The following is a 69,842-nucleotide window of genomic DNA, read 5'->3' on the forward strand; positions in this document are numbered from 1 at the left end:
AAAAACTTTACCATTTGATTCTGTAAATTATATAAATTGGTGCTTGATGCCTATAACCTGGAAGCACATGTGTGGAGTAGCCTAATCAGCAGTTCTCCTAGGAGAGCCATCCTTCTTACCCCCTTGGCCTAAGCGTATTTATTGATTTATGTAATACATTTATAGCTCCCTTTTCTTCCATCGTGGAACTTAAGGGAGCTCCATAGGTCTTCCAGGTGGCCTCCTAACTCTTTGGTCTCTGCACAACCTTCATTACATGGTAATGGATGCATACATAGTAACAAAGATATAGATACTATCATACCAGGTGGCCTTCCCTCCAAGCACTGACTAGCCCCACCCAGACATGCTAAAGCTTCAAAGGTGACTTCCTCAGGAGCCTTCAGACTATGCTTTGGGACTTAGCACTGCAAATATTCACTTGGAGAAAAGTATTGTTTATATGCTATGAGAGCAAGTGTACTTCCTTGGTCTTCCCTGTGTGGAACACTTAAAATTAAAGCGGGAAAGCAGGCCTTTCGCCTCATATCCTCCTCTCTATGCGAGACGCAGCGCCCACGTGCGCAGTTGGCTTTGGCGAACCACAGAGCTCTTTTTCAACCCCGCCTCTCTAAATGACGCAAGGTCCGGCTCCGCCATTTTGAAAAAGCGGCTGAAGGAAGCTTTTCTAACTCCTCTCCGGCTTACATCCGGTGCTTACGACCAATGCCCATGGAGCGCGGTGAGGGGGAGGTCGGTAGAGAGGAGTAAGCTAGAAGTGGGTAAGCGTGTGCGGCCGGGCCGCTACCGTCAACACTACTATCATGGAGCATACCGACGGCAGCAGCTCGGCCGTGTCGCCCTCCAGCCCGTGCAAAAAGGACGGCAGCAGCTCGGCCGTGTCGCCCTCCAGCCCGTGTAAAAAGGACGGCAGCAGCTCGGCCGTGACGCCCTCCAACCCGTGCAAAAAGGACGGCAGCGGTTCGGCCGTGTCGCCCTCCAACCCGTGCGAAAAGGACGGCAGCGGTTCGGCCGTGTCGCCCTCCAGCCCGTGTAAAAAGAATGGCAGAAGCTCGGCCGTGTCGCCCTCCAGCCCCTGCAAAAAGCACGGCAGAAGCTCGGCCGTGACGCCCTCCAGCCCGTGCAAAAAGCACGGCAGAAGCTCGGCCGTGTCGCCCTCCAGCCCGTGCAAAAAGGACAGTAGAAGCTCGGTCGTGACGCCCTCCAACCCGTGCAAAAAGGACGGTAGAAGCTCGGCTGTGACGCCCTCCAACCCGTGCAAAAAGGACGGCAGCGGTTCGGCCGTGTCGCCCAAAAAGGACAGCATCCGCTCGACCCAGGCGTTACCCAGGCAATATAAAAAGGACGGCAGCAGCAGCTCGGGTTCCCATAGTTCCCGCTCCGGTGCCTCCACGTCCAAGCGGAAACCAGTCACACACCGGCGGCGCGCGCCATTTCCTTGGACCCTCCCGGACCGCCGCCAGCCGCTCAGCAAGAGCTCTTCTCGGCGCTCGCCGTCCTCGCGCCACAGTAGTAGGGTACGCTCTCCGGCTCTGGGGCGTTGGAGCGCCCTCGGAGTACATTCTCAGATTTCCGCTCTCATTTCCACGTCGGTAGTAATGGCTGCTCATTCACTTCCCCAGCTTTTCTGTGTAGCCCCTATTCCTTCCCCCTCCCTAAAGTATGTAATCACCCACTTCTCTAGGCTAGGGCCGAGCAACCTCTGGCCATTCCGAATCAGTGGTTTCGCTATGTGACGACTACACACCTTTTAAATCAAAATTGAAGCCCCTGGTAGGGGGGAAAGAGTTCGTCTCAAAGTAGAGAGAGAAAAGTCACAATGTGTAAATAGTCCTATGTAGGTTTTACCTAGGAGTAAGTCCCATTGAATTTAATGGAATGTACTTCTGAGTAAGTATGCAGACTGGGCTGTATATTGAATTATTTCCGTGATCCTATTTCCATTTTTACATGAAGTGGTCATGTAGTTCTCATTCTCATATGTGCACACACAAAATCACTTGAAAGACCTTTAAGCAATGTGGAGAACTTGTCTGTAGAATTTACTTGTGGGTGGCTTAGGGTATATACTAAGGTTGTAGTCCAAAATATGGTATAGTTAGTTGACAAGGTATTCCAATTGAAATTAAAAAGGCTTATAAAAAAAATGGTTAGAGTTAAGCACTAACTGTTGAAGTAAACTAATTAGCCTTTGGCTTACCTTAGTAATAATCTCAGTGGCCTGGTTCAGACAACACGCTAAACCATGCTGCTTAACCACGAAATGGTTAAGGGAAAGATTTTGTGGTTAAGCAGCATGGTTTAGCGTGTTGTCTGAACCAGGCCATTATCTCCTATGCTGTTTTGTAGTTCTAACCACAGAGAACCTATAGCATCTTCATTTTTATTTGTAAACTTTCCAAATTTGTTGGGGGTAACAGAACATACAGCACAATCCTAGGCATATTTACTCAAAAGTAAGTCCCTCTACAAAGCAAGTTCCATTGAAGTAAGATTGTGTAGGATTATAGCCTTCAACAAATATCTTTTATAATGAAAACTACTTCATGTCATAGCAGTTCTACCAAATGGTTAGGCTCTTATTTCTTCCAAGTCCTGGGGAAATAATGCAATTCCAGAAAATCTTTGCACTCTGATTTCTCCAAGTTCTGGGGAAAATAAATCTCCCAACTATGAGGCCAGCTATTGAAAATGCTTCTTTAGGTGCTTGGGATACAGATGAAACAGCCAAATGAGTCTGCCTATCTACATCTTGAAAATTACAGGTGGCAGTCTGAGCTATGTGTTGCCAAAGCTTCTGTGGCTTTCTAAAGGAAAGTTAGATCATTTAATTGCTGGGAAGCTACAAGGAGCCTGTGTTGTGGATTGGCACTGGCGTACTATGTAGCTCAGGCAAAACTATGTGCATGTTGAGCAGTCTTCGTTGGGACCCTGCAAGGAAGCTGCAGAGGATGATGATTAGTACCTGATATCCCCCTGAGAGGAATTCTTGGCAAGGATTGAGCTCGTGACCAGCTCAATGAAGTGAGCAGGTGCCTCCTTGAAAGATTCATGGTATCAAAAAGAAAATTATCTCCATTTATGTTCAAGAGAAGATAATTGACTTGAACCAAGATCAAATACTTGTTTCATACCTGCCCATATTCTAAAGAAACAAGAGTCCTAGAAACTGATTGACCTGAGGTTGCAGATTTATGACTTGTTTCCCAAATGTTCTGAAAAATGAAAAACTACATGAGAAGGGAAATAAGATATATCACTTCCAGTTTAGACAACGGAATTCAGCAGTTGTAATCCTGGCTGTGGCAATATGTGATGTACTTATGTTACATGGGTGGAGTTTATGAACTATTACCCATGTTAAGTAACATTCTTATATAGCATGTTGAGCTTCTGTTTTGTCAGCAAGGCCCCTGTTATGGATTTAGCCTTTGCTAAGTGTTTTCAAACTATAGTTCTGGTATTTAGAAAGCCATGTCAGACAAAGCATGTGCCAAACATTGTTTTAGGTGGATTCAGTTTAGTTTTGTACTAATAAGAATTTGTAAAGGAAATCATGCCTTTTTCATTTTTCTTAGAAATATACATGTATCACCACATTAAAATATAACTTGCATAAAATAACATAAAATAATTCCTTGTTAAGGAAAGCTTTGCTAAAGGTTCTTAGATCTTAATAGCTTAACAGGAAATTTCTGAAACATTTCTTGTTCTTAGACCTCTAATCCTAATAGATTAAAAAGGAGAGACCACATTCCAAGTACTTCTTTTTCATTTCTAAATTTTTATTATTCTTTGGTTCTGGTTACTTAACTCAATTATTACATCATACATATATATTTGATTTTGATACAAATTCCCGCTTGGATTTAATATTGTTCGTCATTAACGTAAGACATTTTGTTTCCTTACTGCCCCTCATAAACCCTGATTCACGCTTTTGCAGACCATATTTTCTTTTATCTTTGTATAGAACAGGGCTTCCATTCTTTAAACCTGTGCTCTCCCTAACTCTGTGTATGCATTCTCCCATCATCTTTATTCATGAAATCTATAAATTTCCTCCATGCCCCTTTAAATTTTTACTCACGCTATCCTTAATTTTTTAGTCAATTTTTCTAAGAGAGCCATCTGCTATACTCTCTGATACCAGTTATCAATACTATATTTCCAGTGCTTGGCTATCAATCATCTTGCAACTAACAATAGATGATTTATTAATTCCTTACTTAGCAAGTTACTATCTAATCCTATATCTAAATTTAGCAAGGCTTGGTATGGAGATGGGTGGACCCATTGAACTAATCTCTTGGAACACTGATGTCCAGAAAATATTTACCTTGGGGCAAGACCACCACATATGTATATACATTCCAAGTACTATGTTCCCCGGTCAATATTGAATAGGCTATTCAGCTGACGGGTACACAGACATATTGAGCTTCTAATAAGAAGCTCCCATATTCTAAAATCAGCACATATGCCCTCTGCATGGGGCAGCCTTTGAAGATGGTTCGGAAGCTGTAGCTTGTGCAAAATGCAACGGCCAAATTGATAACCGGAACAAGGAGGTTTGAACATATAATAACACCAATTCTGGCCCGCTTGCATTGGCTGCCTATACGTTTCCGAGCCCAATTCAAAGTGCTGGTTTTAAGTTATAAAACCCTACGTGGCTTGGGACCATAATACCTGATGGAACGCCTCTCCCGACATGAACCTACCCGTACACTGTGCTCAACATCTAAGGTCCTCTGAGTGCCTACTCCGAGGGAAGCTCGGAGGATAGCAACAAGGCAGAGGGCCTGTTCGGTGGTGGCCCCCCAATTATGGAATGATCTCCCCAAGGAGGCTCGCCTGACACCAACACTTATCTTTTCGGCGCCAGGTTAAGACTTTTCTCTTCTCCTAGGCATTTAACAATATTAAGTTTGTTTGTTTTTAACGGACCCCAGAACTGTTGTTTTTAAATAGATACTGTTGTTTTTATGTTGTATACTTTTTAATGTTCACTGTTTTTAACTTTTGTAAACCACCCAGAGAGCTTCGGCTATGGGGCGGCATATAAATGTAATAAATAAATAAATAAATAAACATTCCTAAAAAATTCAAACTTACATGTACACCTTCGGCTAAATATAATAAATTTTGAGAATCTAGCTCCTTACTCAAAATTTGCCAATTAAATGTGAGTCTAATTTTTTCTAAACATCTATATATCACGCTTTTTTATGTATATATGTTACGCAATATTTTTTGCTTGTTAATTGAGAAACAAAAACTTCATACTTTCGATCTGGAATAATACAGTTTCACCTCTGTTTATTACTTAAGTAAGTTTTCTATCCAAGTGATAGGGCTTTAACTCAGTATTTTCTCTTTGGATATCATCCAGGTCACCTTGACCATTATTTTTTATGCCACTTATCCAGAATTCATGGTGAACCTGCTTGTGTCTTTGCATTGACTTTCCTTTAATACAGTTGCTATTTTTTTACTTATATATTTAGGTATGATGGGAGAATTCTCATGCCCGGGTTTTGATTAAAAGAATGGCCGGTATGATGTAGTTGCTTTTCCCTTTCTCATTGCAGAGATGTTCTCCAAGCCAGCACTCACGCTCTCCAGGTCGACGCTCACGCTCTCCAGGTCGACGCTCACGCTCTCCGGGTCGACGCTCACGCTCTGTGGGACGGCGCTCACACTCTCCGGATCGGCGCTCACGCTCTCCGGGACAGCGCTCACACTCTGCGGGCCGACGCTCACGCTCTGCGGGACGGCGCTCACGCTCTCCGGATTGGCGCTCACGCTCTCCGGATCGGCGCTCACGCTCTCCGGATCGGCGCTCACGCTCTCCGGATCGGCGCTCACGCTCTCCGGGATGGCGCTCACGCTCTCCGGATTGGCGCTCACGCTCTGCGGGACGGCGCTCACGCTCTCCGGGCCGACGCTCACGCTCTCCGGGACGGCGCTCACGCTCTCCGGGACGGCGCTCACGCTCTCCGGGACGGCGCTCACGCTCTCCGGGACGGCGCTCACGCTCTCCGGGACGACACACTCCAAGTCGACATCCTGAATCTTCAGTTGAACAGAGCTTGCAAATAATAGTTGGCAATGACTGTTACGTTATTGATTCACCCGAGAGAAAGAGAACACCTGATAGATTATGCTCACCTGTTGATAGCCGTGTGGACAGGTATGGTTTTCTGAAGAACAGCCTCTCAAGAATTCTACTCCTTGCTTCTTGTCCCATGTATAATATAAGACACCAGAAGATTTTTGTGAGATGGTGTGGAAAATATACTGCATGGGGTATATTGATATTTCCTAATCTAGAATAGAAGTGTTTAGGTTTCTTCCTCTTTATGTTCATATTGATGTTCCCAGATAGTTTCAAAGTACCTAGGTTAGCTTTTAATGAAAAATACCCCAGTGACATAATAATAATAATGTGTGTATAGTGTGTATAGGACTGCAGCAGCAACCAAGACTTTATCATCTTAAAAATCATAGAATCATAGAATAGCAGAGTTGGAAGGGGCCTACAAGGCCATCGAGTCCAACCCCCTGCTCAATGCAGGAATCCACCCTAAAGCATCCCTGACAGATGCTTGTCCAGCTGCCTCTTGAAGGCCTCTAGTGTGGGAGAGCCCACAACCTCCCTAGGTAACTGATTCCATTGTCGCAGTGCTCTAACAGTCAAGAAGTTTTTCCTGATGTCCAGCTGGAATCTGGCTTCCTTTAACTTGAGCCTGTTATTCCGTGTCCTGCACTCTGGGAGGATCAAGAAGAGATCCTGGCCCTCCTCTGTGTGACAACCTTTTAAGTATTTGAAGAGTGCTATCATGTCTCCCCTCCATCTTCTCTTCTCCAGGCTAAACATGCCCAGTTCTTTCAGTCTCTCTTCATAGGGCTTTGATTCCAGACCCCTGATCATCCTGGTTGCCCTCCTCTGAACACGCTCCAGCTTGTCTGCATCCTTCTTGAATTGTGGAGCCCAGAACTGGACGCAATACTCTAAATGAGGCCTAACCAGGGCCGAATAGAGAGGAACCAGTACCTCACATGATTTGGAAGCTATACTTCTATTAATGCAGCCCAAAATAGCATTTGCCTCTCTTGCAGCCATATCGCGCTGTTGGCTCATATTTAGCTTGTGATCTACAACAATTCCAAGATCCTTCTCATTTGTAGTATTGCTGAGCCAAGTATTCTTCATCTTGTAACTGTGCATTTGGTTTCTCTTTCCTAGATGTAGAACTTTGCATTTATCCCTATTAAATTTCATTCTGTTGTTTTCAGACCAGCACTCCAGCCTATCAAGATCACTTTGAAGTTTGTTTCTGTCTTCCAGGGTATTAGCTATCCCACCCAATTTTGTGTCATCTGCAAATTTGATAAGCGTTCCCTGCACCTCCTCGTCCAAATCATTAAGAAAAATGTTGAAGAGCACTGGGCCCAGGACTGAGCCCACTCGTTGCCTAGTACATAGTACATAGATTGCATAGTACAAATTGGGCTTAAAATACGTAAATAGGTGGGGCAATGTATAAGTTGCATTTAGTTCCAAAGACACTTTTTTCAGTCCATTTTCCCTTGATAGTGTGGCGCAGAGTGGTAAAGCAACAGTTTCTGCAGCTGAAACTCTTCCTACAGCCTGAGTTCGATCCCAGTGGAAGCTGGTTTCAGGCAACCGGCTTGGGTCAACTCAGCCTTCCAGCCTCCCGAGGTCGGTAAAATGAGTACCCAGTTAGCTGGGGTAAAGGTAATAACAGCCGGGGAAGGCAACGGCAAACCACCCCACTATAAGGCCTGCCAAGAAAATGTCAGCGAATGCTGATGTCCCTCCCAAGAGTCATTAATAGACTCAGTGCTTGCATTAGAGGTTCCTTTCCTTTCCTTCCCCTTGATAGAATCTGATTTTTTTTAATTAGCCTGTTTGATTACAGAGATAACTTTGAACATGCAACGGCAACATTTTCAGTAGTGCTCCAGATATGAGACAAGATGATTCCCCCTGCTATAGGATGTGTTCATGAGCACTGTTGGGAAAATTCTAATAAGTATTTCAGTTCCAGGATAAATGCAGAGGGAGGGAGAGTATCTTTTATAGAATTTGTAGAGTAGTTTCCCCCCCTTCCAGTCATATTCACCTCTTCTGAGTTAGAATTATTTCATTAATTAGAGTTAATAAAAATAAATAACTATTTTACTTGCATCTCTAGCATAGAGGAGGAATATTATGTAGACAGCTAATGACTAACCTGGGGATAGACGATGCGGTGCCTGTGGGCACCAATACTCCGCCCCCCATCGCCTTACTTGGCACCTGTCAAAGTGTCCTACTCTTCCCAGGTGGTGGCGGTGGTTATTGTTATCATCATCATCATCATCTAACTGACATCTTCATTTCCCATGAATGCCTCTGGGCCACATATTAGGCCCAGAGACATTCTTAATAAATGAAGATGGCAGGCAGGTGTCGGCTAATACTTTCCTCCACAGTATGCCCATCCACCAGGGAAAAGAAAGGCAGCAGGGGCAGGGAGAAAAAGGCCCCCTTATCACTGCTGTCTGGCAAGATGGGGAAAACACTAAAGTGCAGTGTTTGGGGGGGGCAGAGAAATTAGTGGGGCTAGATTGAGAAGGGGAGTGGTAAGCTGTGTGGGTGGGAATCAGGGAGGCCTGGAGGAAGGTCAGGTAAGCCAGCAGAAAACTAGCAAAGTGGGAGCTAGAGGGTTGCAGGAAGCTAAAAGTGTTCTTAAAATGGCTATCTTGACTAACCTGGGGGGGTTGCGTGCTTCTGTGTCTGAATGGATGGGGGTGGGGAGAAAGAGAGTAAAAGAAAAAGTTTGAGGATGATCCAGAGAAACGGGGAAGGGTTTGGAGGGAACTTGAAAAAGAGCAAGTGTGTTTTTTGCATTTAGGAGGAGAAAAGTTCCTGACTGTTAGAGCAGTGCGACGGTGGAATCAGCTACCTAGGGAGGTTGTGGGCTCTCCCACACTAGAGGCATTCAAGAGGCAGCTGGACAACCATCTGTCAGGGATGCTTTAGGGTGAATTCCTGCATTGAGCAGGGGGTTGGACTCGATGGCCTTGTAGGCCCCTTCCAACTCTGCTATTCTATGATTCTATGATTCTAAGTAGGACATGTGTATATGTGTGTGTATATGCATGCATTATGGGTACATGGGCTACTGGCAGGTGTGTGTGTGTGGATGGATATGGTGGGGATGTGTGTGTGAGACGAAAGAGGTTGAGAGTGCTTGTGTATATAGGTGGTGATCTAGGGTGAGAGAGAGAAAGAGATGGTAGTAGGGGAAATGGATTAGCTAGCAGAAAGAGGGGAGAGAGATTAAAAGAGTTTGTTGTCTGTGAAATAACTTTCTGTTGGCACAGAAAACTCTGAGCTCAGTGTAGCTGTTTTGTACGTTGAGACTCACCCCTGCCTTTTACTCAGTCTTTTGGGCAGGCTAATTGTCCTTTGTGACTAGCCACACCCAGCATGGCAACTATTTTGTCATGCGAACCACGTCAGAGTATCAAATAGGATACTTCTACTCTCCACTGTTTGAATTAAGTTATTCTGAAGCTAACACCAATCTTGGTTTCAAATTTCAAGTCATTTTTAGCTAGTAGGCTAATCCTGTGAACCCATTTTAACAGTAGCAGGACCTACAGTGGTTCAGTCCATATCCAAATGGTTAGCGGGGAGGGGGGGGAGGAGAAGCTTCTCTCCTGCTTCTGACAGCTGCAGGAGAGCATCTCCCTCCATCCCACCCCGCTATGCATGGATACAAACTTTACATAAGACCAACTCTGTGTGTGTGTGTGTTGGTGGTTGGTAGATGAAGTAATTCCTGAAGACGCAAAATCTGCAGAACCAGCCATGTTGGTTCAAAGCAAGACATATTGGTTGGCCATAGCTACACACACACAAACACACACACACCAAAACCACAATAAATTAAAGTGTATGTGTGTGTCTATCTAAGATAAACTAAAGATACTATATTGGATCCAGAATTCTAGGAGCAGACTTCCACTTATAGAACAGGGTGCTTGGGACTTGGCTCTCCCTTTCTGTTCCTGTTGCATATGTCTCCTATGCTCATAAATAAGGCATTTTAGAGCTCTTGTTATTTCTGTAGAAGCAACATAGTTCGGGGTGGTTAGTGGATGAAGCTATTCCTGAAGATGCAAAATCTGCAGCCAGCCATGTTGAATAAAAAACAGGAAGTATTGGCTCATCATAGGTAGGCCACTGAACTCATGTTGCTGATGGTGTTGTAATTTACGTGCTTCTCTCATCAGGGATGGCTTGGCTGATGGTCCAATATTTAGTAGAAGCATTTCACCTCGAAGTCTTGGGCGATATCCTTCTCTTGAGGAAAGGTCTTCTAGCCCTTTCAGTGTGAGACATGATGCGGACTATCGCAGTAGGAACTATGACCATCTACATGATCAACCAAGAGAAACTGATAATTATGGCGAGCTACTTAGAAAATCCCTATATCCATCAGAAGATAGAGGACGAGAACCAAAACAGGCTCGATATGACAGAGATGACAGACTGCTTGATATGAGCATAGAGCCTCATGGTTTCACGCCAGCAACACGAAACTATCGTAAACGAAGTCTTAGTAGAAGCCCAAGCCCAACATATCTAGATGAGGATTTCCGTAAGCTTGTAAATGCTAGGAGAAAAAGAGAAGAGGAGGAACTAAGAAATTTCAGTCGAAAACTTCCTGGCAGTGGCTACGTGACTAACTCAATACAGTCTTCTGAACCTCGGTACCTTCATAGACCAGATGACGCACCAGCAATGCCCAAAAAATCTATATTGAAGAAACGGGTGGACGATCCTTTTATGCAGGTTTGAACTGTATTCTTTCCCTTCTTTGTTAATCTGTCAGTTACACTTTGCTGCTTTATATTTAATTGTAATATTTAACTTCATCTCTGAAGCAAACAACCACAGAGCACTATCAAGGCTGCACTCACTGACTCGAGTTTGCAAGATCAAAATAAATGCCATGGATTATTTGCATCCCAATGCATGTCACTGCCTGGGGGTGGCTTGTCATGTTATCCAAACTTGGGTAGCATGGCTCCACTAGCCATGCTGCCTGGGTTTGGCAACATGGCAAGCTGCGCCCAACGGTGATTATGGGAATCGCATCTGGCACGCACAGCAATTTAAATAAGCCCCGTGTCTTAAATAAATGATTTATTTTGATCGTGTGAACTGGTCCATTGTTGTAGAGTTGATTTAGTATGCATCACTGTATAATTAGCTTCTTGCATCCTGTTTGAGTCAGAATTAGGACTTGTTTTTAAATTGAAACATCAAACTTCTTGATCAGTTTAAAACTTTTTGTGTGAGGCAGAGTTGTCCCAAAGAAGCATGAAATGAAGTTGTTTTAGTGACATATACTGGATTAAAGTTTAGAACAAAAATATAGTAGCTACTAATTGACACATGTATAATTCAGCTTTTTCTACATATAGGACTACATCCATCATTGCATAAGCAGACCTTTCTCATCCTCTCGTCCCCTCAGTAGCCCCTGGTGCCACCTCAAAAACTTCCCTAGAGAGTACCCAAACTCTCCAGAGCAGCTTTGGGGGTGGGGGCTGCACAAGGGGAACCTGCTGCAATAGTGGATGCTGTTCTGTCAGGGGATGGACATAATTGGATTTCATCCTTTGCTTCAAAATCCGTAACTGACAGAAATGACTAAGTGGTAGTAATGTTTGACATATTAATTCTGAGTGTCATCTTTGGTACTCTTACAGTAGAATAGTAGTAGATACTAGCCTTGTGTAATATGATTAAGTTAAAGTCCTTATTAGAGATGTATTTCTGGACTTTGTAATGAGCTACAAAGAGTTACTTCAACTTAGTTTCAGTGTGTGGAATGTAAATGAAATGGTAATAATGCTATTTATTCCATTTCATTTATTACATTTCTATACTGCCTAATAGCCAAAGTTCTATAGCCAGTTCACGAAGTTTAAAAACATGAAATACAATATAATATAAAACAAACATACAAAATACAACAGTTATAAACCATCAACAGAAATCACAGGACCTATTAAAAGCCTTATACTATGATTATCAATATTTTTATTCTTTTGCATAACAGCTAAAGCACTCTGGGTGGTTTCCAAAAGATTAAAAACCTTAAAAGTACAATATAAAAAACAAAATCAAAACATTTACGTACTCCCCAAAAAATCAGCAATAAAAATCCCAAGAGTGGTTAAATCTTTATCATATGCTTTGAAATGCCTGGGAGTAGGGGAGAGTCCAAACCTGGTGCTGAAAAGATAACAATGTTGGAGCCAGGCCAGCCTCAATGGAGAGGGTGTTGCAAAAAGGGGGAGGGGGCTCACCAGGCAGGCCCTCTCCCTTCACATCTGTATCAGGAGGGATGGAATGGAAGAGTGCCCTTTTATCCTCATCGTTTAGACCATTTAGTGCAGACTGACGTTAGTATTATGAATTGCTTTAAAACATATAATGTGACATGTTGAGTCGTTCCTTTGACATCCCTGTCTCTGTCCTTCTATAGTTTTAGCACAGGACACAATATGCCCAAGTGAATTTTCTTCATGCAATTGGCATAACTAAGGATGTGCAGAATATTTGTTTATGGCACAAAAACATGTTTGGGGAGTGCAAAATGTTCCCTTCAAAATCTCCAAATGTACCTTCTTTCCTCTGTGCCTCACTGTTCACAACCACTCTCCTTTGCTCCGTTTTTGACAAGATGATTCTTGTCTTTCACTCTTGCTTCGGGATCCCAGCTAATCATGGTGTGTCCTTGATGGTGCTGCATAGCTAAGCAAATTTAGCTGTATGGCAATATCACTGAGGTCAAATGAAGCCCCTGCATTGTTCTCACTCTAAATCTTGGTGGGTTGGAGACAGGGAATGCATAGTTACTACCAAGGCATTTGGGCTGCCACAGTCTGTTTTGTTGTACTGGCAGTTTTATTGCTCACCAGTACAAGATGGCAAGAAAGCATGTCAGCCTGTTGTTTCACTTCCTCATTTTTGTATCACTTTGTGAAAGAGAGTGAAACAGGGACATTATTTGTGGATGATGGAAGTTTGGCTCAGCCGTAATCATAATAGGTCCACAATATACTGAAGAAATAGCATGAGGTTCTGGAGTTTCTGTGCCTGCTTCAATCCACCTTTCCTTTTCTTTTCTTACAGTTTTCTCTAAATGTTTTAAAGTATTGCTTGTATATATATGAATATATTTATCTGTCTTATGGCTTGAAATATTGATTAGACTCATTATAGAATGTAATAACAAATGACTTGGGTTTTTTTTAGTCTGAACTGTTTTCTAACAGTTCAGTCTCTGTTAAAGAAACCCCCCTTCTTTCAAATCTTCCTCCTTTGCTTCAAGGGAGTGTGCATGATTGGAGACCATATTCTGGCCTATTTGTGTACCCAGACATTAAGATAATTGTCTGAGCCCCTCCTCTGGGTGCTGCTACCAAATGAGGCAAGGTGGGTGCTATAAGAGACAGGGTCTTTTCAGGGTGGCAACTTGTTTGTGGAATGCTCTCCCCAAGGAGGCTTGCCTGGTGCCTACATTATGGTCTTTCCAGCTTCAAGTTAAAACCTTTTAATTTTCTTAGGCATTTTAGAAATTGCTTTTTGTTACTTTATTCTGTTGCTGGTTTTAAATTGGTTTTAGATGTTAGAATGGTTTATTCTTTTCTGCTGGTTTTATCTTGGTCTTATCCCCATTCAAAATTTTGGAGCGGTGTACAGGGTAAAATTCAATAAAAACAGAATAAAACACCTTAAAATAGATTTTTAAACGCAAAATGAAAGGTGAACTGTGAACCGTGGCTGGTCATTAAGGAAAGGCTTCATTGAACAATGACGTTTTCAGGAGGGGCTGAAAAGAATACAAGGTTGGCGCCTGCCTGACCTCCAGAGGCAGGGAATTCCATAGAAATTCGTGTTTTAATGCATAGTACACTGCCCACAGGTTATTGGGTGACTTAGAAGTGCAATCAATCAACAAAATGCTTTTCTCTTTGGACAGAACTGTGGAAGTTTTTTAAAACAGAAAGAGACTCATGAGTTGACATCAGAGAATCTTGACAGGCACAGTGACTTCTTGCTTCCTCATGAAAGAGCCAGCCAGGATGGGAGTGGCTTTTCGCGCATTCTGGGAATGATGACAGATTCTACCAGCGCACAAGAGAAGAGAAGGCACAGCTTCATAGATGACATTGAAGATGAAGAGAAATTTCTTTATGGCGATGATGAAGGCTCTAATGTCAACTTCCTCTCCACTCAAAAGCTAACACTGAGTGGGGAGAACGAATGTATGAGCCAGAAAGTAAGTTCTTCACTTCTTCCTAGACCATCTGTAAAACCAAACACGTCAGAAGCGTCCAGGCCAGATGATGAGAAGATCCATGACTTGCTCATGACTATTGGTCTTGACATTGGGGTGGCTGAAATTAGTAAGCTTGCTGCCCGTACTCAGGAACGACTCCATGGGAAAAAACCGTCTCGTTCTCCTGATCGTCATTTGGTGGCTTCTTGTAAACCAGAATCTCGGGAGAGGCAAAAGAGCCAAAGCAACACAGATTCTCTAGAGTCAACCCAAAAGTGCTCTCTATCACCCTCTGGTTCTTTCTCACCATCTAAAGATATGTCCTTTGTTTCCAACTCGGAGCACAATACAAGCAAAACTGTAAGGCAAGATAATCCTGCTGGCACCTCAGTACCTCTAATACCATCAGCTCCACCTTCACTTCCTGCTCCCACTTCGTTTTCCTGGTATGGTGATCCAGACTTTGCACCATTCCCTGCCATTCAGGTGCCACAAAACTATCCACCTCCCACTATGCCCCCTCCTGGCTATAATGCATATGGACACTACGTGACATATGAGGCTTCCGGCTGGCCCATGTATATTCCACAGACGTCTGACCCTGCACTTTCAGCTATACATGGACTTGTCAAGCCATCAGTGCCACCAAATCCTACACGACCCAACCTCAAAGTTATTAAGGAAGCTTCCCTAGGCAAAGGGACTCCTAATATCCAGAGAGCTCAGTCTGTGCTTGTGCAAATCCCTATGTGTGCTCCTTCCTCCAACTTGCTCACCCAATCTTCTGTCCAAGCTGTCAAGGAAACAATATCAGATGAAAGTCCTCGGACTTCTCAGAAGCAAAGGGTGAGTATTTTTTAACTTGTTTTAATAAATATTTGCTAATAGTAAAGTCATAAGAATGCTGAATTTCTGTCTTTGTTTTTCAGTCTTACTTCTTCTCCCCTTTTGGCATATCAAAATGTTTGCCTACAATCTAGTTATTGCTGGTGAGAAATAAATAATTGGATTTTCTCCTTATAGGCACAGCACCTTAGGAAGCAATGCTATGGCCACTAGACACGGTCTAGAGAACAATAGGATTTTTCCGTTTCTGGGACCGTTCGCCTCATAGCTGGCACGATTCTCTCCACGCTGACTCCTCCTCTGTTCCCGGCAATGGAATTCAGAGAGAACAAAAAGGGGGTGTACCCAAGGAGGGGAGGAGACTGTGCAAGCCCCTTTACTAGCTTCTCATCCACCTCACCCCCTCCCACTTCGAAGCATCTATCAGCTTCAGGGCATAAGGAGCAAGGAGTAAAGGATCCCCTCTGTACTTTGGCCACACTCTGCATTGGATAATCATCAGCCTCAGAGTTTGGGGGCTGACATCTATCTCCATAGGATTACATCCTTAGTAGTTTAAATATATATGTGTATAATGTAGTTGTTCTTGCACATATTTCTCTGGCCCATGATGATATAATGATACAGCTGCAAAACTGATTTCTGTTTTTCTGAATTATTTATTTACAGCTTTTATATACCGCTCCACATCTAGACAGATTCTGGAGCAGTGAACAATAAAAGATGGGATAAAAGAATAAAACTCATTCAAAAATATTAGTTTTATAAAACAGTATTGGCTGGTCAGCCAATCAAGGACAGCTTCCTGAATAAAGATGTTTTTAGATGGCCCCAGAAACAACACAATGTTAGCACCTGTCTGACCTCCAGAGGCAGGGAGTTCAGCAGAAAGAGAGCCACCATGCTGAAGGCCGTTCTCTGGGTGGACTCCAGTTGAGCCATAGGTCCATGCGGAATCACCAGGAGCATCCCCTCTGATGACCTCAGTGACTGGGCAAGTAGATAAGGGACAAGGCAGTCTCTCAGGTATCCTGGTCCCAAATTGTTTAGGGCTCTATACACAAGTACTAGAACTTTGAACCTGGCCCGTTAGTGAATAGGTAGCCAGTGCAGGTCCCTCTGCAAAGGAGATACATGCTGGAAAGGGGCAGCTGTGGACAACAGCTGAGTTCCTGTGTTCTGCAGTAGCTCCAGCTTCCAGAGCAGCCTTAAGGGCAGACCAGCATAGAGTTCCTTGCAGTAATCCAGTCTTGATATTACTGGTGCCTGTATCACTATGGCTAAGCTATCCTTGTCCAGGAGACGCTGAGGCTGATGAAACAGCAAAGCTGGTAAAATTCACTTTGAGCTACCATGGCAACTTGGGCCTCCAGTGACAGTGATGGGTCAGGCTATGAACTTGATCTTTCAAAGGGAATGCAGCTCCCTCCAGAACAGGCAATGACTCTATCTCTTAGATTGGGAAACCATTCACCCACAGGACTTCCGTCTTGCCAGGATTCAGCTTCAGTTTAGTGGCCCTCATTATGCTCAAAGTAACTTTAAAAAGAGGAGAAAAGGAGTCATTAATATTTAAGTAAATAGTTTATTACTCAGTAGCTAACTAGGTTTTTGCAAATACATCAGAGTGAAAACACAAGGCAAGCAAGATACATAGTGTCAGCATACTAGTATCAGCATTAGCATACAAGTATTAGTATACAGGCTAAATATAATAGGAAAATAAGTAATAGTTTAACAAATCATCAAGAGTTGATTTTATGTTTTAAAGATAGCTAAAATAGATCAATGGCCTATAGTGTCATCTGTTGAGATAAGTTGACTCTATGAAAGAAGTCTTAACAAATTTAGCAGTGTGGCATGTTACGAAGTAATCTGTCCCTGCCAATAAAAATATGATTTAGTTTAAATGGGAGTTATTTCTGATACCAAAAGTAAGGGTTTGAACCTTTAAGGGTTTGAATGGTGATTTAGTAAACATTTTTAGGACAAATAAAGAGTTTATTGAAAGCAGCTCACCTGCGCAGCACGGTTCCTAACAGGCCACGGACCAGTCCGTGGCCCGGGAGTTGGGGACCCCTGCTATACACCATCTAATTTGAAGCTAGATGCGTTCCCTCTCAAACCATCCTCTGCAATAAATTTGGCATATGCTCTGAGTCCCAAGACTCGAATAGATACTGTGACTAGACAAGTTAGACCGACTTTGGGGTTTTTATTTAGGATTCTGTATGTGTGTGATTGTTGCCTTCCTTGCCCCACCCCAAAATAAACTTCTTTTGATATTTTGATATTTGGCTGTGTTGTCTTAAAAAAGGATTCTTCACTGAACTCTTCCCCATGTTAAAGACCACAGGTTTACAAAGCTACTGTTTGTATTTTATGAGTTTTTAAAGGGCTTTGGTGAGCTCTGTTTCTGAACTTTGGGAAGGAAAGCCCAAAGTATCTTTCTTTTCTTCTCTTTTCCCTAGAAACAGAGAGAGCCTTGGCAATAGGACTCATAAACTCCCCAAACAGCTGGACAGAATAGGGTGTTTCAGGAGGCTGTCAGCCTATCAAATTCTTTTCCTGGGCCCCCCATGTAAATAAGGGGGCCACCCAGAGAAAAAGTTATTTCCCCTCATAGTCTGGTAAAATTTGCTTCTAGACTAAATGAAATGTTAAATTATTATTTTTTAATACATTGATTTAACATTTCATTTAGTCTAGAAACAAGTGTTACAAGTGTTATTTCATAAAAGGAAGACAGATATCAATCCCTATAAGAAGGCTTCTATGTACTTGTGCATTGCTCAAAAAACAAAAACAAGAAATGTGCTGTGGTCTCTATAACTACATCAAAGGCCTTTGACATATTGGAATGGGAGTGTATTTATGAATTAGGGGAATCTATGGGTTTAGGGGAAACATTTAACACAACACTGAAATCAATGTGCAGTTCTAATGATGCTCTGATTAGAATAAATGAAATAGATTCATTTCTCCAATTTATGGGTTACCAAACGGGGTGCCCTTTGTCTCTCTTTTTGTTTTGATGCCGGTATGGGCTAAATTGTAGTCAAGGTACCACTTAAATTTATTTCCAGCAAGATAAAAGACAACTCAAGTAAAATGCAGGAGGGGTTGTGAAAATACTGGCTCATACTTTTATATGTGGTGGCTTTGTCCCCCAGTTAATAAGTTCGGGAAAATGTTTTTTCCCATTTTTAATGACAAACCAGAAAATGTTGAGTTGAGTGTTGAGTTTCTCCTCCATTTTTGACAGATCAAATAAAAATGCAAGACGCATTAACAATAGCGTCTGACAATAGCATCTTCCCGGAAGAAAAAATTAACAGGTTCTCTTTCATTATGGAAAAATAAACTTTGGTCTGTTGCCTTAATGGAGAAACTAATGTGTCAAGTCAGGCAAGCTTGGTTTGAAAAATACAAGGATTGGTTTTTATGAAAATTGGGGAGACTATACATTTTACAAATAATATTGTTCACATGATGTCTCCATACTCACATTGGTCATGTTGGAAAGATGTTTTGGGATGAATGGAAGAGCATAATTAATCTGAAGAACATTTAAAGAAAATGAGACATTTTACTCTATCTACCCTATTTACCCCTAATCAATTGTAAAATGTCATTGATTATATGTATGAAGTTCATCCAGTGATTATTGTTGTTTGTCTTTTTTTTGTAATGAATGAATGTGAATTACATCAACTTTATAAGAAAATTAATAAAACAATATTTTTTAAAAAAATATTATTGCAATTGCTCAAATTCAAGAAGATGCACCACAGTGGTCCTTGCAATTTTCCTTTGGCTTTGTTCAGTGTAAGGGGCCATTTTAATGCCTTTCTGTCCTTCAGATAATAGAGGAAAGAGAGAAGCTGAAGGCTCAACTAGAAACACAACAGAAGAAGCTGCACTATTTGAGGATTGAATTAAATAGGCTTTCAAAACAGCAAGGTATTGTTTCATAGCATTTTATGTGTCCTTTTCCCCTGGGATGCTCTTTAATGATGATGCTTTGTATTACATATTCCACTAGAAAGCGTGGAATTCTACCTTTTTTCTATCCTAGGCATCCCAAGGTATTATCCTAAATGGGAATTAAATAAGCTGAATATAACTGTGGGTAATGTATTGCTAGTTCTGCATTCAGTTGTGCACATGCAGCTTCTGGAATTTGGGCTGAGCTGTCATATCTAATAAGTTTAATTAACTAAAATAGTTTTGCAGGTGCTAACATGATTTTCTTGTTCTTCCTGTTCCATCACTTTGACCGACTCAGAGGTGATGCTGCAGAAGAAGCGTAAACCGATAGACCCCTTGCTAGTGGAAGTAATCCGACAAAAAGAGAACATTGCAAAGAAGGTTTCTCAACTGGCATTAAATGTTGGTGTTGCAAAGAAGAAACAATCTGAGCTTGACAAAGTAGCTCAGATCTTGGGGATTAATATGTTTGAGAAATCTCAGAAACTCTCTTCAGAAAATAAAGACACCAAAAACAACAACTCAAAAAATGCGAGAAGTCAAGGGATAACCTCCAACCCAATCAAGGTAAAATTCTAGGTGCTGTTGCTAACAGATGTACTCATAGGGAAACTTTGGACAGTCATGTCTTGGATTAATCAGCTGAAGCATGAACAACTCTCTTGTTTGTGTAAGCAGCCCTTCACACATATTGGAAGAAATAAAAGTTAAGTCTTCAATTAACTAAAATTTCCCATTACATCTGAACAGGGAAATTGTTTAACAGCTTCTGAACAAGCCAGGATATTGAACTACAGTTTCAGGTTGGTTTGATATCCTGACTTGATCTGAAACTGTTACTCTGAGGGTGAAATTACATTATATCCCTCTGCATATGGAATATCTGCCAGTGAACTGGGTTCCCCCTTCCCCCTGCAGCCTCCTGTGCCCTCCCAAAACAGGTCTGGTGGGTTTTGGGACCCCCAGAGCAGATGACGTGTACAAGGGACTGCAGTGGAGGGGGGATAGGAAAGGGGTGTTGCATGACTGGGAATCAGGTCATGTGAAATTGCATGGAGGGAGGACTGAAGGGGCTGTGTGCACATGCAAAAAGTTTGTTAATATCTCAGTTTGTTAAGCCGAGATACAATCATCCAAACACAGTGGTCCTCAGTGCAGTACCTATGGGTGTCATGGTACCCATGAATGGCTTCCATTCATAGGCACCATGAATGCCCTCAGGCACCCAAAATGCCCCCTCCCATTTTTTAAAATATACATTCATGGATTTGTATGAAATGCATGCCACCTTCTAGCCATTATACATCTAGATGACATCTATATACCACCTGTTCAGATATTGAAAGTGTTGTACAGTCTTCAATTCACTGCATTATAGGAAGTGAATATTTATCCTTCCAATGTTATAATAGTCTTTTACCTAGTCAAAAGGGGCAGAAAATCCATTCATGCTGTCCATTCGTTAATTTCCAAGAAGCATGTAAATAATTTAAAAGCGCATGTACATCAGTGAATATTAAAGACTGTTACAGTACAAAATTTATCTGTGTAATAATCTCCCCACAAAACGAAGCAGCTACTGGGCATTGCCAAAACATATGTTTAAAAGAAGCATTAGCTGTTTGGCTATACCCACAATTAGCTGAATTGAACAATCCCTTATTAAAAGATGGTGCTGTTGCACCATGTCCTGCTTTGTTGGTCTCTGGTCGACAGCTGGTTGGCCATTGTGTGGACAGAGTGCTGGACTAGATGGACCCTCGTTCTGATCCAGCATCAGGGCACTTCTTAGGTTCTTACAGTTTTTTTAGTCCAAATGGGCTTCCCACTGAAGGCAACTGAACTGAACCCACTCCAGACCAAGGCTTTGGGTATAACTCATGTTTTGGAGACAATGGAGATTTTTTTGTCTTCTGCCAACTGCCCCCCTCCCCCCGAAACCTCTGTGTTTCATTTCTCTGAACCAGTGGGAGGATAGTGGAAGTGGTCCTGACTGACTGACAAGACTATTTTCTAATGCTGGGGCACATTTTACCAGGGGCTCCAGTCACTGTGCTTTGGGGAAGGATTGAGTTCCATCGAGTGTTTCAGTAAAATTCTCGCTGTGTTCCATTTCTCTCAATTCTGTTGTGTAGTTGCTTGGGAACAGGAAGTAATCCTTCTCTCAGACTTTTTCCTGCACAATCTTTCTCTTTGATTTGTCAGTAATTCTGCGCTGTTTGTTTGACTTTGTATAGAATTAGGTAGTGAATGCATTTCCCCTTCCCCAGTTAGGAAAAAAGAATTTTAATTTAGTTTTTTTTCAATTTTTCCACTGTGTTATAACCTATCCCTTACTTCTGTTTTGTTCTTGGTTTCGTTCAGTACATTTGCCGTACATAAGTAACATTATTAGTTATAACTTAAAATATTTTATTTAGTAGTTTTTCTCCTGGAATTTCTTCTGCTTTGTGTGTCTTATGCATGCAGTTCAAGCCAACAGGTTTCTTCTTTCCTTGTTATGAATTTTGAAACATAAATTTGTGATTCCAATTAATCATAATCACGTGTGTGTGTGTCCCCCCCCCCAGCTTTTTGTTTCCTTTGTTGTTCCAATTTAATGAAATTTGAGTTATTTTCTAAATGACAAACCTAAATCTAAATTTCATTCCTTGAGTTTTATTGTGGTTGTGTGTACGCACACACTATCACCCTTGCCGTACCCCACCACTTTTGTTTTGCCAGTTCATGTTCTGTGTGTCTTGTTGTTGTTTTCTTGTGAATATTAACAAAATAGAACAGAAATTACATTGTGAAAATGGGGGGAAATTTTGACTTTTAGAGAGATGTCAATTACAGTTTCATCCATTTTTTGTGCTAAATAGACTTGGAAGGACATGGAAGGATAGGATGATCTTTTCTTTGGATCAATTAGTAGGTCTGGACAATGAGTTTTTGTCATTTTCTGATTTATGTGTTAAATATAATTTATCTACTACGGCTCAATGGCAAAACTTACAATTGCAACACTTGCTGGAATCTAGATTTGGTCCAGCTGCTTTTACAGCTTCAGAGCCGCCATTGTTATTGGAAACATCTATAGTGGCTGAACAGGCGTATCAACCCATGATCCATGTATATAAATATTTGTTATTAGTAAATAAATATGGCAGGAATGAAATAGAGAATTGGAGTGCTCTATCTTGCATAACCAATGGATTTTTTTTAATGTCTTACCTGAAGTTCATCAAAAAACTTTTTCAACTTTATTGGACTTCACAAAGTCTTTTTTAAAATAAGGGCTTGTCTAATTCGCATAATTGTTGAAGATGTAATGCACCTAATGCTTCTTTTATTCATATGTTTTGGCAATGCCCAATAGTAGCCTCCTTTTGGGAGGAGGTCATATATAAGGATAAACTTTGTATTGGAACAGTCTTTAATATTGAATGATGTACATGTCCTCCTAAACTATTTACCGGTTTCTTGCAATGTATGGTCAGCGCAAATGGATTTTTCAAGCCTTTATGGCAGCCAAAAGACTGATATTACAACATTGGAAGAATAAATGTTAACCTCCCATAACGCAGTGAACTGAGGACTTAACAACACTATCAACATTTGAACAGGTGGTATATAGGTGCCACTTGTGAGTAGATAAATATATGGATATTTGGTCTGCCTTCCTTGAAATTTACGCATAATCCCCCCTTTTTAATTTTTTTATAAGAATGTTGTACTTGATGGAACATTGATATTACTATGCATGATGTAATTTCTTGTTCTTTTTTGTTTTTCTTTTCACAATTTGTTTTGTTTTGTTAAATTCACAAAGATTAATGTAGTCTAACATACATTAACCAGTTAAGAGTTGAATACATAGGAAGTAGAGGTAGGCAATGATCACAAGAGTTGACTTGGATTCTGGTTCAGCACTTAGGAAAATGGCCTGATTCGGTTTGTATTGATTTGGGGACCGTCCTCTTGGATTCCAGTACCGAACCATAGTCGAGATTCAGAAATATAGATTCTGTGCCTCCCATTTACTGTCACGGGAAATTTTTAAAAGACTAACTGTTTTTTGTTTGTCAGACATGGATGTAGTTTGCAACCATAATAACCCCTTAGGAGGGGGTTATGCCTGTCAAATTTCAGCAAAACAGATGGAGTGTTCTTTTGCAACACACATTTATTAGAATGCAAGCCTATGCGGCAGGGTTTTGCTATTTTATTGTTTTACTCTGTACAGCACCATGTACACTGATGGTGCTATATAAATAAATAATTTATATTTTGAAAGAGGTTAATTATAACGTTAATGTAGGAAAACTATAGATCTATAAAATGTGAATACTAACAAATTGAGTTGTTAGTGAAACTTAAAAGTAGAAATTATGAAGAAAATCTGTTGTTAAAATTTTAGTTTTGTTAAGATATAAAAAACAATAGTATATAAAATTATTTGCCCAGTATGAACAGACAGGATGTGAGAGAAGGAAAGACGTAAAGCAGGCATCAGGAACCTACAGCTCATGGATTGGATCTGGCCTGCAGAGGTTCACCACCTGTGAGCTGCTTCTTCTGCATGCTCTGCCCCCTTTTCCAGCTCTGTGAAAGAACCCCTCGCCCTAATTGAATGGAGTTAACTCTGATTGGAGTTAAGAGCTAGGATTTCCCAAGAAAAGCAGGCTTTCTTCAGCACAGTGCAAGGAAATTTCACTGTTACCTCCTGTCAGAAATAACAGCAATTTAAAGGCATTAAAACTTTAAATATCCTGCTAGGTTTTGAACATTTTGAATACCTTTAAATTTTAGAATTGAGCTGAAATTTGCACTGGGAGTTCCTTTTGAGTAGATGTACATAGAATTGACCCGGGGCTTGTATGCTTGGTGGGAAAATGACCAAATTGGTACAAATTACATCTGGCCCTGCCTCCTGTGCTTTGGCCCCACAGATTCAGTCCTTGGCCTTGCCCACTGCTGGAATGTGGCCCCTGAGAACCTTCCTAAACTGGAATTCCCTTGCACATTGTAGGGTGGACAGCACACTGGTGCGCAAGGAACCTTTCAGGCAGCCTTGTCTCCCCTTACTGATTTTCTCATTAAAGCGCCACTAATAAGTTTCCAAGGAACCTCAGCATTTCCTGAAATACAATTTTATAGCTACTGGTCTAAACAAATAATGCTCAGAATTCAGACTAAGATGCTTGACAGTGCAATCCTTACATGGCTATTCAGGAATAAGTCTTGTTGAGTTCAATGGGACTTATTCTCACTGTCTATAGGATTGCAGAGCTTGAGACAGCAGAATTTAAATTTTCTGATGATAATGAGTTAACTTTACAATTATTGGAAGATAGTGTTGCTCTTTAGAAAGTGTTAGCAAGAAGCCATCAGAGCTTTAATAAGGAAGTTAGCCTTGCAGTTGCCAAAAAGCACTGATTTTTCTTTGGAAGATGATAGGAAGAATGCACCAAAACTTGTTATAGCAGTTTACAGTTCTGGTGTGGAGACCGATGGGCAGTAGAATCCTTACTGTAAGAGAACTGGGTGGAGGTGGCTGTACCTGGTAACCTTGTGTGTTGGGGAACTCACACCAGGGGGTGGAGGAGAATCTTCAGTTGCCTTGTGCACTGGATTTGTGTCCTGGCAAGGGGAACACAGCAGCACAAAAAACCCTGTCCCAAAATCTGCTGCCTGACTAGTTCCCATCCTGGGCCAGCCTGCAGAGTGCTTTAGCAGGCTTACACACAACCCTTCCCCCAACTAACCAGATTACCACAGGCCCTTCAGGCCTAATAACTCAGGGTCCACAGACCCAACAGGGGCATACAAAATGTTAAACACTGTGAGTTCACAGGTACACAGAGTGGAAAGTAATTTTTCTTCTCAAGACTAAAATCAGCACAGCTTTTGAACTGCAAGACACCAATGACCAGGACATGATGGCCAAGCTTGACAGTGTTTTTAATTTACTCCAGGTGAGTGATGGGGCCCCAGCTAAGGGTTTCCCCAGTGTGATGACCCTGACTCCAAACCAGAACACCATACAGGACACCGGACAACCCTTGGGACCCAACCCAGGAGGAATGCAAGCTACAGCAGCTAGATCAGGAGTGCAGAGCGTACCTGGACCACCTTACACAGCAGGTATGTTGGGTAGGGTCAGCATCAGCTGATTGGGTCCCATGTCTGACTAACCACAAGCATTGTTTTCAGCAGCCCGGGGGGCAGGCCAGCGCAACAGGGATGGGGCCATCCATGTGGGAAGCCAGCTCAGACATTCCTTCCCAGCAGTTTGGGGTGGGGGAGGCCCTGGTGTTCCCAGTGCAGCCCATATTCTGACATATCTCACCTGTCTGCTAAGGAGATGATCTGGGAAGGGGAATACATTTTACCCAAGAAATGGAGCAATATAAACAGCCCAAGGCCGAGAAATAATTGAACAGTTGGTTGTCTGGGCCCATCATCTGTATGGGTGCACTGACAGAGGTTGAGCTGGTACCAGCCATGAACAAATAATTTGACATAATTCTAAGGGCTTATTTCTCACAGTCTTGGTCATATTGGTTCTAGTTTGACAAACAATTCAGGATAAGAGTGACCTCTACCCCTACTCTGAAATGGGACTTTAAACACAGTGAGCTGTGATCTGACATGCAGTTAGCCACCAACAGAAGGACATTGGCCATGTCCTGATATCCATCAACGTGAAGCCAAAAAGTTAGCAGTGGCCCAACTACGTCACGTATTTAACATCCTGAGCAAGTGCTACCAAACACATTGCAAGTATGAGGATAAATGTACTAATGGGGTGGGGTGGGTGGAACACGCAAGGCAATGGCCACCTCAGATCTGCGCTCCAACCCTCACTGGAGACAAAACGGCTGTGCAAAATGTAAGGACTTGGCAATGGAGGTAGCTAAAAATAGAGGTAGAGTGGGGGATGTCCCAAGGATTGCAAACAACTTAGATGCTGGAAGCAATTACAGAAACACTACAAAAATGCAGGGAAGAGATCATGTCTAAGTTGACAGCAACTATTAAATCTCTGGAAGAAAAAAATGGATGAAACCATCTCTTAAAATTACAGGAATAGCCGACATGGCGAATGCAGCACTAGAAGAGTGTGTAAAGCGTGCGAAATAAATCCAGAGACTATTCCTCACTACGGAAGAGATGCAGTTAAAGCTAGAAGATTTGAAAATCAGAAATAGTTGCCAAAATCTACATGTACATGGGTCTCATAATTGGAAGAAGGAGTGGACATAGCAGCATTTATGATGAATTGCTAATGGAGCATATTCTAGATCTACGACGACAAGATAAATATAAGAAAAGCTCGTAGAGCCCTGGGCCTGAAGCCATGTGAAAATGCAAATCCCAGGGAAATGGTGATGAGCTTTGCTAGATTTTCCCTCAAAGAGACAATGATCTAAAAATAATGTGTGTTGCAGTCAATCAGATACAAAGAGAATCCAGTAATGAACTTTCAGGATATTTACCCAGAAACATTTAAGAAAGCAGCGAGCCTTCTGCCTATATACACAGAAATCTAAGAGGAATTAGCATTAAATATCAGCGAGGATTCCTATTTTACCTTGTGGTTAGTCATGAAGTCACCACACAAACAGAGGCAAAGAAGCAACTCTCCTGGCTGAAGTTGGAAATTCCAGAAACCGCTCCATTAGGTGCTGAGGAGGAGAAAGGTGGGCAGCCTGAAGATAGCATAGTGTGAAAAACAGCAGAAGTGAAAACAAGGTGCAAGCAAAAGCTGATGGGGAGGAAAAAAGAGACCTGCAATCAGAGGGCAGTATCCAGTGAAGCTGTTCTGCCAGTTGTGTTGTGCTCGTAGGATCCACCACTTGCACAACAGAGCTTTTGCACTTCTAAAATAACTGCAGAAACACTCGTTTCTATATTGTTATCGGACAGCGGAACTCCCTACTGATCTGCCCCATTCCAGAAAGAAGCATTTCTGTTGGTTTAGGGTTATTTTCAAAACTGCAAAAGCCCCATCGTGCAAGTGGTAGGTCTCGTGAGACACAGACACAGTTGTGTGCTACCCAAAAGGGAGGAGGCTGAGATCAGGATCCCTGAGCCTACACCCAAAATGACTTGCTGAGGTCTAGGCCATGCATGTTGGACTCAGGAGTTTTGTCAAAATATTACAATATTAAATGTTGGATGTATGGCACTTAGAATTGTTGTAACGATGGAGTGACTGTGAAATAAAGTTGAGAAACACAGAAATGATGGTGAGGAGATGAGTGGATATTATGATTTCTAATTGTTGGGGTGTCCTTTCCTCAAAGTTCAGCCAAGAACAGGCACATTGTTATCGAGCATCTGCTCTCACCAAGTTTCTTTTTCCTAGTTGGCTGTGCAAATGCAAGTTTGAATTAATGTGTTTGTTTGATTTGGGTTGTATAGTTTTATGCAACAAAATTTGAAGATGTTCAAGATGCAAAATATGCAGCAGGGAAATGTATCTTTACAGTGCAGTTAAGGATGATTTGAAGGAAATCACACTTAATGTGAAGGGGCTGGGTACGCTAGCTAAGAAGCAGGGGGTTTCAAATTACATCAGTAAGGGTACAGCTGAGATAACGTGATGATCCATCACCACTCTACCCAAAGGGCAATTCAGTCAATGATGCTATTCACCAAGCACTCTGTTCTGTTAGATTCCTTCATTTCATTCCTATACTACCCAATAGCCAAAGCTCTCTGAGCAGTTTGCAACAATAATCCCCCAAAATATAATATAACATTTTAGAGATACAAACATATGTACAGATATATACATCTTTCAATGCAGCAGTAGCCATGGTGTGGTCTGTTGGTAAGGGTGCATTGCTGGCAAAATGCAACATTAAGTTGGCCTTTAGGCTCCTGCCAGTGCACCCAAGTGCTTTTGACATACTGGGGTTTATGTTCAAGGAGACATTCTATTTCAATATAGCCACACAAATTGGGTGCTCCAGCTCATGTTTCGTCTTCCTAACATTTAGCATGTTCTTAAAGCTGTGTCTGCAACCGTGTGACTGCCCATTATCTGAATTAATTTTTTGTTTTAGGGCAGTTGAGAGACCAGTGATTGTGCCAACACACTGATAGTCCACGTAAGAATGTAAGTGCCATGCTGGATCAGACCAAGGGTCCATCTAGTCCAGCACTCTGCTCACACAGTGGCCAACCAGGGACTTGCAACGCAGGACATGGTGCAACAGCACCCTCTCCGATGTTCCCCAGCAACTGGTGCATATAGGCTTACTGCCTCGGATACTGAAAGTAGCGCATAGCTATCAGGACTAGTAGCAACAAATGAGCTGATGAACTAAGGGTAGCCATAGCTGTGTGAAAAACAGAGGACACTATTGCCAGGTTAACTTCCCTGGGCATAGAATTAGAATAGATAGGATCCACAAATTACCACAAGGCAAGCTCTACATGCTGTGAAACAGTGTAGGAAAACAACAGTAAAGGACTTCCAAATGCTGGTGGAACACCTAAACTTTGTCGTAGTAGGTAGGGCATTTTGCTTATGCATACGTGATGCCACCATAATGCATGAATGAAAGGAAGACTTTGATGCAAGGAACTGTGTCCTGGCTAGATACAATCGTGTCTCATTCTAGAAGGAGGCCGAGGAGGGAAGTGATGTGCTGAGCCATGGGTGACCAGGGATTTAACATTCTTGAAGTTCTTCTCCATTCTAGTCACAGTATACATATGGAGATGGGGGCTTAGCGACAGAACAGTGTTATTTTGGTTGCTGTACATGTGATAAATCAATCCCAGTCTTGCAAGTCAACAAGAGTAATGAAGTTGGTCAGGAACTTCATCCTGGTATGCATGGAATGCAGCATCCTTCTCATGGCTAGCACAAGCAAGATTTAACAATGATATAGTGGACATGCTATCTCTGGAGACTCACATAATTTCAATGTAGGTACCTTGGGAGCTATAGAACATTGGCAAATAGGAGTGCACAGGACCATTGATTTACCTTTGGCTCTGTCCACATGTGGCATATGTGGAAGGGCCATTATTTCTCCACAAGAAAGGACTAGCCCTGATGGTATCATTTAACACAGGTCTTCAGATGGGGAATAGCCACAATCGGACTGACCCCCTGGAGAATTTGTTCCTCAGTCTTTCTGGATTGATGCAGTGACTGCTGCTGCTGCATCAGCTGGCATGGGAGAGTTTGAAATAAAGCTATAGAAGAGGGGCAGATGAAAGCAGAGTGCACCGTATGTCATCAGCCAGGGCTTCACCCTAAAGGGGTGTTGCCTTGGAGAAACACTAACTAGTTTCTTTGTTTCAGAGTCCCTACCATTGCGTGTTTGGATCTGCGGCCACAACATCCCTTTCTGGGCACAGAAGCATGCACTCATGACTGATCTGGGCGAGTCACTTGGTATCAGCCACCTAGTCACAGTCAGGTGGTTCAGTAAACATGACATGGAATGGGATGCGATGATGCCCTACCTCTCCGAATTGGCTGTGAAAGAGCTGCCACCTCAAATGCTGGTCATTCACGTGGGTGAGAATGACCTGGCTAAGATAACCAGCACGGAGCTGATCTCCAGTGTTATTCGGGACTTCCATCAGATAAAGACTTTGTTCCCTGATGTCATGATTGTTTGGGTTGAGATGATCCCAAGACGGTTTTGGAGCTCAGCCACACACAGGGCAAGGAAGGAGGCAAACTATGCCATAAGCCGGGCATTTTCCCAGTTGGGAGGCCATACCATTAGGCAACCACTCATGCATGGTTATGCAGCTCATTTGTTTCAAAAAGATGGAGTCCATCTTTCCCACACAGGATGTAATCAATATTTAAAGAATTTGGTCAAGGGGATTACAATCATCATAAACCAGGCTGTTGGGGACCTGAAGGGAGCAGAGCAAAGCTGACCCCTTCCAGTGGTAGTTGGGACAGTGATGGGGGTGGTGAGAAAGAAAGTGCTCCCGCCCTAGTAACTAAGAGATAGGAGGGTTTCTCCTGGCTAGTGGACAGGGCAGTGCAACAAGGACCAGCCAGCTGATCTTAGCAATGGTTGGAGATGGCACCTGCACATAGCTTAATCTGTCTCCTAAGAGGGTTGGGAGTTGTACTACAGGCTTTAGGCTCCAGAGTGAACATGGCACTTGGAGAGCAGAGTATAGGGACCAGTTCCGTATAGTTAAATAAATGTGATCGTCCCAGTTGACATCATTCTGTGATACTAAGTAGTGGTTGCAGCAGTATTTCATCCAGCTTCTGACTGAGGCTGGGCAGCATGAGAGGAGGCCTTATATAGGCTCCTCCCCAAAGTTCTATGATAGGGCCAAAATTTTGGGCCTTGTGAGATTTGGCCAAATCTCATACCCTGGTCTCCGCGATAGTCAGGAATCCCCTAGTCATCCCCAAGACCTGCTTCCTGAGAGGCTACAAGCCACTGCACCTCTCTGGGGCTTGCCGCAATCTTCCCCCTTTTGGTGACAGTGCAACAGACCAGAAAGCAAGCTAATAATGCAATTATGTACAATCTACTTGGGAGAGAGACTGCAAAACAAAATAGGCTTAATATGCCTAACCATCTTTCCCTTTACCTGGCTTATCAAACCCTCAATGCCATATTTTCCTCTACCTATAATTACCATTGTAGCCAAAAAATGCTATTTCCTAGGCATCTTATTCAAAAGAGCAACCCCAGAGAGAGAGAGAGAGAGAGAGAGAGAGAGAGAGCAAACTCAATTACAACAAACGGGTCACAAAGCAACAGTTAAAAACAGTAATTCTATAATTAATGGGAAAAGACCACCTCACACACAGAGTCCCCAAATAAAAAAAGTAGATAAAACTGGGAGGAAGCTTATATCAATGTACCACACTCCCCCTTTCCCACCTCTCATATGGATCTCTAGTTATCTTTACTCTAAACAAAGAGGTTACAAGAATATTGTCCCGTGAGCTCTGTCACAAATACCGTTCTTGGTCTGCCACCACCATTCCTTTGGTGTCATCCTCTTTGGAGTTGACCCACCACCCATGGTGGGCCTGAAACCCACTGTGTCTTTCTTCCTTCCCCCCCAACACTTCTCCATAGTTAGTTACAAATACACACTCTTGTTAGGGAGACCCCTACAGTCAGAGATGTGTGCTTTCCAAACATTTTTTTATATACACTTGCTCCATGGTGCATTTGCTAGGTTTTATTTAGCACCTTATTTTTCTCCTAGATATTGTTTCATCTCTGCTCACAAGTAATTATTCTGCGTTAACTTCGTTTTCATGTATAACCCTCTTCAGACAGACACACTTTCTATGTGTCTAAATGTACATAATGAATGGTTAGCTTGTATATTGACTTTTAAATGCCTGTTGTCATTTAACATTGCCAAATAGCACTTTCATTCTAATGTCTTTCGAATGCGTTAAATAAAACAATTATTTTCAAACCTCTTGTCTATGACTTCCATAATTTTTAAGGGGACAGCTTTTTCAGCAGTGCCCAATGTTCAGTGTTAAAAGATCCCTGTAGCTGTCAACATTGCACATCTCAGTGTGCAAACCTCAGTGGTAGAAAACCCAAAATAGGGCACCAGTTGAGTACTGTCCAAAAAAAAAAAAATGCTGAAAAGCATAAAACTGCACAAAAATACAGAAAAACAATATAATAGGTGACAAAAACAGGTGATAAGCAAATCGATACTAATAAAAATGATGTAATACAACCTGACAAAATACATAATAAGCAAAGCTGACTAATTGTAATACAAGGTAGTTAACAAAGGCACACAAAAACACGTTAATGGAAATTTATACAACCATAAACTAACAAAGCATGAATGATATTAAACAAATCTAGTGTGGTATAGTGGCTAAAATGTTGGACTGGGAGTCAGGAGATGCGAGTTCTATTATAATGTTCTATTATTCATGTTCTAATACTACGTGCAGTTTTAATCTCCTTTAAGAGTAGCTGTTTTTAAACTTGAATATAGGGATTGGAAGTAGTAGGCACAAATTTGGAATGGGCAAAAAGATGAGATAGTAGGATTGATATCCATTTCAAATCCATATTTATGTCCTCCAAAAACATCATGGGGGTCTTATTGATGCTCAGACCCCTGGGAATTCTCTGGGATTTGTAATAATCCATGAGAGTAGTAGTATGAAAATCCAATTTGACCAGCTTTTCATCAGAAATTTAAAATGAGACCAATCATAACTGATACATGTAACCACATCAGTGAATAAAGAAGTAAACAATCCGGGCAATATCTGCATCCCAGCCGGGTGCCTTTATAGCAGCCAACAATATTTTAGGGTCCTGAGTGACGGCACCTGGACTTGGCACTTGCGCAGCTGACCCAACAGGTCATCCTTGAAGGGCCAGCCCTGCTGTTGCTAGACCCCGCCTGGGCCTTTGGGTCTCCTGTTGCCTTGGGTGCAGCGCTTTGCCCGGCCAAGCAGACTTAGGCCCAAATTCAAGACCCTTCTGAGATAGCTCTCAAGAGGACAAATTAACAAGTAAATCTTTTTTCATCCTCTGCAGCAGGGACAGCATGAGGAAAAATGACATCTTGAAGGGCATGGCATTCACATTCTCATGCCTCTCTGGGATCTTTCATCCCCCAGTGTACCTGTGGAAATCTCCTGTCTCACTAGCGACTAAATTCTGGGGGAACATGAGAGTTCCTTTATATTATTTTGAAAACGCTCATTGGAGATCCAGTTATATATCTTGGACTCTGCATAGTCCCTTTCATCCCCTGAAAATGTCTTGATTTTCATATACTTAATTTCAATCTGAAATGAAGTAAGTTCTTTTTCCATTGCCTGATGTTTATTAGCAAATTTTTCCTCTGAAAATTGTTCCTTAAGTTGGGTATCCAAGGTTGTTTATATGTACTAACTGTGGCTGACTCCTTTTGTCCCCGCTCATTAAGTAATAACATTGGCTTATTGCCATCTTCGGGCCTACCTGGCCTTGGTTGAGGTTTGCAACATTTAGTGGGACTATGCCGGAGTTGGGTGTGGCCCTCATTTTGGATCCCTCCCCCTTGTTTTCCCTGCTTCCCTGGCCCTCTCTTTTATTGCAGGCCTGGGGCACTGGAGGCCATTTGACATTTTTAAGTTCTTCCAAAGGCTAGACATTTTTGCCCAAGCAGTGTAGTTGAGATGCCACCCAAAAAATGGTGTGGTTGGCAAGAAGGGTAGGGGCAGGGCACAGTGTCCCCTTCAGCTCATCAGATGATGACGGCCCTGACATTGCCCAGGTCTTGAAGCACATTGCTGCGCTTGAGGATGGCAATGTCCTACAGGCAGGCACTCTTCTAATAGGGCTTGGGTTGCCGTTTCAGATCAAGTGGCTGCTTTGGACGTGGATAGGCCAGCGTGCGGTGCATTGCCCATGGTCCCAGAAGACGGGTCAACACATCAGGAGTCCATGGCACTCTCGATTCCAAGTAACCCTGCTCAGAGTGAGTACAATGCAACATGTACACCAGGTTGGCCAAGTTGACCTCCACTCAGGCCTTGGGACTCACCTATTTGGGGCATGGGACATGCTTGACCTTTTTCCCCAGCATGTTGGTTTGGAAGAGGTGAGAGCTCCCAACAGGAGTCTCTGGTGGCAGCATGACTGCCATGTGGCAGCCTATTATTATTATTATTTATTGCATGTTTATACCGCCCAACAGCTGAAGCTCCTTGGGCGGTTCACAAAAACTAAAACCATTCAAAGTATAAAACAAACAGTATAAAAACCTTATATAAAATACACATTAAAAACTGATTAAAAACATACCATACTTAGGTCAGTACCCCTGCAGCTGGCTTAATACACCCGGCAGTGGCCTTAGCATTGAAAGGAATCAGAGACTTGTAGAGATTTGTCTGACATTTTTGGAAGTCTTTCCCATTGTGGTGGCCACCTTTCTTTGGGCCAAGCTCTTATCCAATGCCACAGTTCATTTTCGGTGTGATAATCTAGCCAGCATTCATGTAGTGACTTCTTTATCATCAAAGAATCTTCACGTAATGGGACTGGTTAGGCCCAGGACTTCCTGTTGCCTTCAATTCAATCTCACCTTCCCCCCCCCCCCCCGCCACATCCATGGCCTAGATAATGGAATCACCAATGCCTTGTTGCGCAGCCAGATGTCCAGATTTTGAGTGTTGACCCCTATCACCAGGAAGCACCCAGATCCAATGCCCAGTGTGCTTTGGGATCTTGGAGAGGTGAGGTGGTAGAAGCCATAATGCAGTCTATGCCACCCTCCCAGCACGTGAGCATCCTATGAAAGAGCACGTACGGAGTTCAGCATTTTCAGGGTGGGGCAAACGCTCCCAATCCCATGGCCCACTCCAGCCAAACATTTGATGGAGTTCTGAGTGGACTTACACCGCAGGGGGCTATCCACAAGAACCTTGCGAAGTAAGCTCACTGGTTTACCTTTTGCAGCCAAGTTGAATGGGTTTGCAGAAAGCACAGCAGATTTTTTGCATTCATAAGATGCAGGAGAGGTGGGCTAGGTTTGCCCCCACCCTTACCAGAAAGGCGCTATGCTATTACTCCTACAATATTAGTGGAATTGAGGGAGCGCTGAGCAGTGGTCTGCCTCTCCATGTATGAACAAACCCTGTTTTATGTGGCTGCACTCACCACCTTATTTGGCACCTTTAAAATTGGGGAGGTCCTGGCCGGTTCCAAATCTGATAGATCCGGTAGGGCTTTTCAATTCTCAGATGTTCAGCTCACTGTGGTGGTCCATACTCGACCAAAGGCATTGAGGCTCTCTAGTAACTCTAGCTGTGGCCTTGCATATGATTAGCTCTCCCTGGAGGGAACCTGGGATTCTGTCACAGGGATTGGCAGCCCTTTAGCCAAAACTAGTTTTGGACAATAGCCAAAAGGGCTCTTCAGGCATTGGGCCTGGGCGATTATCAATTTGGGACCCATTCCTTTAGGATTGGGTCCACCTCAGCCACTGTAACAGTGGTGCTAGGCTTTTTCAGTGTTCATGCCATAGGGAGATGGTGAGCTGGGGCCTTTAAAGTGTACTTTCATAAGTGAAGGTGACGGGAGTTGTTTGGTTTGTTTCAGTGTTAACAGTTGTGTTCTTTTGGCAGAGCGGTGGGGACCAGAGCCCGTGAAGGTCGTCATTTGCGGACACAGCTTGGTATTCTGGGCCAGCCACAGAGCAACTCAAGCAGCTGTTGGCACGCAGTTGGGGCTCAGTCAGTTTGCCTCCATCCAGTGGGTTGGTAGGCGACACATGATGTGGGGGCGTCTCCTTGATACGTTGTTCCACTCTGGTGTGGTTTGTGCCCCACCACAGTTGTTGGTGCTCCACCTGGGGGGGAATGATATGGGGGTTGTGAAGGGGAAGGCCCTGATTGTACAGGTTCAGGAAGATTTCAAAGTCATTTGGAGCCAATGGCCGGACACTTGCATTATATGGTCCAACATCCTTCCTCGGCGCCAATGGCGTGAGGGAGGGGATGTCCGTTGTTTAAATAGGGCAGTGAAGAAAGTGAATAGGGAAATTCGTCTGACTTTAAAGGATCAGCAGGGCTCTGTGATCTTCCATCCTGCAATTTTACCATCCAGAGAGGAGCTTTACAGGGCAGATGGTGTTCACCTGTCCAATGAAGGTAACGACATTTTCCTGCAGGATCTGCAAGTGGGCCTGCGGGATTTTATCCTTGGCAAGTGGGGGGAGGGTGCCAAAGCCTAGGCCTAACACCCTCCATTGGTGGTTTTTGCAGGCATTTTAGGACATTTGAACAGATTTGGTGAGAACTCAGTGGCACCTTTGCAACGATTGGCAAATTCGGAGGCCTGCTCCTCAAGGGCTGTGTGGCTCTTGAGTCAGGATACAGCTTGCTTTTGGTAACCTTCCTGTCTCACTTACTCGGGAGCTTTGCGGCACTGGGCAGGTGTGACACCGGATTGTCCCACACACACTTACACCGAAGTGTAGCTTAAGAAAGGGGCCGGATTTTACCTGACTGCTGGCTTAGCGGACTACTTGCCTGTAGAAAGGACTTAAGAGATTCCCACTGCAGATCCAGGGAGGATTGAATTACTCATGTTAAATAAAAACGCCGTACTTTATCCCACGCTCTGGTGTCTGTGTCTTTATTTCCTCGGTTCCTTTTCCGTCCGCGAGCATGTGTGTCTGGCATGTGTGTGTGAGGCGTGGGTGGGGCAAAGACTATAAAGGTGAGCCCCACTTGAAGCATGGCCTCTTTTGCTTTCTGGCTTCCACCCTCCCTCCCTGTAACCAGTATGGGATTAGACAGTCGCTCCCTTTGGGAGGGCTGAGTAGGAATTTTAGTGGCCTCTGATTGGCATTTGTGTACAGGTTTTTCACCTACTCTAGACTGGAATTAATTGTTAGTAGGGAGTCGGTAAATAGGGTGATTTGGTGCACGCAGGGTTGTGCAGGAATTTTAGGATATTAGAATAGGATTGGTGAGCATTCACTAGCACGTTTATGGTGACTGACAAGTTCGGAGGCTTGATCCTCAGGCTGCGTGGCCCTCGAGTCAGGATATGGCTTGCCTTTGGGTGTCCTTCCTGTCGCACCCACTCGTAGCTGTGTGGCACCAGGCGGGTGTGACCCAGGGTGGTCTCCCCACATTTACACTGACGTGTAGTTAAGAAAAGGCCAGATTTTACTCAGCTCCTGGCTTTGGAAGAGTGGCTCGCCCATCTAGTCTTGTAGAATAGATTCCTGCACTTTCACATGCAGATCCAGTGTGTGGGTGTGAATTACCTTGATTAATAACTGGCAAATAGAGGGAGAAAACGTGGAGGCAGTGACAGACTTTGTATTTCTGGGCGCAAAGATTACTGCAGACGCTGACTGCAGCCAGGAAATCAGAAGACGTTTACTTCTTGGGAGGAGAGCAATGACAAATCTTGATAAAATAGTTAAGAGCAGAGACACCACACTGACAACAAAGGTCCGCATAGTTAAAGCAATGGTATTCCCCGTAGTAACCTATGGCTGCGAGAGCTGGACCATAAGGAAAGCTGAGCGAAGGAAGATAGATGCTTTTGAACTGTGGTGTTGGAGGAAAATGCTGAGAGTGCCTTGGACAGAAAGAAGATCAAACCAGTCCATACTCCAGGAAATAAAGCCAGACTGCTCACTTGACGGAATGGTATTAAAGGCAAAACTGAAGTACTTTGGCCACATAATGAGAAGACAGGATACCCTGGAGAAGAGGCTGATGCTAGGGAAAGTGGAAGGCAAAAGGAAGAGGGGCCGACCAAGGGCAAGATGGATGGATGATATTCTGGAGGTGACAGACTTGACCTTGGGGGAGCTAGGGGTGGCGTCAGCCGACAGAAAGCTCTGGCGTGGGCTGGTCCATGAAGTCACGAAGAGTCGGAAGCGACTGAACGAATAAACAACAACAACAACAAAGTTTATCCCAAGCTCTGGTGTCCTTGTCTTTATTCCCTCAGTTCCTTCTCTGTCCGGAAGTTTTGAATGTCGTCTCACCTAGACCTATACACAAAAGCTCAGATTGACTCACTCTTCAGGCTTTCTTTTTACTGTGGTAATATTCTGTTTTATATTTTTGTATATATAAAAATACCCACACACACACATACACACTTATATTTTTAAACTGAAATAATATTTTTTTAAAAGGTAGACCACACAAGGTTGACACAAGATTTTACACCAAGGAGCACTGTGTATAGGTGTTTCTGCGCAAATGCTAGAAGCCTCTGAGCCAAAATGGGGGAATTGGAGTGCTTGGTTTTAAAGGAGAACTTGGACATAGAGGGCATTACAGAAACCTGGTGGAATGGAGAGAACCAGTGGGATATGGTCATCTCTGGATATAAAGGAAGGACAGGGAAGGGCATACTGGGAGTAGTGTTATTCTGTATGTCAAAGAAAGCATAGTATCAAGTAGACTAGAACATTGAAATGAGTCTGACTCTTCCACAGAAGTGCTGTGGGTGACAATACAGGGCCCCAAAACTAATTTAGTGTTAAGAACATGCCATCATCCCCCAGACCATAATGCTCAGGATGACCTTGAGATGGAACATGAAATCAGGGAGGCCTCCAAATGAGGAAGCGTTATAATAATGGGTGACTTCAATTATCCACACATAGCAAACTGGGCATATTTATCTTCATGTCTAAAAGATGGATGATCTAAAAAAGGTAGCATTGGAGACTCTGGGGGAGAGAGATAGGTTGACCATTTTTTCCATATTGCTAGGATAAGGCGTGTGAATGGATTGGAGATTTGTTTGACGATGGTCCAGGAAGTTTTTAGGAAGGGGAGAGCTGGAATTGTGGGTTGTTGGGATATCGTTTCTATTTGTACCCAGGGAATACTAGTCTCACAGTTGATTATTTTGACTAGCTGCCTAAGCTGGAAGGCCTCAAAGTACATCAGTAAATTGGGCATTCCTAGGCCTCCTTTTGTGCGTTTCCTATATAACGTCCTTATTTATACGGGAACGTTTGCCGTGATTGACAAAGCGGTCTAGTGTAGCTTGCCATTTGGAGAAGGACTTAGGAGGGATATTTATAGGTAAGGCCTGATAAAGGAATAATATTTTGGGCAATAAAGACATTTTTATTGCGGCTATTCTGCCAAGATATGTGAGTTTTAGTTGGCTCCATTTAGTAAGGTCATGGAGGATCTGATTAGACAGTTTCCCAAAATTTCTTTTAAGCAGCTGCAGTGGGTCTTTTGTAATAGTCACTCCTAGGTAGCGAAACCCCCCATAGCATGGTTTGAAGCCTGTTTGGACACACAGAGAATTTGTAGTCTCTAGGGGAGTGTTCAGTGTCATAAGAATTGATTTTTCTTTATTAATTTCGAGACCTGAGACTTTTTTAAAGGCTTCTAGCTCACATAGTAGCTGAGATAGGCCTCTAGAAGCGTTGCGGAGCATAAGAAGCATGTCATCAGCATAAAGATTTATTTTATGTTCTGCTCCCTGGATGTATATGCCCTTTATATCTTTGTTGGTTCTTATTTTGGAGGCAAGACTTTCTATTATTATAGCAAAAAGGAGGGGAGATAATGGGCATCCCTGTTTGGTACCTCGAGAGAGTCGTATGGGACGAGAGTCAAGCCCATTGACCCCTACTGAAGCGATGGAAGTAGAATAGAGCTGGTTTATGATATTCTTGAACTTAGAGCCGAAGGCCATGGCTTCTAAGAGTTCTTTTAGGAAGCACCACTCAACGTGATCAAAGGCTTTGAAAGCGTCGAGAGAGATAAGTGTTGCTGGTTGTTTGGTCGTGTGGCAATATTGAACTATATTAATGACTCTTCGTATTGAGTCAGCTGCACTGCGTCTTGGTATAAAACCGGTTTGATCTGGATTGATATAGGAAGCTATAAATGTGTTGAGTCTTGCAACCAAGACTGCTGTAAAAAGTTTGGCGTCTACGTTTATCAAGGCAATAAGACTCCATTTTTATTGGATCTCTGCCTTGCTTGGGGACCACCACTATTTTAGAGATCTTCCAAGACTCTGGAATCTGGCTACCCTCCTGGATTGCTACGAATAAACGGTGCAGCCAGGGGATGAGTTGCTCTCTAAAAGCCATGTAGAATTCTGCACTAAAGCCGTCAGGACCGGGGCTTTTCCCCTTTTTTAAGTTTTTAATTGCTTCATTGATTTCTTCTACTGAGAAAGGGCTATCCAGGTAAGCCCTATGTTCTGTTGAAAGTTTATTAAGAGGTATCTGGTCTATATAAGATGCAATATCTGATATAGTAGGTGCATCTGAGTTGTATAAGGAGGCATAGAATTTTGCAAATTCTTCTGTTGTATCCTCTCTATCTGGGTATAGCTTGCCTGAGACTGAGCGGATTTCCTTGATCTGGGCCTTGTTTTTCTTTTTAGATAGCGCATGGGCCAATAGCTTGGAAGACTGGTTGCCAAATTCATAGTAGGTGGCCCTGACCCTAGTGAGTTTGATGTGGATAGCTTCAGTCTCTAGTTGGTTAAACTCATGGTGTTTTAATTGAAGTTTATCATATATCTCTTGTTTAGGGGAGATCTTTAAATCTGACTCCAGTCTCTTTATTTCTTCTCTAAGACTCTTCCTCGTAGTGTCCCTGGCTTTACAAAGACGGCCCTGCTCACTCAGGCAATGTCCCCGGAGGGTCGCCTTCATTGCGTCCCATATTAAGCGAGGTCCAGCATCGACTATGTCGTTATCCATGAAATAATTTTGTATACTTTTTAATGTTCATTGTTTTTAACTTTTGTAAACCGCCCAGAGAGCTTCGGCTATGGGGCGGTATATAAATTAAATAAATAAATACATAAAATAAACATGTCCCTAAGCTCAGCCTCTGTACCAGAGGCCCGGAAGATGACCAATGTAACACCAGTTTTTAAAAAGGGATGTAGGTGGGATTGGGGAATTAAAGGCCAGTTAGCTTAATGTCTGGTTGAAAGCATTATTAAAGACAAAACTAGAAAGCGTATAAAAGGGCATGTCCTGCTGAAAAAGAATCAACATGGCTTCTGCAAAGCCTGTCTCACTAATCTTTTAGAGTTCTTTGAGAATGTCACTAAAAATGTAGACGGTGATCTGGTGGACATTGTTTACTTGAACTTCCAAAAGGCTTTTGATAAAGTCCCTCATCAAAGACTCCTGAGCAAACTTAGCAATCATGGAATAAGAGGAGAGATCATCTTATGGAGAGTAAGAATAAATAGTAAATTTTCCCAATGGAGGGAAGTAAATAGTGGGTCCAACAGAGATCTGTATTGGGACCAATTCTTTTCAATTTGGTCATAGATGACCTGGAATTAGGAGTGAGCAGTGAAGTGGCCAAGTTTGCCAAAAACAACTAATTATTTAAGGTGGTTAAAACAAAAAGGGATTGTGAGGAGTTCCAAAAAGATCTCTCCAAGCTGGGAGAGTGGGCATCTACTGTAAATGGCAGGTGCAGTTCAGAATAAACAAGTGTAAAGTGCTGCACATTGGGATAAAACATCCCAACTTCAGGTATAACCTGATGGGACCTGAACTGGCAGTTACCGAACAAGAAAGAGATCTTGGGGTTGTGGTGGACTGTTAGATGAAAATGTCAATCCAGTATGCAACTGCTGTAAAGAAGGCAAACTCCATGTTAGGCATTATTAGAAAAGGAATTAAAAATAAAACCGCCAGTATCATACTGCCCTTATACAAATCTATGGTGCGACCACACTTAGAATACTGTGTACAGTACAGTTCTGGCACCACACCTAAAAAAAGAAATTTTAGAGAAAAGGGGCAGAAAAGGGCAGCTAAAATGATCAAGGGACTGGAGCATCTTCTTTATGAGGGAAGGTTACAACAGCTGGGATTGCTTAGCTTGGAAAAAAGCTAAGGGGAGACATGATGGTGGTGTCATTTCAGCTTGATGTAGGATTGTGTTGCTATGCTGGCTCTAGAGAATGAGAAATATTGGTGACATTTGATTAGAGTTATTTCAAATACATTTTACCATGAACTTTTGGTACCAGGGCAGGGCAGGCAGACCGCTCATAGAAAGAAGGAAGGTTTTCTATTAGGGACTCAGACTGAGTTAAGCAAGCTACTTCAGGAGGAAGCCACAAGGTTTCCTCCGGAGTTATTGAGATTAAAAGCACAAAGGCAAATTTACCTGTACATTATGCATAGCTGGGCCACTGACGAAATGCACAATATGCAGATAAAATTGACATCTAATGCTTGCAGTAATCCACCGGGAAGGAGAGAAAAAAGAGAGAGGCATCTTGGGATGAGTGAATGGCAGGCAGAGTGACAACTCAGAAGAATGTGATCCTTATGTGAAAAAAGAAAAAAGGCAGATATTTTTATTTTTATTTCTTAAATGACAGAACCTCTACAAGAAGCTCTTGTGCAAAAGCCACCATTCTCTATCCACCCTAAATGGGAATGCCCCTCTTCATAGGTCCCACTCCCTTCAGCCTGAGGGGTGGCACAGATCTACTGCCTTCCTCTGCTGTCCTTGGCAGAGAATGTTCCATCACCTGGTCAGAAGCAGGATGCTCCGCAGGAGGCGGAGCGCCTGTTTCACAATGCTGCAGGTGGAGGGAAAGGTCAGGGAAGGGCCCCACGTTGCCAAGGGGAAACGGCCACAGTCATGAGGTATAAACTGTCAAGCCCAAGCGTCTCTGCAGGGAGGTCACTGCTGCCCAGTGTGCAGGAGGTGATGAAACAAGGAGGCCTGCTTCTCGCTGAGAACGGCAGGGGAATCAAACTCTGCCACCTTCCCAGCATGCATCACCAGCACTCGATCGGAGTCCAGGATAGTGTTCAACCTGGGAAGGAACAAGCACAGCAGCAAAAGCTGATGAGCGGCTGCCCAGCCACCAAGAAAAAGTACTGGGGAAAGACCAAGGGGCTCCAGTCATTTCTGCCTAATAAGTTGGGGGAGGAGTGTGAAGAAGATCAAGCCAGCCAGGGGTCAGGAAATCCAATAGGAAACTAGGGGGAAGTAGCAGGAAACCAGCGAGGGCTTAGGGAGCTAGCTGGGAGCAGCCTGGGAGGTTGGGAATACCTGTGAGCTTGCATGTTTGAATGCATGTCTCTCTCTCTCTCTCTCTCTCTCTGTGCGTGTGTGTGTGTGTGAGAGAGAGAGAGAGAGAGAGAGAGAGAGAGAGGTTTAGGGTGAAATTGGCTGGAATCCTGAAAAAGAGTGATTGGTTTTTCATGTGTTTGTAGTGAGGAGGAGAAGGGAGGTGTGTGTGTGTGTGTGAGAGAGAGAGATTAAGAGAGAGGGGGAGGGAGGCAGGGAGAGAAAGATACCATCTATGAGTGGTGAGCTGGGATGAGAGAGAAAGAGAGTGTATGGGTGGTGATGCAGACTGGAGAGAAAAAGAGATAAGGGGAATGAGTTGGCTTACAGGGGAAGAGAAAAAACGTTTGTCTTCGTTTGCAAGTAACAAGAAGCCACTGTGGGTGAAGTTCCCCGTGGGGTTTCACGTTGTGGCGGCAACCACCATTTTCAATATTTGGGGTATGGTGGGGGCATGCCGTGGCTTCTCATTACATCCAAAGCCAGTGAGGGTGTGTTGCTGTGGTGGTTGACAAGACACCCCGAGGTTATTTTAGAGTTGCAGGTGGCTTCCCAGACACCCCAACACCCCACCCACGCTGGGTTTGCACACAATGAAAAACTACAGCGCACCTCTGCTGCGTCCTGAATATTCAAAATGGTGATGGCCACCACAACGAAAAGCCCTACAGCAAAATTCACCCACTGTGGCTTTTAGTTGTGTGCGAACTGGGCCTCTGCTTTCTGTGACGTAGGTTTCCATCGGTGCTGAAAACTGGATTCAAAGCAGTTGTTTAGTGTGGTGGGGCACAGATGCCACCTCTGCGTCATACTGTCCTGTGTGGAGATTACTTATACAATTGGTGACTAGCCATACCTCCCATGACTAGGCCATTTTATGGGCATGTCCAGGACAGTTTCTCAATTCCCAGATGTGCCCACAGTACCAAAAACATTGCTTATCCCTGAAATTGTTGTAAACCGCCCAGAGAGCTTCGGCTGTGGGGCGGTATATAAATGTAATTAAATAAATAAATAAATAAAATAAATATATTGACTAGTGCTCAAATTACAAGGGAACTAAAGGAAACTTGACCCCTTTACCTTTTGGGCTAGTCAGGGATGGGTCTTGTAGATTTCGTTATCTTTCCTCCCTCAATGGATATTGCTGTTTTTATGCTTTTAAATTCTTGTATATTTGTTTTGAATGTTCATTGTTTTTAACTTTTGTAAACCACCCAGAGAGCTTCAACTATGTGGCGGTATATAAATGTAATAAATGAATACATAAATACTGTATTTTAGAGAACTATGGTGGCATAATTTGTCTAAAATTAGGGGAAGTAGGATGGGTCTTGTGGATTTGATTATCTTTCCTCTCGCAATCCTAGCGTTGATAATAATGAACCTAATTTAGTTCTTCAGATTTGTAAGTCCAAAGCCATGTGATTGTGATGTTCCTGAACCTGCTATGCACTGAGGTAATTATCCCAGCAACTAGTGTTTCACCTGTTGAGAGGGCTGGAGGTGCAAGTGTTGTAAGCAAGCAAAGCTGAGGCAAGGTGATTGGTAACCTTGTCCATCACTACTTGGAGGAGGTGGAAGAGTAGAGGACAAAGGAGAAACAAAACATCACCTATGAGCGATAGTCAGCACAGTTTTGTCTGCAAATCGCTGGCGGATGGTCTGCTGAAGTAATCTGTCTGTCTTTTGGTCCACGCTTGCTGTGGCCTCATCGATGCACAGAATCTAGGATTGACAGAATGTGAAAAAAGCATGACTCAAGTAATGAATGTCAATACTATAAACACAATTCTTGCTTGCTTGTTTATTTATTGCATTTATATCCTGCCTTTTTTCTTCTAAGGAAGTCAAGGCGGAGTACATAATCTTCCTCTTCTCTATTTTATCCTCACAACAACCCGGTGAGGTAGGTTGGGTTGAGCATCTGTCAGGGATGCTTTAGGGTGGATTCCTGCATTGAGCAGGGGATTGGACTCGATGGCCTTGTAGGCCCCTTCCAACTCTGCTATTCTATGATTCTATGAGAGTCTGTGACTGGCCCAAAGTCATCCAGTGAGCTTCCATGGACAAGTAGGAACTAGAACCCGGATCTCCCCATTCCCAGTCCAACACTCTAACCACTAGACAACACTGGCTCTCAGAAATTCTTGTTTCTGCTACACATTCATACCATACATCTAATTCAGTTCACTTTTATTGTTTATAACCTAAGTCATCACAATATAACATTAAAAAATCCAATGTATTACAAAAGTAAAAGTGAACAAATTAAACATAAATTAAAAAAAACTAAGGAATATGGCCCAAACTAACAATCTTAAGATGCAACCCTATACATGTTTAGACAGAAAAAAGGTCCTACAATTCCCAACCAGCCATGCTGGAGTTTATAGGACTTCTATCCAAACATGCATAGGATTGTGTCCTTAACCTAAAGTTGCATAACATTGGTTTCCAATTTTAATAAAAATGGCTGTTAACTAAACCAAGGATAAAACATACAGTGCTAAAATAAAATAAAAAATTTGCAACAATCAACTTCTCTGGTGCAGCCTTTTACATCTGCCTTATAAAATCTGATGCGGACCTTAGCTAATGCCATTAAAAAGGAAGAAGCTCTTCTCAATATCTGATGGAAAAGCAAGAAGTTTAACTTCTGGTAAATTGACAGGTTTGTTCCATTTTTTAGTGAGTCAACAAGGCATTTCTCGATGGTGTCAAAAGCAGCTTTCAGATTTACAAATGCAGCAGGTAGTTGCCCTTTTCCAAGTTGAAAATATTTGTATACTAGATGGCTCAGCAGAAAGCAGTTATCCAGGGTAGAATATCATCTCCTGAATCCTGCTTGTTCTTCCATGAAAATATTATTTTCTGTTGCCCAGTTCTCAAGTTTAGCTAATAGGTACCTGGCATATATTTTAGCAACAATGTCAATCAAGCCTCTAATTTGGGATCTGGTTGGGAGCGAGCGACCAGGACTTCCTGGTTCCAGCAGGATGACTCTTCCCCTGACAAACCCAGGGCAGGATTGTCCCAAGCCAGAAACCTTTGCCATGTGTGGGGAGGTCACTTTAGAAATGACTGTACTCACCTTGGCCTGGGTTAGGAGAGCCCTTGCTAAACAAACGAGCTGCCTCTGTCCTACGGAGAGACTCTTTCCTCTCTCCCCCAGCTCACAATCCAGACCACCTGCACGGACCAAGAAAGGGATGTTACCTCGAGGGTTTCTTAATGCATTTTAAAACTTCACCTCAGGATAACAAAAGTGAGCAAGAAGTGCTAAGAACACGGCGTGCTCTCAGTGAGAGACAGAGCACTCCATCACACCGGGGGTTAACATGCTCCCTACCTTCGTGTTTTCGTTCCTCAGTTACTTCCTCTTTTCAAAAGAGGAAGTACACAACGAGCATGAGGCCCATGGAGTCCGCTGCTCTAATGGCGCTGCTTCTCCTGCACATAGCAGGAGAGCAACGATTCCGAAGTTTAAAAACCATCGGACTGAATGAGGGTTTTTTTTTGGTTGCACAAGGAAGGCCATAAAGGGCAAGAGGCAAACGAGGGCATGTGAGGGACCTGAGCAAACTCTGTGAGTGCCCAGTAACGAGCATGCAATAAAATGCTCATCGGGAGGCACTCTGTTCTTTCCCACACCTTGCACTGCTGTAAAGCCTCCCTTTAAAACTGGCATCTCCACCACGGGGGCCACGGTGCCCACAAAGCCATTCTGCAGTGCCTGCAAGGCTCTCACTGCCACTTGCCCACCTGGGATGTCCACAGTGCTTGATGGACTTGCATCGGGAGGAGGAGCTACACCTCTGAAAACCAGATGGTGCAAAGGAAAACCCATTCCCCACCAAGGATTCCCATTGCCACCATGTTCCTTGACGGGGGCATTATTGTCCTCCAGACATTTTCAGAGGTTGGGCAGCTTTTTTCTCTCCATCCAAGTGAATGGACACATTGCTCCATTGAGTTGCATAGGGGGAAAAGCTGCATGCCCCCAAAAATGGCTGGTGGGGAAGAGGCCACCACCCCACCAAGAACTCCATTTTCTATGTTCTCTGTGTGTGTGTGTGTGTGTGAGAGAGAGAGAGAGAGAGAGAGAATGAACACAGAAAAAAATAAGAAAAAACAAACAAGTGAGGGACACTCCTAAAATTTTGACTGGCCATGCTCCATTTTATGACTCACCACCCATTTTGTGTTTGTGCCCATGACACTTCTTAAACATTCCAAATGTGTTGATGGGGCCATAAAGGTTGGAAAACTTTGTTTAACGAATCTTACTGGAAACATTTTTAAAGCATTTATAACAGGGTTGGGCAACTTGCAGCCCTCCATCTAATTTCACATAGTTGGAGGACGCTCAGGAGGGTAAAAGGGGGGAGATGGGGTGAGTGGGTGGGAAGCTGAAACAAATGGAGTGATAGAAGGTCAGGGGATCCCTTTGCAAATTAAACATTTCAGACCTCTGGGCTTTGGATATCCTCCCACCCCACCCAGCAAACACAATGAGTGGTTCCCTTCCCTGCTCCCAAAAACAGACTCACCCATCTCTGTAATCACTGCCTGCAAGTGGCATTGCTCCAGGACATGGTGCAAGTCAGCATCCGTTTGTTGCCCTTTAGGGTCCAGATTCTCACGGATTGTCCCACTAAACAAAAAGGGGTCCTGTGGGATTATGGCCAATCTAGACCTAAAAGCAAGGACAGAAGAAGGCTTACTGGGAGGAACCAACTTAGAGGAAAACAGAAGTAATTGTGTACATCCTGAGACAGCTCTGCCCCATCTCATTAAATTGCAAAAGAGATTGGGGAACGGTGGCACCATAGTTCACAGGCTGAACAACATTTAAATGGTTTGATCTGCTATGGCAAGGCTAAAGAATACTGGGTAAAGAATTTTGTTAATTTACTTTTGTAAACCGCCCAGAGAGCTTCGGCAATGGGGTGGCATATAAATATAATAATAATAATAATAATAATAATAATAATAATAATAATAATAATAATTCTTCCACTAATACCGTGACAATGACTCGATTCAGATGAGCTGCAGCACACTCGGGTGCCAATTCCCGCTTGGGGGTGGTTGTCTCGTGTGAACTTGTCAAGCATGGGTTATGCAGAGCTAAAACAGACCATGGGTTAATCCTCACATAACCCACTGTTGCCGTGTTTGCACAACATGACAACCTCTGGGCATGGGCTGCATATTCAAAATGGTGGCTGCGTACGCTGCAGCCTCTCCGTGGGTTTAATAACCCATGGTAGGGTGTTGTGCCGTGCAGATAGTCTGGATGTTATGCCACAAGTAACTGTTGGAAATAAAATATAGTTCCTAGCTGCACCCCCAGTGCCCTGTGGCACTATCCCTGCTGAATATTACCTACCTCAGCTCCTTCAAGCCAACAGAAAAGCTGTCGATATTGTCCAGGAGGATTCGGCCGGCTCTCAGTTCCACCATTCGGAAAAGGGCCAAAAATAGAGTGGATTTGCCAGATCCGGTCCGTCCAACTACCCCAATTTTTTCTCCAGGATAGATAGTGAAAGTCACCCCATCCAGAGCACTGGGTAGGTCAGGCCGATAGGTCAGTATTACTTGCTGGAACTCTATGTGACCCCGACTTGGCCAATCAGGTGCAACCTTGAAGGAAGAGAAGAATTCTGAGCAATAATGAAGAGCAATACTCCCATCAACTTCCTACTATAGGCCCTTTTTGATCTGCCATTTCTATGATTGACAGTGGAATCAGGGTGGACCCCAAAGTCCCAATGTGGCAGTGCGTACTGCTGACTCAATTGCAAATTTCAGCCTATATTATTACTCCTCCTACTTCATCTTCACCTCCTGGGTCTCAATTCTTACTGACTAATGGAACTAGGAGAGAAGAGGAAATGCTATGTAGACCAGGTGGCTCCCAAAATCCCTGCTGTCCTGGTGAAGGCAGGAGTATGGGAGACAGGCAGTTTGGATTGATCCTGTCTTCGGAGTCCATTGGTTGGATTTACCTTCTCTCCAGGATGCTCTCTTGCACTGAAGGAGAATGTGTGATCCGAGCTGATCTTTGAAATAAGGCTGAAAATCCCAGAGACAACTGGGGAACCAAAGCAGCCTGTGCATATGGATTGTGTGGAATCACATGCTCTGATCCTCCAGATCAGCAACACACTCACATACTCTTAAAGAGTCCCAGCAAGGCAGCCTTACCTGGAGCGACTCCTCCTGAGACTCTATGGGGATCTCTGTTGCATATTCCTCTGTCCGTTCCACACTCACCATCATGGTTTCTGTCTGAGTGAAGCTAGTGATGAGTCCAGATAGCAGGTTTGTGACTGACAGGGCATAGGAAAGGGCCAGGCCCACTAGACCTGTAGGGGCACAAAGGGCGCCATCAAAAAGCACTAGGTGAGGAAGGCAAAAGAATTTACAACTCTAATAGAAACAAAATGGAAGAGAGAACTAGTGGAGATGGCTTAGCTTCAAAATAGGGAAAAAAGAAAGGGCAAGAGAGAGAAACCAAGAAGCCATATTAAGAAACGCTCCCCTTGGAAAGAACTGGTGGAATGATTTTCTCTTGCACATTCAAGGACTAACTGGCATCTCTGGCATCACAAAGGATTTTTGGAATAGAGAAGACTGGCTGGCTAGCTCTGTCTTCTCGTCTTGGTACTTGCGTCACAGGTCATCTGCCTGAACCATCCAGATTCATCTACCCAGTTTGTCTCACAGATGTCTCAGGCAAGGTTTGTGTTGCCTCTTTGCTTGTGGTGTGCTACTCTTTCCATTATGTGGATTAACGCGATTGGGATATTTGGCAACAGAGAACCCTGCCTCTCTGCAAAAGAGGTCAGCTAAATCTATGTCCTTCAACTGGGTCACATCCTTACCTTAGACAGACTGCAATATTCCCTCTATTCCTTTCTTTTTTGAAAGACAAAGATGGGGTGGTTGGAGAGAGAATGATACTATCACACACATGAAAATAGAGAGTAAAATGATAATAATACAAAGTGTCCCATATTTCATGTTGGTTGTTGAAAGTAGGCCCTGGGTCTACCAAACTACTCTCTAGTTACTTTCCAGCCGTTCAGCTCTGATTCTGCTCTTAAAGTAGGGGACAGAAGGCCAGGATCCACATCTAAGCATGATGGAAGGAACAAGCATTCTGAGATCAAGAGGAGAGACAGTCATGCGAAAGGATGGCCAAAGATGAAGATGCCTCCTTCGGAGTCCATTGTCAGGTGACTCACCTGGATCTCCCATTTTCCTCTGGTGCTGGATGATGGCAATTCCTGCAATGGCAGTAACTACAGCAACTCCGATCATCTGCAGCCGAATGTCCAGCCACTGCATGGCGGTGTTGCTGGCAAAACGGCAGCGTTGGTTCAGCTCCAATCGCTGCTGGTTCTCTGTCTCAAACCTAGACTGGAGACAGCCTGGAGGTTAACGTTAGGAATTGTTCCTCTTGTTTTTCTCACCGCCTCTTTTAACAGCAGTCCCAGGGCCCTATTCCTTGTCAGCACTGCGTATGTTTAGTCCTTGCCTGGCTGAAGAGCAAAACTCACCTGCCTGTGGCCCTGGTGGCCCGGATGATGCTGAGGCCTGTCAAGGTCTCCGAGAAGTGAGTGTAGATGGGGGACAGGGTGAGACTGTAGAGGCGCTTGAGTTCACGGGACGTGCGCCGGTAATAGCGTTGGATAGAGTAGTAAATGGCGGCCAAGGGCAGCAGGACGAGGCCAATCCAAGGCAGCCCATAGGTGATCATCACCAGCATCCCCAGCAGACCAAAGATGTTGGCCAGGAAGATGTTGAGAATGAAAGGCAGGCTGTCATCCACACAGTAGAGGTCCGAGGAAAAGCGATTAAGGATGCGGCCTGTTGGCGTGGTGTCAAAGAAAGTCATTGTGGCCTGGTCCAAAAAAAGGAACAACAGTGTAAAGGGTCATGGTGAACTATGATGTTCTGTGACAGCTTTTCTTCAATCTGTCCCTCTCGGGTGTGGATTGATATAAGTCAAGGCAATTAAAATCTATGGGTTGTATCCATCCAACAGTGTCCTTCTGCCGTTGTAATGACAGATCCAATTTCCTCTTTCCTTTGCAGTACCCAGGCATGCACCAAATCTGATTCAGGGGTTTTGGGTGGAGAAGGCGATTTAAAAATCCTTCTTTAAAATCAGCAAGAAAAAAGACCAATTGAAATAAAGAGGGTCTATAGTGTTTCTATTCAAATAGATCTCTGTTTAGTCTCAAGTAATAAAGATAGCACTTTGGTTTGCACAGACTAAGCTTAAATTTGAATGTGAACGCTACCTGACTCTAATTTCTAATCCTCATCTTAGATCAGCCCTTGCACGATTAAAGATGCAACAAATGAAAACAGGAGTTCTGGAAGGGCGTTTTAATAAAATTCCTTATGCCTCGAGACTCTGCGCTTGCCGAAGTGGCAAAGTGGAGGATCTGCCTCATTATTTGTTCTACTGCCGTATCTATTCTCAAATTCATTCTAAATATTTAGATTGTTTTTTTGTGAATAAGTCCAGCTGGTCTGATTCAGGAAGAATATACTTTTTGTTTACTTGCAATAACAAGACTGTCCTATTGGCATTGGCCAACTTCGCTCTTACAGCCCAAATGTATAGAGCAACATTTCTGACCTTGCATGTATGATTTGTTTTAGTATTGTTTTTATTATGCTGGTTGTAACCATTGTTTGAAACAATAACGCTTTACTACTACTTCATACATTTCCTAAACAGTGGTGCAGATTTGATTGTTAAACCATGTTGATTTACTAAACAGAGTATTATTTTTACTGTTGGGTTGTTGTTTTTTTACTGTTTATAACTAGGCCTTGACTCTTTCTCTTGCACTGTATACACTTTGCAGGCATTTTTTTTTAATCTATGGAGGAAATGTTTAAAAATATTCCCATATAGGTTCTTTCTTAGGATCAGGAGCCATAACAGTTTGTGGGGTTATGGGAACAATTTATGACAGATGGGAACGAGCAGTGGAGAGTTTTTGTCTCCTCTTCTTCCTAGTGTCGCTCCTTTCTGCTTTCCTCTTTCTTGGCCCAGACCTCCCCTCCCAAACACAAAGTCGCAAACAGAAAACAGAAAGAAATGCCCAATACTAATGGGTCAAAGTAAGGTCTAATAGTTACTTGGCAGACAGAAACAGTTTATTTTTATCAAGTGAAGATGAAATGCTTATGTAAATAATCATAACTGAGAAATGACCAAATTGGTTCTTCATTTACATAGAAAAACCTCCTTTCATTCAATATATCTGGTATAGGCACTGATTCAGTTTAGAGGTGAACTGTTAGGGCTGACATAGTGTTATTCAGATTGTGTAATATTAACCTAATTATTGTATAATGGAAACTTGCTATTTAATTTTTTAAAAAACATCTGATTTAAAATATTACAAATTAGATTTTGGTGATTAATTTTTTTAAAAAAAAATCATCCATTTTTATCCACCTTTTATCCTCCTTTCCCCAAGTAGAGCTTCCAGGACCCAATGTTGTCTGGTCCAAGAGATTTTACCTTCATCACCCTTCTGAGCAACCTGTTGTGAACGACAGTAGCAGCATGGATGGTGCCATAGGCAAAGAGGAAGGCCCGCAGGATGGTGAAGACAGAATTTGCTCCTGCAATGCAGCCGTACACAGTCAGGTAAAAGTTCACATCCACAGAGCCATTTGAAGGGATGGAGGCCAGGACTGGGGAACTGAGGAGGAGACAGACAAGATCAGTCAGGATAGACAGGTCACCAGCTCATTGCTTTTTCCATCCCTCTCCCAGTTCTTGAAAGGCAATTGCTCTCAAGGCGTGAGGGGAAGAGGGACCCCTAGGAATGCTCCAGAAGGGACCCTCCACACAATTGCGCTAACCACCCCTCTCAGTCAGTGCAGTACAGGAGGCCATGTACTCCCCCCATGCCTCATTAAGCTTCCAATTTTCTTCCCAGGGGTCTTAGGACATGCCAGATGCCTACCTGGCCTGGCTCTTATTTGGGGCCAATCTTTGGCAGGCAAATTATCTGTCTTTTTGTCTTAGTGACACTGGGAAAGATTCAGCCCCATGTGTGCTTGGCAGTTGGAGAAGTCATTGGAAGTTTTTAAAAGCCATCTCATATAGTCAGAATTTCTAGTTCCATCCAAAGTACTACAGTCCCCATCTGCGCTGAGCAATGCTTTTTATACTGTATTTTGTATTTGTGTTTTTAACCTGTTGGTTGTTTTATTACAGTTTTAATTTTTGTGAACCGCCCAGAGAGCTTCGGCTATTGGGTGGTATAAAAATGTAATAAATAAATAAATAAACAAATAAAAATAAATAAATCTGGTAGATTTTGTGAATCTTTCCTCTCTCTCTCTCTCTCTCTTTCTTTCTTTCTTTCTTTCTTTCTTTCAAGCTTCTCTTTGTCTCTGTAAGCTCAGCAGCAGTTCTGAAAGTGTTTAGCCTCTTACTCAGGTAAGAAAAGCCTTTGCAAAAGGGCAGCTACAACATGTGTGTGTTCATGCACATCTGCTGATGGACATGATCTGAGATTCCGCTCATAGCCTATACTGACATACATGAGTCCCCCATGGGAGAAGAGCAGCAGCTGTGAGGAAGGCAGAACAGACAGGTTGCTGACAGAGGTATTTTCTGCATGCGGTAGGCTGGAGATCCAGTTTGACAGCCACCAGTCGGAGACATTCCTAGAAGCTGCAGAAATGCACAAGTATCAGTGAATGAGATTTAATTTCCCCAATTCCAACAAAAGTTAGTTAAGGGAGTTTCCCATCCACTCTAACATGAAAAAGAGGCTACAAATTATTAGAATATAAGTGCTCAACAGAATATAAGTGCATGCCATAAAGTGATGATCATTTTCTCACATGAAAAATGAAGGGGGCAAAATAATCTGGTGTGAAGGGCAGGTAACAACAAGGATAAAACAAGTTTGGATCCCCAGATCTGAGATCAGAGACAGTGCTCTGATCTTGGGGCTGAGAATTGGAGTTCTGACCTCCATCTCTACCCTCACACAGCTGGCGTGGAAAGAACCACGCCAGCTGCCTCTCCAAGGTCAGGAACACAACCTCGGAGAAGGGGAAAAGGGGGCGTTTCAGTGGGCGGGGAGTGGAGGAGACTGGAGAGGCCAAGATACAAACTATCCTGAGGCTTCTCCAGCCTCCTTCCCTCCCCTTTCAAGACACTTTCAGTAGATGGGCAAACAAATTTGTCTAGCAAAAATGCAGGGCAGGAGGACAGAGAGGCGAAAATCCCACCCTGCATAGGATGGTTGTTAGCCTCCGAGTCTTAAGGCTTACAGTCATTGCTAATAAACATCTCATATAACAATCCTCAGTGAGACTGATTGCAGCAGCAATTAACCACTCATAAATCCCAGGGTAAACAGATGGGTCTTAGGCCAAAATGTCAATGAAGTTGGTGTCAGACATACCTCTTAGGGGAGGGCATTCCAAAGTCAGGGCACCGCTATGGAGAAAGCCCTGTCTCATATCAGCACTTGATGTACTTCCCAGTGATCTGAAACCACGGTTTGATCCTGGATTGCTCATAATATAAACAAATTACAGTTCCCCAAGTTTGGATGACACAGGGAATTGTGATTAAAACTAAAAGGGGATGCTTTTAGTATTTTCTGGAGCACGAAAGAGGAGGACAGGAGAGTTTGCAAGTCCGAGGTTCATGCAGGCCCATCCACATAGGAAGAAACCATAGTTTCCAGTTATGTCTGCATTAAACCATAGACTGGATCCCATAGGAACAGGATGGGAACTATGCTAAGTGAATTCTCACTCCCTGTACACTGGAATCCCTAATTTTATTGATTTATTATTACATTTATATCTCACCCTTTTTTCCTCGTGCAAAGAACTGAAGGTAGCTTACATGACCTCTCCCTTCTTAACTGTATCCTCACAATAACCCTGTGAGGTAGGTTAGGCAAAAAGACAGTGACTACCCCAAAGTCACCCAGTGAGCTTCATGGCTGAATGGGGACTAGAACCCAGATCCCCTGAGTCCCAGTCCAATGCTCTGATCACGACACCACACTGGCTCTCTACTTATACCTTATTTATAACAGAACCTACCAATAAGTCTCCTTCTTCTGCCACAAGAGCTAAAATCTTGGATTTTTTTTAAAACCGAAGCTGAAAACTTAGTATCTCAAGATTTTGTTTTAGCTGATGGATTTCCTAATAGTTTCCATAACCTATGCAGTGTGACAATGCATATTTTCTGAGCTCCTGTAAATGGGCCACCTATTTGAACAGAATTACTGTAAGATAGCAGGAAACCAAAAACAAGGGAAGATGTGAACAGGAAAGGAAGCAAGAGATAATCTTACCTTGCATCAGCAGCAGGGAGAGGAGGATGGACAATGCTAGGCAGCTTCCAACAGCCACCCAATATGCTTTGTAGACCTGGAAAGCCACGGCCCCTTCTTTCTTCTCCTCCTCCTGCCTGAGAAGACAGTTGGCTTGGTTTGGTTCTTCTTCTTCCTCAGGCTCTGCATCCTCCTCTTGGCTATATTCAGCAGGTACTTCAGGGACAGGAAAAGCAACCAGTCACAGGATACAAGAAGAGGTTCTTGTTGGACAACAAAGTACTCTAGAGTGTGGGAGACGTCCCATGATTTCTGCAGTCGCACCCCTCTTTTATAGCACAACCCAGGTTAAGTGCATCACTTACTGCAGATCCCAAGCAAGGAGTTCAGAAAAGTATACTTGGATATACACACCAGAACACCGTTCCTTCCCCAGTGCTTCCTGCTTGAGGAACATGATCTGTCCTCCTCTAAGGACAGCCAACATAACCAGACATTTCTACATTGACTGCTGGTAACCCAGAACTATTCCACACATTATTATTTTTTTAGTAAAATAATGACCATGGCTTGCAGGACCCCAGTGTGTTTTGTCAAGGTTTTTGCTTCTGTTACTGGCATACTGCATTTTCCTATCACTTGACCCATAATATTTTGCTTCTGGAAAAATGCCCCCCCCTCCCCTTCAAAAAGCACATCAGTTGGAATAATCAGTGCTGCTATAATGTGGCTGTTGCATTGTCATGGGCAGCTTCCTGTTATGCCCATGGTATCAGCCCCAGCCAATATGGCCAATGGAGGGATGATGGGAGTTGTAGTTCCAACAACATCCGGAGGGCCACAGTTTCCCCATTCCCATTATAAGCGATGCATCCTTTGCCTGCAGCGCAATGGCACTTTGTGATATATTTTCATTCAAATTAAAAAGTGACAAAAAACGTCCATTTGTGAAGTTGGCTTTTTAGTTTATCATCCTTTGGAGGCTGTGTGCACGCCTTCCTCCCAGTGCAGCTCTCCTAAATTTGCTTTGGGCAAAATTCTCTAAAGGACATGATCCCCCACCCCCACAGCTGTCCCCTCACGCATTGCATGGGGAGAAGATATAGCTCTATTTTCTACCCAAAGGAAATGTACACGTATCGCACACTAAGGCCAAAATGCAGTTAGGGACTTATCTTAATTGTGTGGAAAAGCCCTAAGTAGGATTCTCTAGCCCTTCCTGTCTATTTTACTGTCTTTGGTAATTTTAGGAAAGAAAATGCAACACGAACCCTGTGTACTCAACTCTTCTTTGTGTCACGTAAGGACCTCCTTTCCCTCAGATTTCCAAACCAGTTCATTCCCCTGTGGGCCTGTTCAGAAGACACCTTAAACCATGGCTTTAACCATGGTGGTTAAGCCAGAAAGCCAGGCTGTGTTCAGAAGACACCTTAAACTATGGCTTTAACCATGGTGAATAAGGCTTTTTGCTTTATTTACCATGGTTAAAGCCACTGTTTAAGGTGTCTTCTGAACACAACCCGGCTTTCTGGCTTAACCACTGTGGTTAAAGCCATGGTTTAAGGTGTCTTCTGAATGGGGCCACTGTGGCCCACTAGTCCTGATGGAGAGCTAAAAAGTAGCAAGCAAAGGCCTCTTAAAAATATTTTGCCCAGTTGCCATGAGTCCAGCCTGCCTACACCTGTGCCATCCTGAAATACCCAATACTTACTGTTGTCCTCCCTTCTCTTGTCCATCTTACTAAGCTTAGGAGCAGCTTCTACCAGTGGCAGAATCTCTGTTGGGGTTCCTGGAAAGAAAGGAAAAAGAATAGGGTGCATTCATGCTCTATAGAAGCTAAAATATGTCAGCTGCCAGTGCCTGAGACTCCAAACTTTGACAAGGAGCCACAGTTGCACCCCTGTGTGTTCTGTTCACAGAAGAGTCTCTGATTCAGCAGAAACTCCTGCTGGCAGAGGCGGGAGATTTTTTTTGCCAGTACTCCCTTTCCCCTACAGCCCCCAGCACCACCAACCCATACTGTTCTGGAGGGCTCCCAAAACTTCAGAGCAGTTTTCTAATGGCCCATTGGGCTGCAAGAAGAGGTGAAAATGGTCTCTATGCCCCATGCCTGTAAAACAGGGGCAGAACATCTGGCCCATGGGCCTAATCTGGCCTGCGGAGTCTTGTGCCCCACTCCCTCTACACACCAAGCCCTGCTCCTTCATAAGACCATCCCCAGCAGAGGGAGGAGGAGGCTGGGACAGGAGGAGGCAGGGAGAGGAATCCCACTGCTAGTTCCAATATGTGATCAGGATGGGGGATTTCCCTGAGCTACTTTGCTGCGTGGAGGCTTTCCTGGCCAGGGAAGCTCCACATGCAGCAAAGCTAAACCAGCCAAGGCCCCTTTGTCCCTCTGGAGGAGCGAGGGGCCCCGGGTGGTTCTGCTTTACCCATCCTGCTTCCTTCTGCTGTTGTGGGAAGAGGCAGGGCAAGCAAAGCCAGGGCAGAGCTGGCAGAGTCCCCACCATTCTTCCATCAGAGGAGTAATGGGGACTTGGCTGGCTCAGCTTCACTGTGTGTGGAGCTTCCCTAACTGGGAAAGACTACACACAGTGAAGCCGAGCCAGCTGAGTCCCCTTCACTCCTCCGAAGAAATGACAGAGACCTGGCCAGCTGTGCCTGGCCTGCCCCACGTCATTCCCCCACTGTGGGAAGGAGGTGGGGCAGGCAAAGCAGAGCTGGCTGGGTCCCCGTCGCTCCTCGGAGGAGGAGCAAAGGGGACTTGGATGGCTCAGCTTCACTGCGTATGAGGCTTCCTTAACCAGGAAAGCCTTGAGCAGGGAAAGCATAGCCCCTGGCCCAAGCGCTCGGTGGAAAATCCACCCAGCACCTGGGCCAGGAAGCAAATTATGCACATCTGCCATCAGACAGCTCATGGAGGGCTGGGTGGGGAGTCTGGATCACTACAATGCATTGTATTTGGAACTGCCTTTGAAAAGTCTGGAAACTTCAGCTTGCACAAAATAGGGCAGCAAGAATCTTAACGGGGACTGGCCAACATTATCATATTATGCCAGTACTTTTCCATATGAATTCCCACTTTGAGAAAGGGAACTCAGGATCCAGGCAGGCAGAAACAAAACTAGCAGAAGGCACCAGACTATACCTGTCTTGAGAATTCTGCCATTGTCCATCAGCAGTAAGATGTCAGCCTTTTCCAAGAACTCAGTTCTGTGCGTGCAAAGAATCCTGGTCTTATGTCTGAGAATTCCCAGAATGCATTTCTGCATAAGGTGATTGGCTACATCTGCATCAACAGCTGCTAGTGGGTCATCGAGAAGGTATAGCTCTTTCTCCTAAGGTGAACAGTGATATAGATTTATTGCATAGGATGCTGTGGCGTTACCCCACAGTTCTGCTCCCTTAGGTATGTCTGAATTTGTATGTCTAGTGAGTGCAGAGTGTTGGACTGAGTGGGTGTGGCTGATGATGCTGTGGAAGGGGGGAGGAGTATAAATGGGGGAGTCTAGAGCGGGGGTTAGTTGGTTTGTCAGTGGTGTGGAGAGTGAAAGGAGATAAGATTTTAAGAGACTTAAGATTACTGTTTTTATTAAAACTAGTAGATTAAGTAGGTTAACTTGAATTTGAAGTAACTAAGATCTGTTAAACAAAAATAAACATTTTATTTTGTTTTGTTACCTCAAACCACGTGTCTGCTTGGCTTTATCACCCGCTCCACAGTTACTATCGTAAACACCTTATATATAACCTACAGCTTATTACATACACAGTAAAACCTTTTCAGATTCTAGCCTTTACCCTCTCATATGAGGGAAAGGTTGTGTTTTACCCTACCCTCAGGTTGTTCAAGTGGTGGCGCTTGGCTTGCGGAGGGTTTGTGTGCATCAAGGCCTGGTGTGTGAGGCCTGTTTTGTGTCTTATGAGCAGGACTTGCTCACTGCTCAGAAAGATCCTTATCAGTGGAAACCCTTATGCATCACCAATTCTGTTCAGTATACTGCTCTTCTGGTTCTCATCCTGTCTTTTATCTACCTGGTAAACAGCTCTAGCAAGGGCAACCCGAGCTTTCTGTCCCCCGCTGAGGGTCACTCCATTCTCACCCACCTCTGTCTGATCACCTGCTGGCAAAATCTGAAAGTTAAACAGACATAAGATAATTAAACAGCTGCTGATCAGCTGCAGTGAGATGTAGAAAATTGCCATTCAGGATTCCTGGATGTTTGATTCACTCCCGTAGTGTAGGGATGGGCAGAAGGCCAAGCAGGACCTACTAGTGGACCTCTAGGTGACTTGCAGTAGATTAACAAGTGTTTCCAATTCCTAATCTTCTAACTACAACAGCAGCAACTAAAAAGCTTTCTCCCCCTATGTTAGCTTGCTGAAAAAAGAACACTTGGGGGAAAACCAGAAGTGGATTTTTGTGTGAGCTTGGTTCTGGGACTGATCACTAATTCCTGGGTTGAGCCATGTGTTCAGGAGCACCCTGGTCTTAGCAGATGTCCACCCATTATTTTGTGCCTGGGCTCTGATTGGTGAACCTCTGGGTTCTAGTAAAAAAACAAAGTAGATCTCACAAGCCTGAAGTCGGACCCTTCTTGCTTTAAGTCCATCATGGACAAGCAGACATGTGCCAAATATCTGCATGGAAACCAAAAGAGATTAGATGACATTCAGCAGTGTCCAAACAAGACCAGGGGCTCATTCTGTTTTCACTGCTGTTCTGAATCCAATGAAAAGGGAGGGAAGCAGAACCTCCCCATACATTGCATTGGAGATGTTGTTGGCTCTACAGTGCGGGCATGGAAATTGATGTGGCAACGCTTTGCCAGAGAATACTGCAAAACTGAGCCATAAAAATGGCCCTCCTTTCCAGTTTTCTTCACTCCTAAGGCAAGGCGTAAGAATATACCCAAAGCTTATCATTCACGAACCATAACCCCAAGAGTAAAATACTAGGCATAATAATAAAGAGTAAAATATATATTTACCACAATCCAAAGGAAGCTAGTTGGGCATAAGTCTCAATTTGAGTTAATGAGGCAGGTTAATTGGTTTAAATGGGGCTTGGTTTCATTGATTTAATGAAGGGGTGGGTAAACATTTATTTATTTATTTTATTACACTTATATACCGCTCCCATAGCCAGGGCTCTCTCGGAGGTTTACAGAAACATTATAAGATTCCTTTAGATTGGTAGAACTGTATACAAAAATTCACATTAGAAAGCATAACATGGTATTAAAAAAATAATGGATCTGGTTACTCAGTTTGCCCAATGCTGACTTTGTTCTGGACACTGCTGAAACACGAAGCTGGAAAATAGCTCTGGAAGTCCCCCAAAGCTCTATGGCACTACAAAGCTCCAGGTGGTCCTTTCCTCAATATAAGTAGCTTGAGACTACATGATTCCAAATCCAATCTATTAAAAAATTTCTTATCCCAACAGTGCTCTACATCAGGAATTCCCAAGGTCGGGTCATACCGCAAGGTGTAAATGCTGAAACACTTTTCTAGAGCAATATTGTTCCTGGGGAGCTTAGGGATATATTTTCATTATAGGGCACTCACATTGAAGTCATCAGAGAGAGCACAGGCCTCTATTACATCCTGGTAAAATCTGGCATCATATTCCTTCCCAAAAAGGATGTTTTCTCGGATGCTGCTAAACTGGATCCAAGGTTCTTGTGTGGCCAAGCCGAATCCTTTGTCCAGATCGCAAATGTAAACAGGCTCGCTTTGACTGCATGCATCCCAGAGATAGACAGCAGAAACAGACAAAAAAAAAGAGGAATGTCAAAGTGCCATTTGAGTGAGTTTGGAAAACGGGCCTTGTCAATCGTTCATTTCTACAAAGTCTGGTGCTGGATTTCCATGCACCTAAGCTACGTTTTCTGACAGAAAAGTCTTGGCCATACCAGAGGGCTTGTTGTAATTGCCCTGTAGTGAAGGAAAGACCCTCTGATTGGCCCTTGTGAGTGGTTTTAGAGTACCTGATGCTTCAAGCATTGTTGAAGCTAGGCAAACATGGACCCGATCATTTCCTTGGAGGGGAAGCCGCTTGGCATTCCATGTGTAAGACCAGGTATTTACCACAGCTGATACCCATAAAGAGAGCCCAGCCCCAGGTGATTTCAAAGGTCAAGATGCGCAAGAAGCCAAACAGCAAGTGGTTGGTCTCATCATGCCAAGTATCTTGTCGACATCCTCAGGCTGTGCAAAATGAAAGGTATCCATAACAACAGGACCAGACGGTGCCTGGCCTGCATCCATCTATGTTTCTGTTAAAACTACGGGAGACTGATGGATGCTTGGGCCTACTGGATAGGTAGATATGAATTCATTCCTACAGTGCTGTGCATTAGAACAGCTAGGAAACTTGGGATATTTTTAAACTAGATGGGCTGGAGGAAACTTTTTAGTGAGATGCCGCGGAAGGCTTAATAATATATTCTTATTTAAATGGCTATATTAATATTTGCTTTGTCAGTCATTGCTATTATTCTTTTATTCACACTGCACTGCCTTGAATATTATTGTTTGTTCCTTTAGTCAAATTGCATGGCCTTGTCAATTACGTTGCATTGCTTGTGTGGGGTTTCCCTTATTTTATTGTGTGATTATTTGGGGCCTATAATAATATGAACTTACTGCTGTTCCTGTAGTCAGCATACCGTATCAATAAATGGTTTAATTCATTTCATGTGCAATCATGTGTTTTGTGGTCCTTGACCCTGGTTCAGCTTTACTCACTGGGGTGCAAATTGGAAACCAGATTTAACAGAGCTGAGCTCTGGTTAAGCCCTAATTAAAACTAAGCCTTGTGTCTAGCAAACAAAATCATGGGTTCTACGAGATGAAGAGCGAAGTTTTATGTATTTTACACTTATTGTTGTTCCTCACCTCGATCCAAACGGAGAGGTGGGTAAGAAATAAATTTATTATTATTATTACCGTATTTCTTCGATTGTAAGACGCCATCGATTGTAAGACGCACACTAATTTCAGTACCACCAACAGAAAAAAAAACCTAAGACACACCCGCGATTCTAAGACGCACCCTGTTTTTAGAGATGTTTATATGGGGAAAAAAGTGAGTCTTAGAATTGAAGAAATACGGTATTATTATTAAGTGGCATTGACTACTTACCTATTGAGTTCTCCAGTGATTGCTGCAAGCAAAGTACTCTTCCCACATCCAACCTTCCCGACGACCCCCACCAGTGCACCCTGCAGAGGTAAAGAAGCACCAGCAGGTTCACAATGTAGTCCTCAGCCTTGCTAGATCGCTTTGTGAATTTCCATCCAATCATTCAACGAAATGAAGGACCAAGCCTCTCCTGTTAAGTGGCTTGCATAATGCCATTTCCCTGTGTCGCTGTTCCTCCTTGCTCACCTTTGCCACCACCAGATCTTGAATAAAGAGCTGCAAACTTCCTCTAGGTATGAGGGGTCCAGTGCTTTCTTTGTTTGCTGGTGACCATGAAAAGGAGGAATGGTGCATTTCTAGGGCAGAAGATGGATCGGAAGGGCCAGCTGCAATGGAAAAGCATATTTTCCAAGAGGTGCATTTGCGAACTGTGAGTGGCACATCGAGCTTTCTGTTTTGATTTCAGAGACACTGCATATATCCTTCCCTTCTAATAGCAAACTTGAGTGGTGAGTGCCAACAAGACTGAGTGCAAAAGCAAGAGTTAGGCATTAGAATGCGCAGGGAACCCCAAAATTTGCAGAAGTTAAAAAAACCCCTTTTTTAAAAAAAGGGGGGACTCGCCAAAATATCCCATTGAGGACTGAGCATTCTCAGTAGCCACAGAATAGTGACTGTCAGTTGGAAAAGAAAAATGGAAAATAGGAGGAGCGGGGGATAGGATGGAGTATTCTTGAGGAGGGCATGACAGCCTGGCTGGAATCCTGGAAAGCAGGTGTGGATGTACTGCAACATTTTGTTGCAAGTGCAACTTGCATACATGAAAGAGGAAGACCAAATTCTATTCCAGATTCTGCAGCCAAGCAGAATACACAAACCTCTTTTCACAAGTACTTCCCATGAACCAAAAGTACTTCCCATGATCCAAAACTCTCCACCAGCAGCTTCTCTACTTCCCTTCCCTTGACCATCATACCTCTGATGTAGTAAGCATCCAGATCCTGGTCTGCGAGCTCGAGGAAGTGCTGGATTCGGTCCAGAGATACTTTGGCTTCCAAGATCCCATTCAGCACCCAGGGGAAATTATTGAGAGGGAGAATGAGCATCCCAACAAGGGCCAAAGCTGTAAACACCTGTGGTAGAAGAGAAGAATTCATGGGAGGCAACGCTAGCATTGCAGGCCCAAAAAACAGAGCAGCATTTTGGTGCAGTAAGAAATAATGAAGAGGAAGCAAATGCAGATGGTCTTGTTGAATTGGAAGGATTATGCTCAGGCACATGTGCACTGAAGGGGGAGGGAATACACCTGTCACATCAACTGATCCAAATCCTGTGCGCAGAATCATGCAAATTAAGTATATTAATACACTGTTGCATCCTTTGCACAATTGCATCTATTGCTGGCCAAGACAAAGAGAGCAAGAAGGTGACACCAGCTCCTTTTGGCTTCTCCCCTCACAGAACTGCTTCCATCCCAGCAGATTGTTGCAGAACTCTGTAATTTCAAGAACTGGTGGCTGGATTTGCTTTCCCCCCTTCCTCTCCCCTTTTTCCTTTGTGCCCTATCTTTTTGGAATGTAAGCCTGAGGGCAGTGACAGTCTAATATTTTTTATTGATCTATAAGCTGATCTGGGAACAGGCAAAATGCTTTCAACGCGTACATACTTTAATCAAATGCTCAAAAAACTTTAAGGGAAAAAAACCCAGGAGAGGCAGAACTCAAATATAGCCCAAGTGGGGATAGAATGCTGATTGACAGTAGGGAGACAAAGGAAAACTGGGATGGGTGGGGCAGAGAATGGAATGATATCTCTGGAACCCTGAACAAAAGCACTTCACACTGCAACATTTTGTTACAGGACCCCATTTGTATTGTCCAAAGCCATTTCACGCATCATGACTGTTAGTTTATCTATTTATTTATTTTTAAATTCTACCCCACCCCTTTTCATTTAACAAAACTCCCAAGCCAGCTGACATTCATAACATGTGTTTAAACACACACACACACACACACCCCAAAGATTTAAAACAAGAAAAATAAAACAACTTTAAATAAACAAGAACAGTAGATAAAATTACCAGCAATGGAAGCCAGGCATACTCAAGTTGAAAACCTGCTGTAATAAAAATATCAAGTGGCATCAGCACAATATCAGCAAGAGAGCTGAATCGCTCACCTGTGGCGAGGAATTCCAGAAACTGGGTGCCACAGTGGAGAATGTCCTTTCACACATCCCAACCAACCAGTCCCCAGGTGGTGGCAGCACATGCAAAGGGGCCTCTTCTGTCGATCTCAGTGGGCAGATAGGATCACATGGCAGGAGACAGTCATTTAAGTATGCAATTCCCAAACTGTTTATAGTTTTAAAGCCTATGGCCAATAATTTGAACTGAACCTGGAAATGGACTGGTCACCAGTGAAGCTGGAATAACAAAGTAGTCAATCTTGTAGCCCTAGTAGAGGGATGGACCTGGGATGGCCATGCCTCTTACCTTAGTAGCAGACAGCTGGTGTCCTAGTAGAACATAAGTGAGAAAGATGACAATGGAGACGACAACAGGCAGTGCAGCCCAGAGATAGACACACACAGCATCAAGGTACTTGATTGCTTGCAGGCTCTTCAGCTCCCTGGCTCGGCAAGCATGCACTCTAGAGCCAAAATGTCTTTCCCAGGTGTAGAACTTGATCACTCGCATGCCACACAAGAACTCCGTCATCAACTGTGGGTAGAGGAAGACACAACAGAGCAGTCAGCGTGTCTCTTTCAGAGACACACATATAGAGCTGTCTAATTCAGTTGGGCCCTAAGTAACCCATACCAGACGCCACAAAGAACCTGCAAATGTATTGCAACAAAGTGCAATGCATTTGCGGAGATATTCCAATTAGGTTAATGTAGCCAAAAATCCAAATCCTTTCAATGAGATGCTACAGAAAGGGTAACATCCCTTGGGGAGGGCTATGGGGTAGAGCAGGTATTTTTGCATGCAAGAGGTCTCAGCTCCAGTTCCGAGTATCTCCCATAGCAGGGCTGGGAAGATCTTTGCTTGAGACCTCGGAGAGCCACTGCCCGCTGTGCTACATGGATCAGCATGTTGAGATCTGGCAACCAATTGGGGTTACTTTAGCTCTGGATTTCCTGCATCATGCTGGGGACTGGACTGGGTGGCCTACAAGGCCCCCTTCAACTGTATGATTCTGTGCTCTGACTCAGTATAAAGCAGTTTCATATGTTCATATGTTGTTTACTGAAAGCTCAGTATCAATGTGGGTATTGCAAGCAGATTATTATTATTATTATTATTATTTATTTATATAGCACCATCAATGTACATGGTGCTGTACAGATTTTCTAAAGAATCCAGCTACAAAGAAATTTTGCACTTTTAATGTTTCTGAAGGGGATAAGTCAGAGCTGGCCCAAGACATTTTGGTGCCTAAGATGGAAAATCCAAATAGCAAGCCCCACCCCTTCCAGCTCATTGACATGGGCCACAATCCTTCAGAGAATGATCCTGTCTGAGACTCACGGAAAGGAGTGGAACTGTGCATGAGCTCTTCCATGTTCTTGCACAGCTCCTGGTGGATTGTACCCTGTAGATTAGATCACTCTCCCACTCCACCACCTTGAATGGCACCCAAAATCTGTTGCTGGAGGAGGAGGAGGCAGAAGCCTCTTGTCACATGGAATGGAATCTCTAGGAAAATGTATACTGATATTGGCTCTCACTTGTTTGTTGATTAGCCTACACTACTACCTGATAAACCATGAAGACCCAGTTAGTATTACTGCTGCCTAATGTTAGTTTATTTATTAGAACCTAAAGGACTTTTAAGCCAAAGTTACATGAACCATCAGGAGGCAAACGTAATAGTGAGCCCTGAAATGCCACTTATCCCCATTCTCACCTTGACCCGTACGTCCTTGTGCTTCAGCATCTCCTTGTTGTTCTCCATGATGCGATTTGCAACAACTTTATTAATGGGCACAAGTAGCAGAGCCAAACCCAGCCCTCCCAGGAAGGCTATGCCCACCTGCTGGTACAGGAGGTAGAGAGTGATGGCGAATTGGAAAGGAAGACTCCACAGTTCATGGAAACTGTAGCAGAAGTTGACCAACCTATCAGTGTCAGTGCTCATAAAGTTGACAATCTCACCTGTGGTGAAGCCAGACAAGCTACTGCCACTCACCCGGAGGGCTTTCTGGTAGATGGCAGAGATGACTGCTGTACGCACCATAAGCATCATCTTGTTGATCTGATAACTGAACTGGTTACTCAAAATGGCGCCCAGGAAGGAACCAGCAAAGAGTCCCAGTGCATAGATCACTCCGTGGCTCAGAGGTTCCTGGTGTGATTCCATGAAACTGACCAGCAGGTTCAGAAGCAGGGGCCCGGAGAATCCCAACAGGCTGCCAGCCAGTTTGAGAAGGCCCAGAGAGTAGTAGTGTAGCCCAAAAGCTGCATGCAGCACTGATAGAAGACGTACGGACCTTTGAGTATCACGAGGGCATACTGGAGGTGGGAATTCAACACCTCCCACATCCCTTTTGGCAAATAATCTGTTTGTGGAAGATGCAGCCTCTTCATGCTCTTGGCTAAGAACTGCCTTTTCCTGCCAGCAGGAGCAAAAGTGCTCACGGACTCTTTCAACTTGGAGTCGTCGAGGAAGCTGATAGACATCCTGTGGCCGATTCAGCATGCACTGGTAGCCACGCTTCATAAGGGGGCTCATCCAGGCATAGGAGAAACGTGAGAGCCAGCTCTCTCCATCCTCAGCCACTCCCTGCCAAATGGGTGCAGAAACCCCTGAGGCTGTGATCAGGGGCTCATGCTGCCAGGAATCATTGATGGAGCAAACGTCTTGCCTGTTGGCCACGGGGATGATGTACCCAATTACACAGAGAAGCAGAGAGGCCAGCTGCAGGCAGAGGACAGAGAGTCTGAAGATGGTGACAAGTTGAAGGTGCTGACCACCTGTCTCAGTCTGGCAGCGCCACACCAGTGTGATAATAAAGGATGGGATGGGAAGGAGGACAATGACCAGTAGGATTAATGGGCCACGGCTGAAACGGTATGGAGACTTGTAGAGAGCAAGCAGCGCCAAGCTGTGGGTAAGCCATGCCAACGTAGCTATGCCACTTGACAGTACTTCTAGATATAAGAGAACCAATTTCTGTCGCCAAATGGTTACTAGGATTATGTCAAGGACGGACAAACCAGCAAGTATAAAGGATGCAGCAATTCTGCATTTCCATCCAGGTCTGTACACAATCGGAGAAACTAAAGATCTAGTAAAGAGAGAAGAGAAAGCATTAGAGTAGTGTCTCCTTCTTCTGATGTCCATTCATTTTTTTTGCTTTTCATTTTTGGAACTCTATATGCCCCATTGCCTAGCCTTTGAAGGAATTGCCACATTGGATATATACCGATTCAGGCAAAATAGCCATGCTGTCTGGTATGCTATTTGTGATTACTTTTTCATTAAACAACCCAAAGATCCAACCCTGAAAACATGTTTACAGGTCTTCCCACGAGCTCCCACAACAATGATGATGATGATGATGATAATAATAATAATAATAATAATATATTTCTTACCTACCTCTCCACTTGGATCGAGGCAGGGAACAACAGTGAATATAAAACACATTAAAACTGATTAAAAACATAGCATACATGATTAAAACATCCTTAAAACATCCTTTGTGAGGCCCGATCTTAAGCAAGTTTGTGGGACAAACTTCTGTAAGTGTCCTCAGAATTGTAATGCTAATGCACATCAGTGGTCAGAAAACCAAAGAAGGGGGGGGGGAAGCGAAGTCAGTGAACTGTGATGGATATCTATCCAGAGCAATCCTTGACTGGCCATGGGAAAAGTGGTATAAAATGGTCAGAACACTGAACAAGGTGCTAGACTACATCAGGAGAGTGGCAAGGAAGGGGGGGAGATATATATATATATAGGCACAAAAATTCACCCTTACTTAACTTGAATAGCTTATTCTGGTCACAGAATTCAGGCACTGTATATAATTTTACTCACACAATGTGACCTAACTATACCTTGGTGTTCCTATGTAGCAGGCACTGATTACACTCAGGATCACATGAGGAAACATGTTTAAAATCAGCTGGTTAAAACAGTGGCCAACATTGCTGTGGACCCAGATGGGAAGTGGGTCTTTTGGACTGGTCCCACACAGATTAACCAGGATCTCCTCCATCCTCCTCCAGGAACAGCAGCCAAGAGTTCCTAAGGGAAATCAGAGGAATACACTGGATCAAGCATATAAAACAATCTGCTGCCCTAGCCTGAGAATTCTTAACAGACCCAATTTACATGATCAAACAACTCATGGTTTATTAACTATGATAACTCTGTTGATAGATGTCAGGGCTCATTCTGCACAAAACCCTCCCCCACACCCTCCCAGGATGCAAGAGGGCTGGCTCTGCTGAGGGAAATGTACTTCCGTGTTCTCAGAAGCATCATCTTCTCTATTATTCTTATTTCTTCACATGTTCCAGAGTGACACCAAAAGCTGCTTTCTAAACTCAACTGAAACCCTGCCACAGAAGAGAGGCCCTGGGAAGAGGACTCTGTGTGCCTTGCCAACACCTCAGATCTTCTCAGCCTTCAGGCAACGAGGGACTAGGATGGGCAGATCGATGATGGCTTTTCCACACATGGCTACAACCATTGCAATGTGAATATAAAACCCATGTTGGCCAGCATGCTCATTCGAGTTACAAATGCTTCTCCTCCATAAGAACAACATCCACTTGTTAACATAAGGAACACGCAAGAGAGGTTCCGAGGCTAATGTGTGAAAACCCAACTCTGCAGAAGAAGGAAGTGGATCCAGTGGAGGCTGGTGGCTCCGATATCGGAGGGGCTATGAATCCATTCTGGGTTTCATTCAGAACCAGCCAGAACTCCAAAGGAGCTATCCAAGGTGCTGAAACAATTTTAGAGATAGGATTCGGTGCTTTAGATTTTTCCTTTAGAGTTCTGGCTGGTTCTGATTGAAACTCAGAATGAATTCACATCCCCACCGAAAATTGAGCCACCAGCCTCCACTGAGTGGTTCCAATTAAAAGCCAAGCGGAAGCCGGATACACAAAAGAGAGCAAGGGCTGGAAGAGGCGCAGAGGGTCGTTTCCATTCGGCCTCTTCACCGGCCTGCTCCAATTGACCCCATCCGCACCGGAGCTCTCCCACCCACTGTTTTCCTTCCTGTGCATGGCGGGAGGATAACCTAATCTGAGCCACTTCTCATCAGGTTACCACCCCCATCCCATTCCACGCAGTACCTGCAACAAGTCCCTGAGCCGGAAAGCCAAAGCCGGTTTCATTCATAGACTTACAAAATAATCTGAAAGTCTTATTTGTATGGATACTGGACTTCCTGGTTCTTTTTGCCGCCATATTCTGTTTCGCATTAGGGGTGGGAGAGAATGTGATAGCTGCTTATCTTATAGAAGGCAAGGGAGATATCCAGAACTTTATCATAGCTAAACCGTCTGCCCCAGCCGCAGCCCCGCC

At 43.6% G+C, this 69,842-nt stretch overlaps 2 protein-coding genes across 3 annotated transcripts; one reads left to right on the forward strand and one right to left on the reverse strand.

Annotated features, from left to right (window-relative positions):
* Positions 1 to 803: 803 nt before the first annotated feature.
* LOC134398162 (zinc finger protein 318-like) lies at positions 804 to 36,111 on the forward strand. Its single transcript, XM_063125409.1, has 9 exons — positions 804 to 1,517; positions 5,595 to 6,196; positions 10,315 to 10,876; positions 14,082 to 15,227; positions 19,091 to 19,190; positions 19,516 to 19,784; positions 25,178 to 25,346; positions 33,558 to 33,677; positions 35,329 to 36,111. Exons 1-9 carry the CDS (start codon positions 804 to 806, stop codon positions 35,934 to 35,936), a joined length of 4,290 nt encoding a protein of 1,429 aa, XP_062981479.1. The 3' UTR covers positions 35,937 to 36,111.
* A 5,939-nt stretch (positions 36,112 to 42,050) lies between these two features.
* Positions 42,051 to 69,626, reverse strand: ABCC10 (ATP binding cassette subfamily C member 10). Of its 2 annotated transcripts, XM_063124240.1 has the most exons (22): positions 69,611 to 69,626; positions 68,360 to 68,549; positions 66,204 to 67,584; positions 64,787 to 65,014; positions 63,266 to 63,422; positions 62,536 to 62,675; positions 62,290 to 62,369; positions 60,711 to 60,882; positions 59,175 to 59,273; positions 58,288 to 58,477; positions 56,851 to 56,928; positions 55,161 to 55,355; positions 53,374 to 53,506; positions 52,340 to 52,523; positions 50,352 to 50,695; positions 50,037 to 50,206; positions 48,994 to 49,154; positions 48,176 to 48,429; positions 47,334 to 47,479; positions 45,875 to 45,972; positions 44,396 to 44,508; positions 42,051 to 42,523 (listed from the first exon to the last, which is right to left on the reverse strand). In XM_063124240.1, the coding sequence occupies exons 2-22, from the start codon at positions 68,518 to 68,520 to the stop codon at positions 42,388 to 42,390; spliced, it is 4,620 nt and encodes a 1,539-aa protein (XP_062980310.1). In that variant the 5' UTR covers positions 68,521 to 68,549; positions 69,611 to 69,626; the 3' UTR covers positions 42,051 to 42,387. The 2 variants fall into 2 exon arrangements, with proteins under 2 accessions (XP_062980310.1, XP_062980311.1); XM_063124241.1 differs by lacking the exons at positions 68,360 to 68,549; positions 69,611 to 69,626 and having other exon boundaries at positions 66,452 to 66,514.
* Between the last annotated feature and the right edge of the window lie 216 nt (positions 69,627 to 69,842).

Source organism: Elgaria multicarinata, chromosome 4 (assembly GCF_023053635.1).
Source record: "Elgaria multicarinata webbii isolate HBS135686 ecotype San Diego chromosome 4, rElgMul1.1.pri, whole genome shotgun sequence".
NCBI classification, from domain to species: Eukaryota; Metazoa; Chordata; class Lepidosauria; order Squamata; family Anguidae; genus Elgaria; species Elgaria multicarinata.

What these genes read in the sequence shown, in the direction of transcription:
- LOC134398162 (XM_063125409.1), top strand. Translation starts at nt 804, where the DNA reads ATGGAGCATACCGACGGCAGCAGCTCGGCCGTGTCGCCCTCCAGCCCG. An exon ending in TGGACGATCCTTTTATGCAG is followed by an intron (nt 10,877 to 14,081) that starts GTTTGAACTGTA and finishes CTCTTTGGACAG; the next exon opens with AACTGTGGAAGTTTTTTAAA. An exon ending in TGGACCACCTTACACAGCAG is followed by an intron (nt 25,347 to 33,557) that starts GTATGTTGGGTA and finishes TTGCCGTTTCAG; the next exon opens with ATCAAGTGGCTGCTTTGGAC.
- ABCC10 (XM_063124240.1), bottom strand. Translation starts at nt 68,520, where the DNA reads ATGGAGGAGATCCTGGTTAATCTGTGTGGGACCAGTCCAAAAGACCCA. An exon ending in AAGATCTGGTGGTGGCAAAG is followed by an intron (nt 62,370 to 62,535) that starts GTGAGCAAGGAG and finishes TTACCTCTGCAG; the next exon opens with GGTGCACTGGTGGGGGTCGT. An exon ending in GAGGAAAATGGGAGATCCAG is followed by an intron (nt 49,155 to 50,036) that starts GTGAGTCACCTG and finishes GTGCCCCTACAG; the next exon opens with GTCTAGTGGGCCTGGCCCTT.